This window comes from Magnolia sinica, chromosome 15, assembly GCF_029962835.1.
Source record: "Magnolia sinica isolate HGM2019 chromosome 15, MsV1, whole genome shotgun sequence".
Lineage (NCBI taxonomy): Eukaryota > Viridiplantae > Streptophyta > Magnoliopsida > Magnoliales > Magnoliaceae > Magnolia > Magnolia sinica.
In genome coordinates this window covers 7,394,002-7,451,041 of record NC_080587.1, presented here as the reverse complement: position 1 = coordinate 7,451,041, position 57,040 = coordinate 7,394,002, and the positions used below count along the sequence as shown (strand labels likewise).

Here is a 57,040-nt window from a genome sequence, read left to right as displayed (position 1 = left end):
CACACGCGTGTGCAAGTCAGCTGATGTACAGGCCACTGCATATGCCAACGTGGCTGAGAAGTGAAATATCCAAGCCATCCATCAGATGGGCCTCACATTCAGTAGGTGAGTCATTATATTATAAGTTAACAAGTTAGAAATCTTGGAAGCGATTGGGTGGTGACGCCAACACCATCCAATTAGGTGGTGTTGAGTGTTGTGAGACCTATCGTGATGTATGTGTTTTATCCACACCGTTCATCTGTTTTTCCAGATCATTTTAGAGGATGAACCCAAAAATGAAGTAGATCAAAAGTTCAAGTGGACCATACCACAGAAAGCTGTGGTGATTGAAGGTCGCCACCAAAAACATTAAAAACTTCTTGGGAGCCACAGTTTTAAATCAAGCTGATATTTCTTTTTTTTTCCCCTTCATCCAGTTCCGTATGACCCTATCAACAGGTTGGATGTCAAATAAACATTACAGTGGGCCCTACAAAGGTTTCAACGGTGGGTATCATTATCCCACTTTTTCGTGTGGTGTGGTCCGCTTTAGCTTCGGATCTACTTCATTTTTCAGCCCATATGCTAAAATGATCTGGAAAAACGGATGGACAGCGTGGATATAGAACATATACATCACAGTGGGCCCCACAGTGGCATTGGTCTCCTCGGGAGAACTTAGGATGTTTTGTTCCATTAATCGCGGCCCACCTAACTACTTGACCGACATGAATCATTCTGATGGATGGTATGGATATCGCACATGTGCCACACATGCATTAGTTGACTGAGCTGCTTAATGTTTACCTGGCAGAATATGATGATTTATAGGTAACCATTTAGAAATTGCTCAAATTGCATATGCTATGAGACTCAAAGTAAACCGTACAAAATGTGGGCCCTGATTTAGATGGCTCTGAAACTGTAATTTATATTAATTGGATCACCAAACTGGCTGATTAGTGGATATTTAATGGACAGTCAATGGTCCAAATTCTACAAAACATGAAATTGGCAGGAATGGATTCAGTAGCCAAGCAAGCCCACAGAGCTGACCCGCTACTGAACAAGAGGGGGCTCACTACAGACTACGATTTACTTAGATGATTCAGACCATTGAGCCCCAAAACCACAGAATTCAGGTGATCCTGGTCAATCTGAAAACTGGCCGATTTCACATAGGAAAACAGAAATTTGGTGGTTTAAAGACCCAGTCCGAGTCGACTCAGATTCAATGCTGGCACTATTTCATGTCTACAGTGGACCACAGGGCTTGGACGGTTTTAAATGCCTCAAGCATGTACAATTTTGCAGGCATCGATATGAACCGCCACAATCTGCAACAGTATCAAATAAGCTTCTGTTACACCATTGATGATGTTTGGCTAATGAGGGGATCACATTGAGGTCCAACAGATCACGTAGCGACCGAACACTTCTCTGCGGGCCCCACAATGATGCCTGTGTTTTATCTACTCCCTCCATCCATTTTGGATCATTATTTTAGGGCATAGTCCGAAAAATGAGCCAGATCTAATTCCCTAGTGAACCACAACACAGGAAAACACCACCACCTTTAAAAACTTCCTAGGGCCCACTGTAATGTTTATCAGCTGCTGTTGATGAGGACTCACCGACCTGGATGAATGGAAAACACAAATATCAGCTCGATCCTAAACTTTTGTGGCCCCTGAAGAAGTTTGTAATGGTGGACGTTCTGTTTCCTGTGGTGCGGTACAGCTGATTTTGGAACTACCTCAATTTTGGAGACAGGGCGTCTTCTGTGGGTCCACCAAGGTGGGTGGGATCCCTTACTGTGGGACCCACCGTGACATATGTTCCTTACATTTATGCCGTCCAACCATTTTTAAACACTTTTAAGGCATGATCCCAAAAATGAAGCAGATCCAAATCTCAATTTGAACCATACCAAAGTAAACAGTGGTGATTGACCATTAAAAACTTCTCATGAGCCACAACTTTCGGATCAAGCTGATATTCGTGCCTGCCACTCATCCAGGTCTTTGTGATTTCAGTGGCCCCCAAGAAGTTTTTAATGGTGGAGATTCAGTCACCACTATTTCTGTGAAGTGGTACACCAGATATTTAAATATATTCATTTTTGCCATCTTGCCCTAAAATGAGCTTTCAAAACGGATGGAATTAAGATACATAAATCATGGTGGCCCCACAGTTAAAGATCCAGCCACCAGACGGTCCTGTCAGGGCTGTGGGACCCACCATAATGTATGTGTTTTATCGATGGAATCCATCCATTTTGATGGATCATTTTAGATGATGAACCATAAAATGAGGCATATTGAATGCTCAAGTGGACCACACGGGAAAAGGCGGGGATTGAATTCCTACCACTGAAAACCTCTTGGGGGCCACCGAAGTTTTCCATCAAGCTGTCATGTGTCCACATGACGTATGAACAGATTGGATGGAAAATAATAATCACGGTGAGCCCCAGGAAAGTTTCAACAGTGAGTGTAATTGTGACCACTGCTTCCTGTCCTGTGATCCACTCAAGCCTTTGATCTACCTCCCTTTTGGGCTCATGCCCTAAAATGATCTTTCAAAATGGATAGATGGCTCAGATAAAACACTTAGGGCCCTGTTTGGCCAGACCGATCCCACGGTATTAGGAGGGATGGGATTGCGATATCCCGGGATATACATGACACATGACATGACGTGCCAAACAGACCCGATGAACTTGTCCCGGGATATAAGCAATCCCATGGATCTTAAAACAATCCACTAACATCACCATCATTACCTTAAAATTGATCCCATCCCTTGGTTGGACGGATTGGAAGGTAAAATCCCGGGATATGACGGGCGTGCCAAACAGACCCAGTGAACTTGTCCCGGGATATAGCAATCCCATGGGTCTTAAACCAATCCACTGACACCACCATCATTACCTTAAAATCCATCCCATCCCTCCTAATCCCATGGGATTCGCCCGGCGAAACAGGCCCTTATATCATGGTAGACCCCACAGAGCCCATAACAAGACCAGGGGTAGCACCTAATCCATGCCCCCATTTTTTGACTCATCCCCTACAATGATCGAGAAAAAAGAATGGCCAGCATGGATAAGACATACAGCATGGTGAGGCCCAAAGAGCCACGGCGCTACTAGCAGTGTCAGCATGCAATCCGCGTCCTGCATTAAACCCAGACTGTCCCAATAGTAGGTCAAAATATCAATGGTCCACTATCACATTGCTGAATTTTTCAGTAATCCACTCAGTTTTCCACCACCAGTTTGAATAATGCCAGTGACACATTCTGCGTATCATCCAACTGTTGCGGTCTCCAAGCTGTGTCCATGTAGGACCCACCAAATGGGCAGTCCCACACCCCACATGGTTTCAAAGGTTTTAGTCTCTAAAAACCGTTCTAGAGTGACTTCTAACAACAAAATTCACATTATACTGAAAGGGCCTCTATAACAAACAGACCCCTGTAAAACCAGCCATTAAAATTAGAAATTCTCTCTCTCTCTCTCTCTCTAAAAGACTGCTCCCCGGGCAAGCTTTTGATGATATCCGAGTCACCTGAAACAAAGACATGCAGGAATCAATACAAATGGCTCCTCTTATTCATGGCTAACAAGATTTCATCAAATCAGAACTTGGACGCAACCTGATAAGACCATTGTTTGCCTGACATAACCACAAAAATAGCTTCTCTACACTAGAGAATGAGATCTGAACGTCACACAGAGATTTAGGGGTGAGAACCATACATCCCAGTCCACACCATATACCACATATGGGCCACAAACCAAAATCAAACAAGTACCGTGATGATCGTAAGCAAAACCAATGACCGTTCATTTTGTTCTAATCATCCAATTAACCTATTTTTGGGCCACAGGCCAGCACATGAGCAGCTCAGATATTGTACACATTTTCCATTAGAACTGGTGCCAAAAGGTATTAATTTCTCTACCCAAGGGGTCATTTCCTGTAAGTTGCAGTAGTTGCAAACAGACTTGAGTTTAACTCACTTGCAGGTAGTGTTTGGATTGGAAATTTTACCAGCGAGTTGTGAGCTGTGAGTTGTAAAAGCCCCATTTGAAAACATTTGAAAAAGAAGAGATTTCACTTTCCAGTGAGTGACGAATTCGGGCACTACGACCATCATGTTTTAAAAGATTGGCTATAAAGGAGAGTTGCAGCAGCAATGGATCTCCCATCCCATCTCAATGGAGAGAAGCCATTGAAGAAGTCTAGACAGGAGTGGTGTGTAATCTCCTCAGTTTCTCTCTTCCAGTGACAAAGAAGAGACATCGAAGAAGGGGTCCGGATGGGAGTTGCATGTAACCCCTATTACACACAGGCCATGTAACCCAAAGCTGTGGGGCCCACCGTGATGTACGTGTGACATCCAACTCCATGTCACACTCCATCCACAAGTTTTTCCAGATTATTTTAGGATGTGAGCCCAAAAATGAGGCAGATCTGGAAACCAGGCAAGCCACACCACAAGAAACAGTGGGGATTGAATGTCCACCATTTAAACGTTATTGGGACCTACAGATGTATGGGATGAGCCTGATCTTAGTTTTTTTTTTTTTGGAACACACGCACACACACCACCACACACTCAAGTAGTGGGATTTCACCACCTATGGGTACTCGAACCCTCAACCAGGTGTTGAAACTCCCGCGAGTCTACCACTGGAGCCTGATCTTAGTTATTTCCCTTCATCTTGGTAAGAATCACCATATGAATGGGTTAGATTAAATATAAAATATCATCATGAATCCCAGTAAAGTTTCAGTGGTTGGCGTTTCCCTCCCTACTGTTAAGAAATGGTGTGGCCCACTTGGGTCTTCAATCTGCATCATTTTTTGGGATCTCATTCTAACATGAGCTGGCAAAACTGATGAACAGAGTGGATTTAATGCAAACATTGCAGTGGATCCCATGAAGCTTTACGATGCTTGATACACAGGCACTCAGAAATTGCACATGTGGCATATATTAACTCAGATAAAACTGACTAGATTGAGCAGCCTACAGTTGCCAACTTAGATTCCCAAGATCAAATGATCCTAACCTCTGATTCGTCGACACTTGTGTGGAAATAGGAATGTTGAATTTTTATTTCCCCACTCTTTTAATCATCCAAGAACTACTGTCCACTAATCCAACAGTCAGATAATCAAATAAGCTAAATTTTCGTTTTATAATGCATCTATACTGGTTACCATAATTTGGCTGCTTGTTTGCCATGTGCAATTGCTAAGTAATTTCTAAATGCCCATGTATCACACATCACACCCTGCCAGATTGGCATTGTGAATCTGTAGGCCCACTTTTGTGGCCCCACCTGATGATTGGTAACCTAAGAATTGGCTCAGAGATTTATCTAGATGAGCTCAACGTAATGGCATATCGTATTATCAAGGTGTTTTATGTGATTAGAAAATTTTGTAGCGATTCCACCCTCTAAGCTCTATTTGGTGTAAATGGACACTTTCTTACCTGTAAACACTTTATAAAGGTTACCCAAACACTTCCAGTAAGTAATTTACCACTTACATCCAAACAGGCAGCATTTAAACAAGAAAGTTGTTCACAACTTGAAAAGTTGTGAGCATCCAAATGATCCCTTAAAGAAAAGAGAGATGCTATATTGGGATACAGGATCTCCAAACACCTTGATTTTTTTCAGATAATCGAAATACAGCGAGCTCTTGCCACATTGGGTTTTGCTTGTCATCTTTGGGGAGAAAGGTGCCAAAATCAAGAAACTTTGAACTTTTCCACTCTTGCAGCACTCTCCCTGCCGGGCCGACCAGCAAAATTGACATGAAGTGGAACCAGTGTTTCAAATGGCGCCCGTAGCATAGCGGTAGCATACGATACATAGCGTAGCGTGGCTGTAGCACTACGTAGCATCCTAAATAGCATAAATCCCCTGTAGCGTACACTACAGGGGTCGTAGCATACGCTACAGCTACATAGTGCATAGCATACGTAGCGTAACATACAATGTATTTTTTTTATTACTTTTTTCATGTTTTTTTTGTATCTAATTTGAGGAAAGTGATACTTGTATTGTGCTTGATACTTTTAACCTATGTGATTTTTATTTCTTTTCATAATTGTGACTTATGGTTTCAATTAGACATTATTAATTAAAGTGGTTTGCTTAGAAAATTGTTGATGTGATAATTATTTGATTTGGCTTATATATGTGGATTGGCTTTTGATAAATGATAACTAATAAATCATTTGAACATGCTTATAATTGATCAAATGAATCATCTTTTAGGCATTTTTATATTTTTCTTTTCCTTTTTTCCAATATTTATTATATTTGTCATATTTTTAAATTAAAAAATAGAAGTATCGTGTAGCTTACACTACACGCTATAGAGGGCTGAGTGCTACGCATCACGCTACTGCTATTTAAAACACTGACTGGGAACCCACACACTGATTCCTGATTATCTGAAAATCAAAATCACTGAAGATCCTGTGGCCAAACATAATCTTGATATTAACAACAGGATTATCATTACCCGGATCGATGATGCTGAGGCAGCACACCCGGAAATATTTGCCGCAAGCAGTGCCCAAATCCACATTATCTGATAAACAAAGAGAAGAACGCAGACCAAAATTCAAGCTCTGGGGCAGGAATAACTGAATGTTATACACATCATGTGTTATCTTTCTCATTTCCCAATGCAATATTGTGTATGAACTCACCATGTAATCCAAAAGGACATAGGCGTGTAGGGAAAACATTTTGCAAAGCCACTGGATGATGAAGCCTCGGTGGCTGCATTACTACAAGGCACACATGTAGAGCACCGATTATGCTACTTCTCATCCAATGCAACATTTAAAATACGGGTGCAACTGGGGCATGTTAGGTTGGGTTGAAGGTCAACCCAAGCCCAACCGGCAACCCCACCCAACCCAACCCAAGTTCTACACGGCTGCCCAATCTGAATTCCTATATACTTAACCCTAACCCGACCAACCGACCTAAAACATGTGATTATTACCAAGCTGCCCTGAATTTGCTTAACTTGAATCCAACCAGATTTCGTATCGGGTACGTGCTTCCCAACACTAAACCAATCTGAGGGCCCTGATAACATGACCCAACGGAATCTGAACTTGGGTCGAGTCAATAGGGTTCTGGTTGACCCGAACCCAAGTTGCAGCCCTAGTGTAAAAATGAAGGACTCCAAAGTTTTCTTGAACCCCAGACAAAATCTTAAAAACAGGAATTGAGGAAAGAACTGAACAGAACATATCGTGCAAAGTGACCAACCACATTACAAGAACATACTGAAAATTAGAAGAAATAGATGATCATTGCCCAGAGGGATATGTGCAAGACTGAAGTTCCCAATTTGTACAAGGGCCCATGGTTCAATGATCCCGAATACTGTTCCAGTGCGCATGACCATTGTTCACTCCCCAAGCATAGGGTTGTGATGTAGTAATAAACTCGGTAAGACCGAGGTCGAATCCACAGGGACTGATACCTGTACGTTATCTGAAACCAAGTAGAACTAGAACTAGACTAAGATGTGATCTAAACCAAATAGAATTTAAGAAATAATTGTGGAATAATTATCTAAAACTTTAAGGAATTCAGAGGAAGGAAACTAGGGATTCAGAGGATCCACTTGTAGAGATCAGGGAGATCTTATGCCTGCATCAAGGATTATGGAATTCAAACTGAACTTACTTGATTTGATTTTCAAGAGATGAAAGGTATATGAATCAGAATGGATTCTATCATCAAACCATGCCCAGGAGACAGAGCAAACAACAGAATTAAACTAATTACCAACCAATCATCAATGCATAAAAGTTAGGAAGGATACCGCCATTCGACCATGCCCATGGAACAATGATGAACAACAGGGCTTCCTGACTTCATAACATAAAAAAAAAAAGGAAAAAAAGGAAATATTCAAAGCCATTGCAGACCCATTGTAATTTCAGTCACAACAGACCATTAAAGACTAAAAACAGTCCTTTCATAATCATCAAAGAACAAATTCAGTTCATGCATTCACATTAAAAGCATAAAGTAGTCTCCCATCTCGCTACAGGCTTCACCTCTTAGCCCTAGCTAAGAGGTTTAGCCAACCATGATTAGGCTAAAATCCTTAGGGTTCATAAGGAAAGAGGAGAATAACAGCCCAGAAAAATAAGAAAAAGAAAAAGAAAATAAGGCAAAAACTTCCCTTTCCTCTTCCAGTCTTCTCGTTTACCCAAGCCAAGCTCTCTCACGTTCCAGCCGCCCTTTCCAATCCTCCACACGCTACCAGCAACTCTCTCTCCAGCCACGTCCAGCAGCCAAAAAAAAGAACTCCCCTGTTCCCGTGCTCTCTCTCTCCAGCCACGTCTAGCAGAAAGCCCAGCCCCCTCTTCTCGTTTTTTCCTTCCTTTTTAAAGATGAAAAGCTTCCTCCTAGTGCTGTGGAGTCCCACCAGAAATAGGTTGCGGAAACAGTCCTTCCGCAGCCAGGAACGCACGTCCCTGTTTTGGTGCAGCAACACTTAAAAACCGACTTGCGTCGGCTCGGAATTGTGGCGGAATGATGGCCCAGATTTCTGATTTGGCTTCATGAACGGGATCAGGACCCCCCTTGGCATCCTCTGGACGGATCAGATCATCAATCCGGTCATCCCCTTGATCGCTCAGTGGCCCACTGCGGCCGGTTTTTGTGGACGCAGAGTCTACACACGATCCTTCGCTGGGAAGATCGGTGGGCCCATGATCTGCATCAGTGGTGAAATCCAGTCCGTCCACTGGTCTCAGCTCGAAAAACCGTTTTGAGATGGGCGGTTTTGGATTGGGTTGATCGCGGCCCATTGAACTTTAAACCAGCCGTCCGTCTTCCGTTTGAACGATCGAAAATCGATCTCTGATGAATCTCGAATTTTTTCCACCTAGGCCATGGTAACATGGACCCTGGGAATATGATGAATGGTCCAGATTTGCCATCTGGAGAGCGAGTGGGGCCCACTGCTGAAAAATGGACGGACGCTGTCCGTCCGCTGTTGCTGCGAGAGAAGAAGACGGGTCAGCCCGTCTTTGACCGGGCTGACCGTCCGGTGCACGGCTGATTGCCATTGATGTTGTGCACATTCATCACAGGTGGGGCTCCACAGAGATATTAATGAGAATTCCGTTCCGTCCATCAGCTTTTTCACCTCATATAATAGGTTGAGAAAAACTTGAAGCATATCCAGATCTCAAGTGGGTGCAGAATCAACTGTTTATGGGCTGATCTGACAGTTGTGCCACTTCTAGAGGCACTGAACAGATGAAATTCGACGTGTACGATTAATTTATGGTCCTCAGGCCACGTATGGAGTTTCGAACTGATCAGATGGTAGGAACCCTATGATTTTGCATTCTGGACACTTTTCGGGCCACTTAAGCTCCAATTTCTTGATTTTCTGGAATCCCTGGCATGCACATCCGTCGATCTTCGTCTCCTGGGGTCCGTCGCTTGCCTTGGTGATTTCAGGCCGTTAAATCCATACTTTTAGTACCTTTTCCTAGTCCAGGCTTGTAAACATGCCCTGCAACACAAACATGATTAAATCAGCCATTAAACGGAATTCTGCTTGTAGATCCAAGTAATAACTGGGGTCTAATATGCAATATTTGACCCTCAACAACCATGGATGGACCATTGTCCCAAAATCTACTTAGTGCAACAATCCTAACCTTTCGAATTCTGGCAACAAATGGACAGTAAAGGAGATAAGTGTGGCAATAGTCTGTATTCTACTACAAAATGGCCCATGATTGTGGCTAGGATCTTCCAATCTGGGAGATTTTGTAGAATCAACCATCCCCAGTGATCCCAACAGACAAATGGTCTGGATCACTGGATCATAGGCACCAAATTTAAATTTTAAAAAAAAATGAGTATCCTGTACATTTTTTCAAATTCCTCAAAATTAAAAATAGCTAAAGATAAGATAATGCATGGAAAGAACCCAATTGAAGGATCAAGGAAAGTACTCACTCCCATTAAAGTGGTGAACTCCAACCTTCGCCAACATCGCATAGTACTCGATCTCAGATTTCCTAAGTGGAGAGCAGTTGTTCGCAATGATGATCAACTTTCCTATAGAAACAAATAATAATAATAATAATCATTTATCATTCAGATGCCAATTAAACAAACAACATTTCTGCTACATGCCAAATTAGTCTTCAACAGTTCAAATTGCTAAATTCAGCCAGTGACGCCATAGAAGCGTATGCATTGAGACACATAAGTATCAAAATGTATAATAATTATCAAATGGATAGTACCAGAACATATGTTCTGGGTGCTAATATAAGAATTAAAGGCCTATGTTCAATAGTATCTTCAATACATTACATTACAAATGCATGGTATCAGAATGCAACCTCAATGCATTCGGCCCCAAATAACTTTTACCGAATTCAATATCATACAAAGGTTGATAGTATCAAATTCAAAATGCACCATGTCAAGAATGTATCATGGTCAGTTTGTATGGTTAACTGATATGTTCAAAAGATAGTTTGGACCTTGATCAATGACGACCAGGGTATTGCGAACAATAATTACCGTTACTATATGGGCCATAACAGCCATTATGGCCAATTAAAAAAAATGTATCAGCCTCATAAAAGCCATTATGGGCTATATTCTTGCCGTTACAACCCCATAAGGTGTAACAGTTCCCACCAATACCATTACGTTAACAGCCATTACGTAGCCGTTTTTTAATACATCATAAAATCAGTAATTTGATCAGTTAAATTGAAGTTTGCAAACAAGGCTGATCGAATCTGGCCCAGTCTCTTGCTAGGATGACTGGGTTGGGGAAACGAGACTTGTCTTGACTCTGGATGAGACGCCCTAGTTTCATGTGTCCAGCGCAGTTGATGGCAAGCTTCGCCATAGTTACCGTAATCCTGATTTTGGGGCCTCCCTTCATCCTGGTGGGACATCGCAGATGAATGAATTGGATGGCATGTAAACACCACGATGAACCTCACACATAATGTAGAAGGTTTTAATGGTGACCATCCCTGTCCCGACCGTTCCATGTGGTGCGGACTGTATTGCCCACATGAGTTTGAATCAGCTTGATTTTTGCACACAACTCCAAACATGGGTTGGTACACCTGATGGACATGGTGGATCTTATGAACATAAAAGTCAACCAAACCTATGCCTGGACAAGTCACGCTAGTGTTTTTGGCACTAGATCATCCTATAAATAGCTTACATGTCCGACACGCGTGTGCTTCAGCTGAGACGCGGCTCGCACGTGTGCTTCAGCTGAGGTTGAGGTCCAACGGGGGAATGAACGGTCCGATGGGGGACCTCCGTGGTGGGTTGACATCACCAAGTTCTCTGGCCTCACCATGATTTATGTTTTCTATCCAGACCATCCATCCATTTGGCTATAGCATTTTTGGACATGAGCCGAAAAATAATGCAGATCTGAAGCTCAAGTGGACCACATCTCAGAAAGCAATGGAGAGGATGACATCTACTGTTGAAACCTTCTTAGGGCCCACCATGTTGTTTTTTTGAGACGCGGTCCGGCTAGTGACGCTGACACAAGCAAGGTGGCCAGTGATATGTGCTCCGTTGGCCCACCACCATGTACCTGCTCTATCCATGCCATTCATCTATTTTTTTTAAGTAATTTTGAGACCGGCGGTGACTCAACCTTCACCATCAAAAACCTCCTATGCTTTAATGTTTATTTGACATCCATTTCCTTAATTTGGTCACAAAGACACGAATGAAAAGAAAAAACAAATATCAGCTTGGTTCAAAACTTTCATGGCCTTACAAGTTTTTAATAGTGGGAATTTAATCAACACGATTTTATATGATATTGTTCCACTTGATATTTAGATCTATCTCATTTTTTGGGTTCACAGCCCGTAATATTAAAACATGAATATTTTAATGGCCTATGAAAACATGAATACTTTTCTACCCCAAAAGTCACGTGGACCTAGGCCAAAGAGAACATGAATATCAACTCGGTCCACGCTTCTGTATCCTCAGTAAGTTTTCAATGATAGATTGTTCAATTTTCACTACTTTCCTATCGTGTGGTTCACTTGAGCTTCCAATCTCTCTTGTTGGACTCATGCCTAAAATTATCTCATGGGAGAAATGCTTTCTCCTCACCATGGGATTGTACCCTCAGTGGTAGAGAGAGAGAGAGAGGGAGAGAGGAATGAGGATTTCAAAATGCTCTTTTCCCGCTAGAATTTCCATACGTCCGTCATGTGGAGGGATGTACGGCTCGTACTGTGCTTCAGCTGAAGTCGGGGTCCAACGGGAGAATGAACAGTCCGATGGGGGACCTCTGTGCTGTGTAGACATCACCAAGTTCTCTAGCCCCACCATGATGTATGTTTTCTATCCAAACCGTCCATCCACTTGGCGATAGCATTTTTGGACATAATGCAGATCCAAAGCTCAAGTGGAAAACACCCTAGAAAGCAAAGGGGACAATGACATCCACTGTTGAAACCTTTTAGGGCCCACCATTTTGTTTAATTGAGAGGCGGTCCAGCCAGTGATGTTAACACTAGCAAGGAGACTAGTGATATGTGTTTTATCCATGCCATCCATATATTTTTTTGGACATTTTAAGACAGACAATGAATTAAAAACCTCATAAGGCTATAATGTTTATTTGACATCTAACCCGACACGGATGAAAGTGAAAAAAACAAACATCAACTTGATTCAAAACTTTTATAACCTTAAAAGTTTTTAATGGTAGGAATTTAATCAACGCAGATTTTACATGATGTCGTTTGCTTGATAGTTTGATATATCTCATTTTTGGGTTCATACCTCCTGATCTGAAAACATAAATACTTTTATGGCTTATGAAGCTCAGTATTTGGATCTACCTCTTTTTCAAGTTCATACATCATGATATGAAAACGTGGATGGATGGCACACATATCATCGTGAGTACATGAATGAAACACATACATCATCCTGAAGTCCATCTAAGTACTAAGTCACCAGTCAATCCTCATCCATCTATTTGCCATCCAACCTGTTCGTAAGGTAGGTCACATGGATATCAGCTCGACCCACAAGTTTTTAACGGTAGACTGTTCACTTTTCACTACTTTTATATGGTGTGGTCAACTTAAGCTTCCAATCTCTCTTATTGGACTCATGCCTAAAATAATCTCACAAAGTGAATGGATGGTGTGGATATAACCATAAATCATGGTGGGCCGCAAAGAACTTGATGTTGTCACGCAGTTCACTTCCTCTGATGGAAAGCTGAGCTGGAGGCCTTGCATATGGGCCTTCAGTGTAAATAGTGTTACAAATGCTGTTGAAGCCCAAATGGGGGCTGGCAATTAGGACGGGGAGGCTAGGTCCAGTCTGACCCCAGATGCCTGACATAGCAGGTCCAAGCCCAGGCATGACCCAATCAAAGCTGACTCAGCCTGAAAATTGATAAAATCCCAATCTCCCTCTGGACTTTTCTAATCTATTCATTTATCAAGTCAACTGCACATGTGTAAAGATAGATAACTGTCTAAGAATCAAAATGGCATATTTATAAGGTTAAGCACAAAGTCAAGTCAGTCGGGCTAAAATGACCTAGGGCTAAGCCCCGACCCAAAAATAGATCTGGCCCTGCGTGCGAAGCCCAAGCTCGACCCATGGGCAAAACTCATAGGTCCATGCCTAGCCTAAAGCTAGGTCAGGCTCACCCGGTTAGACGGGTTACCCAACCTGATCCCACCCTCGCGCCGAGAACTGGCTCATCCTGTTCTGGGCCGGATTCATGGTTTGGACCTGGGTCTAAGCTTACCCAAACAGGATGGACTGGGCCAGCCTTACTACGCCAAGACCAAACTCAAATTGAGCTGGATGGACCCATTTTTTGCTAGTTGGACCAGCCTAGACGGCCGTACATGTTCTGTACGGAACATGTAAGACCTGAGATGGAGCAGTGCGCGACTTGGCTGCGACCTGCCAGTGATGTGGGTTTGACCCTGACCGTAGAGCCCACGTTGATGCGTGCATTGTATATCCACGCGGTCCATCAGTTTTTCCAGCTTATTTTAGGGCATGGTTATAAAAACGAGTTAGATACCAATTTCATTCGGACCACACCACAGGAAACAGTGGTTATTGACCATCAAAAACTATTTGCAGGCCAAAAAAGTTTTGTATCAAGCAGATTTTATTTTATTTTTTTCATCTAGGTCAGTGTGACTTTATCAGCAGGTTAGATGGTCAATAAACATTAGGTGGTCATAAGAAAGTTTTTAATGGTGGACTTTCAATAAACATTGTTTCGTGGGGTCTACGTGAAATTTGTATCTAGTTCGTTTTTTAACCATGCCCTAGAATAAGCCGTCAAAACCAATGGACATTGTGAATGCAGAAAGGGATGCTATCTAATTTGAGAGATATAACTTGTATGAGAAACGAGGGTGTTCCCAAATGCAATGATAATATAGGTTTATTTAGTTTTGATATTGAACGGACTTTTATATCTTTTCCCAGATGTTAACTGAATGAAACTCCTCCACTCAAAATATTAAAAATCTAATGTTAAGTGCAGCCCTTCTTCATGCAACACAGTTCGTTACCATTATATTTTTTTTTTCAGCTCATTTTAGAACATTAATAAATAAATAAATAAATAAAAGGGAATTATAAATCTCAAGTAGTCTACACCGTACAAAATAATGGATACTGAACTCTTACCATTAAAATTTTCCTAGGGTCCACTGTCATTTTTTTTTCTTGCCACCCAACTTATTAATAAGGTCACAAAGACCTTCTTAAAGGTAAATTAAAATAATAATAAAAAAATAAAAAAATTCAGCATGATCCAAAACTTTTGGCCCACAAAAAGTTTTTAATGGCCCATTATTACTATTTCCATGGTGTGGTCCACTTGAGATTTGTATCAACTTCATTTTTCGAATCATGTCCTATTACGAGCTAAAAATATGGATGTAGGGCAAAGATATACCATTTATCAACGTAGGCCCCTGGGTCAGGGATGCACAGTCCTATGTGAGGATAGGTTACACCTAATCCACTCCGGGCAACACACACCTTTTCTCTTGAAACGGGAAGAAGTTTAATGGTAGGATAAAAGGCTGACCTTAATTTTTTTAATGGGAAGAAATTTAACGGTGGGAGAAAAAGTTGACCTTAAATTTTTATATAGTCCACTGTATTATACATGTAAGATCCACTCCAACCATCAGATGTGCAATGTCATTTTAGGACTAGATCCAAAACATAAGGTCAACTTTTAATTCAGTTGAGCTACACCAAAGGAATAGTTGAGGTAGAGACATCCACCTTTAATTTTTACAGGACCCCAATCATGAGAATGCAAATTCTACTCTAGCCATTAGTTGAGACTAGAAGATCAGCGGGGCAAACTAGAAGCTCAGCGGGGCAAACTAGAAGATCAGCAGGGCAAATTGAAAAATTAGCGGGGCAAACTAGAAAATCAGCCGGGCAAACAGAAAAATCAGCGGGAGATTTTTGAAAATCAACGGGGCAAACATGAAAATCAGTGGGGCAAACTTAACAAATAATTTCGTGGCTGGAGCTGAAAATTTTAAACATATCCAATGTTGAAATGGAATATTAAAATTGACCACACCACATGAAATTTTGAATTGAACTTCTAATGGTGATCGTTTCTTAGGGGCCACAGAAGTTTTGGATCAAGCTTATAATTGTGTTTTCTATTAATCCATATATGTATGATCTTATGAATAGGTTTGATAACAAATAAACATCACTGTTGGGCCGACTATGGTTTCGGCGGTGGAAATCATTATGCCCACTGTTTCCCGTGGTATGATGCATTTGATCTTTTGATCTGCTTCAATATGGGGCTCAACCCCTTAAAATTTTCCGTTAACGGATGGACAGCATGAATAGTAAATTCAATGTGGGCCCAACTGAGTTTAAAATATAAAAGGGAAACGGATTGGCTACTCCCCCTGACACCAGCCCCGGAGCTGGTGGTCGGTGCTCTATGGGACCCACCATGATGTATGTATTTCATCCATTCCGTTCATCCATTTTTAAATATCATTTTAGGTTTTAATCCCAAAAATGAGAGGGATATAAATCTCAGGTGGACCACACCACAAGAAAACAATAGTGATTGGAAATCCATCGTTTAAGTCCTCCTAGGCCCACTGTACTGTTTGTTTGACATCCAATATGTTGATTAGGTCATAAATATCCAGATGAAGGGAAAAAAACAAAGACCAACTTGATCCAATACTTTTATGGCCCCAAAAAGTTTTTAATGGTCGAAGTTCATTTAACATTGTTTCCTGTAATGTGGTCCCCTTGAGACTGATATATATCTCATTTTTTGTTTATTACTATAAATTGATCTAGAAAAATAGATGGACGGAATGGATGAAAAACATACATTATTATGGGGCCCACAGAGCACCGACCACCAGCCATTGGTTGGTGGTAGGGGGAGTAGCCAATCCGTTTCCATATAAAAGGTGGGGTCCTTACTCTTGCTCGGGTGGTAACCTCTCAGTAGTTTCAACTCCCGGTCAGGAGTTCGAGTGCCATAGGTGGTGAAATTCCACCAGCGTGAGTGTGCGCGGTGTGTGTGCAGCGTGAGTTTGTGCGGTGTGTGTCTGTCCGTGTGTAATAATAATAAAATTATATATATATATATATATATATATATATATATATATATATATATATATATATATATATATATATATATACCTGTCTTGTGTGCTTTCTTCGCTGGACCCACCATTTCAAGAAGAAAAGATGAAATGCTGATAAAGGGCCAATAAAAAGGGTGTTTTTTTGGGTCTTTCTACGGGAAATGCAGTGGGGAAATGGGGGTGAAGGCAACGGCAGGGAAAGCGGCAGCAGAAAGGGAGAGGAAAAGCAAAGAAAGGAAATGGAGAGGAAGAGTCGTTTCCGTCATGAGGAGGGGTATTTTCATCCTCAAATTCCGACTCCGTACGAGGAGGTCCAACTGCGTATTCTAAGTTTGTATTGCTTCCAAAAAACCGCTGGATAAAAGGTGGGGTCCACAGTCGTAAATTTCTCATTTCTTACTGCTATGAGCTGCTATTATTGGCAATGGAATTGCAAAACCTCGCCTCTCTCCGTTCTCTGTGGATTGAGGGGTGCAATGGTCTAACGTCCTTGAGACTACAAGGCTTGAGCTCTCTTCAACATCTTACCATTTTTGATTGTCGAAGCCTAACGAGCTTGATTGGAGGAAACCTGCCCTTGCTTCAACGTTTGGAGATTAGCTATTGTCATAAATTGGCATGTTTGCCATCCAGATTGCAACTTCTAACGAATCTCCAACATCAACAAATCCAAGTTTGTCCCCATTTAGAGAAGTGATGCAAGAAGGAGAAATGTGGGGATTCGCACAAGATAGCACACCTCCCACATACCGATATTGGATGGCCATTCCTGAGAGGAGGTGAAGGGCGTGGACGTCTCTTGGAGTTGAAGACAAGATGCATCAATACTCTCCTTCCTACCTCTTCCTCCCATTGTAAGTTCCATTTCTCACCCAACTCTCTACCAGAAGTGAATGCTTCTTTGCTTTATAATCTGGGGATTTTTACCGCAAGGCTCCTTACTAACATGATTTTACCATATGCTGCCTTGGCTAACTTTGAGTACTGGAAAGTGCTTTTTGGGGGCTACAATGGCCCAAATACTTCATCTTTCATTTAAACAAAAGAGTGGTGAAGTGAGGTATGAGTATGACATCATCCAGCCCGTCCAACAATTGCATCCCACCATGCTGATTAGGCTGACAAAAAATCAGGACAATCTAACCATCCGGTGGGCCTGGCCCTAAATGTCACTTCAGAAGAAAATTATTTCTTGTCTTCAGTTATTTTTTGGATTCCACCAATCCAAACAGGCAGGCAGATTGTCCTTTTATGGACACTTCCTTCTTCGGGTACTTGGATAGGCCAGATTCCATGCGTAGCGATCATACATTGAAGGATGCTATCATTCAATTATACACTTACCATGATTATACATACCCTAAAATGAAGTAACTTTGAAGGAACTATGGGTCCCACTTACATGTGCCAGAAAATTCTGTCTGAGCATTGTCAACTACTTCCATTTTTGGTAGATGCATTGTATCGTTCCTGGATTGCTTTCTATGGTTAACTGATGTGTTTGGCAAACAGAACATTTAAACGCCATCATTTCATCGAAGAATGGGAGTGGGACTTGTACAAATGAGATGGCGAAGGGGCCTTGCAGCACACGTGCCAACGTGCTACACTTGTGGAGGCTGAACAAGGCGGCTGGTCATTGAACTGAAAATCAGGCCAGTCTTCTTATCAGGTATGCCACAAGTGTAGTTGAATGTGAACCAATGGTTATTTTCTTTGCAAACTTTACAGCTTTTTTTTTTTCAATTCCAGTTCAGACGAATTGTTGAAAAGAATAGAACCTGTCTTACTTGTCCTCCCAAATTGTGAAATGGTCGTGTATTGTGACCTGATTCAGTTGAATTCATCGTCTTGTTTTTTTCATACTTCTTGTGTATTGTGAGCTTGTGACCTGAATTCAATTGAATTCATGGTCTTGTTTTTTTCATTCTTTTAGGAAAGAATGATTGTTTAAAAGAACATTCATTTGGGATTTTTTTTTTTTTTTTAACTTTTTTTTTTTTTTGTAGGCAGTTGGATTTTCATATTTCTAGAATTGTGATTTGTGATTTTTGTTTTTGCATACCTAGTCTGGTAGAATTTATTGCCTTTGTTGTCGTTGTTTTTGTATTTCTGATAATGCCCATATCAATCTTATTATATTCTCGGTAAAGACAACTTATTCTTCATTTGGTATCCCTATCAATTGATGTTTGACATGTAATATTGAAAACAACAGAAACCATTCGCAAATTCTCTTCTCAAACCTAGAATTGGATTTTATTTCTCGCAATCTGATTTTGTACGGAGCATTTCCTTTGTTCTCATTCTTTTACATTTTCAATAAACTAGAACCCTTAATTTAAAGAGCATCTCTTCAATTATCCTGCTTTAATCAAGTGGGAATTAGGTAATTTGTGCTCATTCGAAGCTGTCTGAGTAATAGAGAGTAATTCTATTACTAGAAAGTGTTGAGATGCGAAAGAACATGATTAAGATAGTGACGTTGGAGACTGCATGTGATAGGCAGAACACATTCTCTAAACGAGAAATGGAGTCTTGAACAATGTTAACTGTCGATTCTATGCGACATAGATATTGTTCTTCTCATTTTACTCCTGGCGGAAAGCTGACCATCTTTTTTGCAGAACATTGGTAGTTTCTTCTTCCGAAATCTTTTTTCGAATGCTTAGAGTGGTAACTCTGATCTTGACTAGTTATAGGGAAACAAATTTCAGTGTTGTAGTTTTAGATTTTTGGTTTCTACCAATCATCTATCCAGACTTCACTAGTTTTCGAGGTTTCCTTTCATTTTGATTATTTTGATTTTTCACAACCTATATATTTGTATATGTAATAAGCACTTATATTCTAGAAATTTGCAGTGTTCGACACCCATGTCAGTCACACGTCGACACTCCATTTTCTTCTTACATCTAGCAGTATTTATATGCTTTTTGTTTAGGTCATGGTTTAGCTATTCGAATACATCTTCTTGTTTCTTATGCATATGGTGTTTGGAATCAAGAGGGAATATATATTAATAAAAACATACTCTAATTGACACCCATTATTAACTACCATGGCAGAGAAGTCTCTTAACTTTTTTGTAAAAAGTGTAATGAGGAAATATCATGCTTTCCTCCACAAAAAAGACAATATACACATGTACATGGTGATAATGGTAGGTGTCTATGAGCTTGTGTTTTTATTAGAATATATGTTCTTGGTTCCAAACTGACCCTAAATGAAGTAATATCTAATAGAAGAACTTGCAATGTCATTATACGCCTGTACAGACATGTCGGCATGGTGGGTTTTCGAGGACCTTGTGTCCATTTTCTTGTTTCCTTGCCTGAGAAAACACTGCTGTACATGTCTGAAACAGGTAGATGTATCTGTGCTCATGTTGCATTGTTGCAACATTCTTGTTTGGTTATCTTGTCTGCCCCTCTTTAAATCCTGGATTGTTGAAAATGTGTAAGATCTGTTCTAATGGAATGCTTTACTCTTTTAGGTTTGTCTTCTTTCAGTGATTTGAGTAGTCCTTGAAAGATATTCGGGGATAAGTCCTTGAGAATGAAGAAAAAAGGTGATAGGTTTATCTGTTTTCAACAAGCAATGTGATTACTCCTTTTTTTCCAATGAAATGCATTCATGAATACTGAAATCTTTTCAATTACTTGCAACAGGAATGACAGAATTCTGCAAGATCGAGATTGTGCTTTGTTAACTGTAAGGAGTACATGTGTTTTTTTTTTTTTTTTTAGTCTGTTGCTTTTTATATTCTCTTATGATTCTTCGCCTAATGCTATGGTTGTGTATCTCTCGACTAGCAATTTCTCCAGAAATCATTCAGAAGGCAGGATCACGGGATTGATGTAAAATCTTTTTTCTGATGAATGGAAAGGGTCTCATAAACAAATGCCACACCAACACATGTGAGGGCCCTTCTATTTCTCCTCCGCAAAAGTACATCTGTAAGAAGCACTTCTTAACCCCTTCGAATGTAAAATTTCTATGCACTGGCTAATATTTTCAATTCTATTGCTACTTTATTTATGTATTATCTCCACAGTAGCCAAATAACTGGGGTATGTTCATAGGAATGTGTCAACCTATGTAATGTTCTCTAGAAGCTCAATTAGCAGTTATAACACCATTGCCTTACACTCAGGAATTGTGAAATTGGTAATGGTTGTTGCAAGAAATGGCTCAGTGATGTGAACTATAGATTGAGGCGGTGTTTTGTTTATAGCTGAAGTTTCTAGGAGTGAAAAGCTGTTTCACTCTTTATTTTTGTATTGCATGCATACACATAGACACATGTGCCCTAAATATTTGTGTGAGCCATAGTGTGCTATAACAGCTGTTACATAATGGTAATGGTGGCAACTGTTACACGTTATGGGGTCGTATTGGTCATAATGGCCGTTATGGAAAAATGACTTATAACATCCCCATAATGGTCTATTATGAGGACGATATAGGTTCTTTTTTCTATAACAAAAAAAGGTCATAATGGACATTATGGCCTGTATCATAACAGTGATGGTGGTGGCCGTTATGGCCACTGATATCATTATGATACACCATGGTGTGAACATGAAGTGTTTCTTACCCACTAGCTTTTCTAGACTTGCATTAGAATAGAATAATTGTAACACCTTGGCTCTTCAATACTCGGGTATCGTATGTCCTCAGGTGTTATCTGGCAAATCTTTTGATTTAGCATAGTGTCTGCACGTGCATGCGCACGCACGAGTCCATGGAGTAGAGGAATTTGGCATAACTCTAAACCTAGGAGCTCGAACTTAAGCAAAGTTCATGCATAGCTCCCCGATGGTCTATGACTAGTCATGGGACCCGGATTCCCGGATCCCCAATCCATTAGACTCGGGTGACCGATTAGGAAGAGCCTACCAAAGGAGCACATCAAATTGAATATTTAAATCAGTGATTGATGAATGTGATACCTTCGATCGGTCCCCAACACTCGAACAATTGAGCCCTTCTCCAATCTCACCAAAGACTAGAATTCCCAAGCCCAGGCCGATTCAGGACAAACCGGATCCTGTCAGATCAACTAACTTGAGAAGCCCAAAAGCAGGACAGATTTGGTAGTAAATATGTAAAATACTGACATTTAGCATATTGAATATAATTTAATATAGGAAAACAAACAAGTAGAACTGATTAGGATGTGGTTAAGGGAGGTCAAGTGGCCAGTCATTTGATTTTTTTTTTTAAATAATCGTTTTTCAAGGTGAATGACTCAGTTTGAGTCACCATGAGTCTCGTTGAGTCATTTGAGTCAGCAGATTGACTCAATGAGTCTCTCTGAGTTGGAACCAAGCCACATCTAGAACTGAGTTCCTGTCGACCCGTTCAATATCTTGCCAAGTCAAGTTGACTTGGCCGAGTTTCAATTGAAGTTGGTGAGTTTTAGAACTATGCTTCAAAATGTGGATGCTATTTGTCAATTAGGTTTGTTTTGTGAAAAAAAAAATGTTCATGCTATAGTACGAGTGTGATGGTTCTTATGCATGTATAACTCAAATCAAACTATCCAAATTGTAGGCCCTACTTTTGATGGGTGATAAACCAAAAACTATACAGAACTGACCTCCTAATTGGCTGGTTGGTGGACATCTAATGCACAATTAAATTGAAAAAGTTCGTCAATTTGGCATGTGGACCTTGATCAACATCAATTCAAATACATGCATGGTTTTTATTGTTTGCTAACAGAGCGTTCATGCTTGGCCGACATCATTATCCTTTCTTCTTCACAATTTGTTACATTTTTCAGCCATAGTGATGCATGAAAGATGAATAATAATTTAAGATATCTATATAATACTTGACTTTATGAGAGGAGGGCTCTTTTTGAGCAATATCTGACTTTGGTTCTGATGGTACTTGTCTACTGAAGGATATCCACCATGATACCATGATTTTATCCTTTGTCGAGCCCTCTGCGCCATGCATTGTCTTGCATCCCAACTGATATAATGTTATTTATTTTGCAAGGTAGCTTGAATTTTGTTGAAGAAACTACCAAGCTATAAATTGGGCATGCAGCTTAGGGGAGCGGAAAGGAGGAGATGATCAGGAGGGACCCCTGAACTAGCATGGATCTACAAGACAGTCCATGGATGTCAATGGGCTGCATCACTCTTCCATTGAGCTTTCCTCTCCTTCCATTCATTACACTATAGGCAACATGAACAATGCAAAAGCTTCACTTTGCTCCCAAATTTCCTTTTCCTTTCTCGAGTTAGATATTTTCATAGATATATCAACACTATTTTGTTATATTTCTTTTGATGGAGCCATAAATTTTCTCTAAAATAAGGTTAAATGTCTTATTATTTCTTTTTTATTTCCTGTCTCTGCAGTTAACTCCTTGGCCAGTCATTATTTACAAAATATCAAAAGTTGATGGTACGAGGAATTCTAAGTGGACTTGCTCGTGTGTGGTAGATATGGGTTGTTTGTAGCACACATGCCAATTTAGGATATGTGTTATAGACATGGGCATTCATCTGGTAAGTAACACTATCAAGCTAACACAAACATTAGGCTGGTTGACTAATTAGATAGGCCGTGCATGACATGAACATTGAATATGGACCATTGGTCATTTTTTCCAATGGTCCATTTTTTCTCATACAAGTGTGGCCCATCTATTGAGTAGACCAATATGATTTTTGGGCTTGAGCGTTAGCATAGTGTGCCATTACCTGTCATGTTCTGCCTACTATGTACCTCAAGCTAGGTTCATCTAATTGTATTTATTGTATGGGCTGTTTATGAATCATAATAAAAATAGATGCTTGCTAGGGGTTTCTGTATCAAGCTGGGCTAGCCTTACATTGGAGAGCGAGAGGGGAAACATTCGTGGACCTCAGCAGAGAACATTTTCCTGTAAACTGAAAAATAGCAAGAAGTTTATCACTCCTTTGTTGTATTTATGCTGGGAAAAAAAAGGACGAGGTTCCCCTGTTTTCAGTGCAAGAAGCGCACTAGTTCCCCTGGAACTGTTGTGGTTCTCATCATCTTTTCTTAAATGCGTTTGAACATTACATTTTAATCTTACCTTTTTTATTTCATTATTCTTTTCTTAAATCATATCTAAGACATCTATGACAAAAACTGGCATTTCTTTTCTTATATTTTTGTTCTTTATGAGGATACTTAGTTTCCCAAAATGTGTTTCAGTTGGATTTGTGAGCCTTCACATCTTTTAGATTCTTTCAATCCAAAATGAAGATCGATCTATGTATACAATGCTATGCATCATTCCTTCCCATCAAGGCTATAGGATCTAGTGGTTTTGATTTTATTAGTACCTCAAACAGTAATATTAGTAGAAATACTTCTGAAAATGTTCAACAATGTCTACTGGGATTCCCCATCTGCAGTTACTTACTCATGGAAATATAAGGGAGCTTAAATGAATATCTCAACTTTCTGCTGGCTGGTACATGCATTGTTTTCTTAATGCATATGGATAATAACTACTCCATACATGGTTTTAGTGTAAAATTTTTAATCCAAAAGTTACTGTTATGTTGCAGATACAGGTCAAATATCGATCTCTAATCTACCTATTGATGACCTGGCTACAATTTTGCCCCTTACAACGAAGACCATTCTATGAATGGATTCGGCCAAACTTCCATTCAATACAACAGCTTGGATTAGAAAAGCCAGACCTGGTACCTCTCATCCCTTAGATCTTGAAGTATTTGAAGGAAAGTGGGATACAAGTCAAAGTAAAGGTTTTCTCCGCAATTGAGGGGTCTGTGGTCCATTCATGGATGGGGCTCACTTGACTGTATGGTCAAATGATCAAGATCACCACGGTGCTCGCCCCTACTGTTGTGGGTGATTGTACAGAAGATGGAGAATCTGAGCTACCTAATTTCCACTGCATAGTCAGACTATGAAGACCAGCATCTGCTCGCTGTTTGTGGGTGATTGTACAAAAAACATGCAGATAGGAGAATCCTAGCTTTACAATTTTCTTTGTTGAATGTGGACTATTGGCTGATTTTTGTCATCATCCGTTTGCTTGAAGGCTGTTACATGGACGGATAGGATTGTCTAATTGATGTGATATTTATACAGTTGCCTCTCACCATAGGGCTTACAAGATTGACATACCAGATGATCCACCCATGACCCATGCGGGCCCAGTCAAGCAATGGACCCTTCGGCATAAGGCCGGCTCCAAATTGAAAATGATTAAATGGGCCTCTCAAATTCTATGTCAAGGGTGGGCAATCTCGTCTTCAAAAGGGATTCTTCAGATCAAGCATGATGTTCCTTACCACTTTCGAGTTCATCAGTTGCTAGGCTTCACAAATAGGTTTTCAGAAGCAAGGGTCACTTTACTAGCTGTTTGTAGCTCTATCGTTGTGTTGAGTTAGAAGGCCAACGATGTAATGAATGTTTGAGTGTTGGAAGAAAGGTTGTATTTATTTTAGAATGCATGTAAAATGGATCTGTAGCCTAACTGCTATGCTGTTTTTTACTGTGCTATATTGCAAGGAATTGATCAGCCATTGTTTTTACTGTGATATACTGCTATGCTGTTTTTTACTGTGCTATATTGCAAGGAATTAATCAGCCATTGTTTTTACTGTGCTATACTGCTATGCTGTTTTTTACTGTACTATTTCCTTTGATCAGCCATTGTTTTTACTGTTTGGTTGTGAATCTCTCTGTTTAAGCTTTCAAGAATTACAAGGCCAATGCTAGATTACAGGTTTCCAGAATTTAGCGGATCACAGGTTAAGCCTCAATCCCAATCTTGGTGGGCCCCATGCTCTCGATGTCAGATTGTACATGCCAAGAAGCTTTTTCCTGGATTTATCACAACCATTGATCATTTTTTTGTTTTTTTTTTTTTTTTTTCTGAGACTTCATATAAGTGTAATTAAGGTGGGAAAGTACAGCTTTCTCATTAGTTATCAGTAATTATGTATTAGAGTTCTTGTTCATTTCACATGGATGGGACCCGCTCACACAACCCCGCTCGAGCCCGGCGTGAAAATGCCGGAGTCTTGAACACAAGACCTCCTGCTCTGATACCACTTTAATGCAGGATAATTAACCAGTTATTCTAAAAGATCAAACTAATAGAGCATGGTGAATTAATCTTTTTATCTCATAGCCCAGGCTCTACATCTCATAGGTTAGTACCTCGGCTGAACTCCCCTTTGGGGCCCCACTTCACATGGGTTCAACTTCACACGAGCCACCACCTCACACGAATGGGGCCCGCCTCACGACGAGCCACCCGCCTCACATGGGCCATCCACCCCGAGTGTGCCTTTGCATCCTGCAGGCAACCCCACTCAAGCCCAGTGTAAGGCATGTGGCCTGTCTAACATGAAAATGCCCCTGCATTAATATTTCTTTAAATACATTTTTATGCTATTATTATATATTAAAGGTTTGCGAAGCCAACATGCATGAAGAGCCCATTTACACACTATATATGTGTAAAAGTAGCAGGAGTGTGTGATATGATCCATCCATCATGCATGCCTGACCATCTAACTGCTCTTACCAACTTGAACACTATCAGATCCAGGTCTGGGCCCTCAAAAAAAAACCCCATGGGCAGGTTGATGTAGTTTAATTGTAGTTCAGTTGGTTTAGACCCACTAGACCTGACTTGGACAACCAAACAAAGGTTTAAGTATGACTCTTGGGCATGTTGATGTTTTCATTATTCCCAACCTGACTTAACCTGGCCCGAATATGCTCAACCCAAATGCAAATTAGGTTGGTATTTTCCTATACTAACCCAAACAGAGGACCTTGACAACCTGATCCGAACTCAGTTGTGGTCAATTGGGTTTGGTTTGACCCGAACACAAGTTGCAACCCTAAGTTTAAGAATGGAACATGGGGCTATTGGGTCAGGCTGGATTGGTTTAACTAGCATAAACCATTTGTAATTTATATGGTTGGGTTGGGTCAGGTTGGATATGGTTCAACCCTACTCAAACTCATACCCATTTGGCTTAGTCCAACCTTTGTTACGAGTAGCTCAGGTCCGTTGACCTACTGGTTGACCCAACACATTGTCACCTATAATTCAAAATCTGAGAACAGATTGATTGAGCCAAGGCCCTTGGACAGCCCTAATTGATGGCCGGTTATGCTTGAAGCCATCCACGTCCATTGCCAGCCCTATTGGTGTCATGTTTTCGTTGGTTTGGTTAGGTGGGATGGAAATAATGAATTAATTTTAAATAGTAAATAATTTTCATGTGAAAATTATGATAATTTTTCATTAAAACATAAAAATAAAATCGACAATAATTCATTTTTCAGCTGATTCAAGTTGATCAGACTCAACTTGATAGATAATAATTATCAATTAGGGTTTGCAAATATCTCTAGGTGTTGGCAATGTTGACCTATTGCTGATCCAAACTATTCATTCATTCATACCATTACAAGCAAGCCATGGTGCAAAATCAGGAGATCCTAAGCGTCCGATTAAAAGCATGAAAATGGACAGTCAAGATTGATTGGAGAAACAAAATAGGTTCAATCATCTTCTTGAAACATGTAGTGGATGGATCCCCACATTTTATTTATTATGATCTTAAAGGAACATTTTGATTTGATGATTCTAGCCATGTGAATTATCCTTCGTAAACAATGGATGGTTGTTAGCAAATTGGCTCCATTCAAAGGGTTAGGATCATCCTACCAGTGTGATTATTACACCGTGGCTTGTTCCTAATTGTATAAATGAGTGAATGGTTCAGGTGGCGACATCTATCCCAAATGTTGCAACTTGCAAGGTCTTTATTCTGGTGCTAAATGTGCATGTGATGATCTAGTCTGTCCATCTAATGGGCTATGCTAATTGGGAAAAAATGTACTACAGTCATCACGAGATATTGAAAATTTCAAGAGCTAGCAACTAGCAAGATATTATCACTATTGCAAGTGGACCATTGTTTATGTACCTAGATAGGGAGTTTTTCAATTTTTATTTTTTATTTTATTTTTAATAGTTTGTCCTTTCATGCGAAGGTTCACAAGTCAAATCAAGAATGCGTCCTTTTGGCCTGCCACTCTTCAAGAAAATCATCTGCAACTTCCTCAAGGAAAAAAGATGCACAAAGAATGGACATAATTTAGGTGGATCCTTGACTGTGGGGCCCACCACGCCCCATAGTCAAGGATCCAGCAATGCTGTGTCCACGTAGAATGAGATTTTGTAAAGGTTACCAGGTCAAGTCAGTACTTGAGAAAATCACCAGTAGCTTGCTTAGGTAAAAAATTACACATCAGGCAATTAGGGCATCTACATAGTGGCCCACCAGATCAAAAATTCTAATAATTGTATATGTGTTACATTAAAGACAATTAGCCGTCTAGTCTATGTTGAAGAGAGTTGGGCCATAGCCCAGCACCTGAGATGAACCATACATGTCTATGGTGATACCTCAAATTGTGTCCCTCACCAAACTCAGGGCTAGAAAGCCTAACCAGATGGCCCCATCCACTAATCAGTTGCGATCAAGATCACACACATGTCTATGGTGGAGATTGGATTGAAAACAATTTGAGGAAGAGCTTCCTTGAATTGTAAACCTGATAATCGGAGTTGATGAAAGATATATCACATGGTGGCCCATGTACAAACAAACCTATATATAGTTGACATCCCATTTACATTATTTCATGTGGTGTGGCCCATTTGATTTATGGATCTAGTTGATTTTTTAACCTCGAGTATAAAATTTGATTAGCAGAGTGAATTTTGTAATTAAAACATGGTGAGCCTCCTGGACTTGGTCACTGGTGCCATTCATCTATTACAAATGTTGGAACTTGCAAGTTCCTTGTTCAACCACTCCACATGCATGCATTGAACCAATCCGACCATCTGGTGGACCGCACCAATTGGCAAAGAAATGTGTAGCAGACATTATGTGACGTCAGGAATTGCACAAGGGCAAAGGTGTGGTTCCATTCAGCTAGGAAGCTACTTTCAGCTGAGTCGGGGGGCTGATGGCTGTCCGGCTTACTATTTAAATTGTTGCAAGTAGACCAGGGATCACCCATAGGGTGATTTTCAGGGTATTTTGATCATTCATACTTTCAAGCAAAGGTCAGCAAGTCAAGTCTACAAACGGATGGACGGAGTGGATTTCTCACAGACATCACGGTTGGTCCGCATAGCTTCCACGCAATCTGCTTCCGTGATCTTGGAGGTGGGCCATACCGCATTGATGGTACTGATGTCCTGCACGAGTGGCCTGTTGCCGTGAAAGACTGTATGGTACCAAAAGTTCTGATACCCCTGTCTGCAGGTGATCAGTTCTTCAATATTTACTGGGCATGGGTGACGTGTCCATGTCTCATGTACGGTGATAGTTCAGCACCCGTTCAAGAATGATGGTGGTTTGTCCACCGAACAATGGGCACACGTGTCCGGTAATCTGGTCCGTTCAAATTGAATCCCGTTGTGGATGTAGCACAGATAAAATGTCCCCATTGGTTTGATGATCTTAACTATCCCACGGAATAGGGAGCATTTACCATTTTGTATCAACCATCCATTTGATAGAAGCCAGTTCGATGGTTAGGATCCATCCATCACTACGACTATTGGACTGAAGGACCGATCATAAAGCGGATTGGTTGGTGACCCCAATGCCACCGAGCTGGGTGGACTTGGGCGTTCTGGGGCCCACCGTGACATGTGTGTTTTATCCACACCGTCCATCAATTTTTTCAGCTCATTTTAACGCGTGAGCTAAAAACTGAAGCAGGTCAAAAGCTCAAGTGAACGATACCACTGGAAATAGTAGAGACTGAACGCCCACCGTTAAAAACTTCCTTGGACCATAGAAGTTTTGGATTTAGCTGATATTTGTGCTTTCCCTTCATCCATGTCAGTGTGACCTTATCAACAGGTTGGATGAAATATAAACATTTTGGTGGGCCCTACGAAGGTTTCAACTGCGGTTGTTTCCCGTTTCCTGTGGTGTGGTACATTTGAACGTTGAATCCGCTTTATTTTTTGGCTCCTCTCCCAGAATGAGCTGGAAAAACGGATGGACGGCGTGGATGAAAATAAAAAAAAGAAAAACACCAGGGGGGGACCTCACAGAGCCAACACCACCTAGCTCGGAGGTGTTGCATGTAAATGTGAATGAATATTTAGGGTACCAACCATGTTGCACATGCGGCAGATGTGTCACATGCATAAATGTTGGCCCAGCCCATTGGTTTTTTATATGGCTGAGTTAGGTCAGATTGGATATGGTTCAACCCTACTCAGACCCATACCCATTTGGCTTAGTCCCACCTTCATTAGGAGCAGCTCGGGTCTGTTGACCCAATACATTGTCACCTGTAGTTCAAAACTTGAGAATAGACTGACCGAGTCAGGGCCCTTGGACAGCCCTAATTGATGGTTATGCTTGAAGCCATCCAGTTTCATTGCCAACCCTATTTGTATCATGTTTTCTTTGGTTAGGTTAGGTGGGATGGAAATAATGAATTAATTTTAAATAGTAAATAATTTTGATGTGAAAATTACGTTAATTTTGCGTTAAAATATGAAAATAAAATCAACAAGAATTCATTTTTCAACCCGATCGAGTCTAAAAGACTCAACTCAATACATAATAATTATAAATTAGGGTTTGCTAACATCTTCAGGTGTTAGCAATGTTGACATATTGCTGATCCAAACTATTCATTCATTCATACAATTATGAGCAAGCCATGGTGCAAAATCAGGAGATTCTAAGTGTCCAATTAATAGCATGAAAATGGACAGTGGACAGTCCAGATTAACTGGAGAAACAAAATAGGTCCAATCATCTTCTTGAAACATCTAGTGGATGGATCCCACTTTTTATTTATTATAATCTTAAAGGAACACTTCAATTTGATGATTCTAACAATGTGAATTATCGCTAGTAAACAATGGATGATTGTTAGCAAATTGGCTCCATTCAAAGGGTTAGGATCATCCGACTAGTGTGATTATTACACCATGGCTTGTTCCTAAATGTATGAGTGAATGGTTCAGGTGGTGGCATCTATCCCAAATGTTGTAACTTACAAGGTCCTTGTTCCGGTGCTAAATGTGCATGGGGTGATCCAGTCTGTCCATCTGGTGGGCCATGCTGATGGACAAAAATGTATAGTAGTCATCACAAGTATGAGATATTTCAGGAGCCATCAGCTAGCAAGATATTTTCATTACCCAACTTCGGTGGGCCCTACAGGTTGGTGGCTGCTTGTACCACTACTTGAATTGTTGCAATTAGACCATTATTTATGTACCTAGATGGGAAGGTAGTTTTATTATTTTTTTTTTTCATTTATTTTAAAATTTAATTTTCTAAGTTCTTTTAAAAAAAAAAAAATAGTTTATCCTTTCATCCAAAGGTCCCCAAGTCAAGTCAAGAACACGTCCTTTTAGGCCAGCCAAACTTGAAGAAAATCGTCAGCAACTTCCCAAAAGATAAAAAGGCACAATGGACATGGCTTAGGTGGATTCTTGATTGTGGGGCCCACCGCGCCGGTAGTCAAGGGACGCGGATTTCCTACCAAAGCCGTCGCCGGAAGTTCCTAGGCTGGAAACTGGGTGGGGCCCACCGTGGTTTTCGTGAGAAATCCACCTTGTCCATCCATTTTGTGAGCTAATTTTAGGACTTTAAAGCCAACGGTTAGTAGGATCCAAGACTCAAGTGGGCCACACTAAGGGAAAAGGTGGGTAGGGAAATTTCTACCTTTGAAACCTCCCCGGAGTCGATAGTGATGTTTAAATGCCATCCATACTATTCATAACGCCATTCCTACTGGGATGAGCTGAAAACGTGAGTATTAGCTTGATTCAAAACTTCTATGGCCCCACAAATATTTCAACCGTGGATGTTCAATCCTCATGTTTTCAGCACACTTGAGTATTGGATCCGGCTCATTTTTGTCCTTGTAACCTAATATGATCTCAAAAAATGTATGGACGGAGTAGATTTCTCACAAACAAAACAGTGGGCCCCACCCAGATTTATGTGCCACATTTAAGACAATTAGCTGTTTATGCTGAAGAGAGTTGGGCCATGGCCCAATCCTTGGGATGGAACCTGAGTTGAACCATACATATCTATGGTGGTACCTTAAATTGTGTCCCAAACTCATGGCAAGAAAACCTAACCAGATTGCCCCCCATCAAGTAACCAGTTGCGATCAAGATGACATGCATATCTATGGTGGAGATTGGATTGAACACAATTTGAGAGAGAGATTCCTTGAAATGTGAACCTGATTAACGGGGTTGATGAAAGATATACCACATGGTGGCCCACAAACAAACCTATATATGGTTTACATCCCATTTACATTATTCCATGTGGTGTGGCCCATCTGATTTGTGGATCTAGTTGATTTATTTATTTATTTATTTTAACCTCAAGACTTAACATCAAGCATAAAATTTAATTAGCAGAGTGAATTTTGTAATTAAAACATGATGGGCCCCCTGGACTTGGGCACCGGTGCCATTCATCTATTGGAAATGTTGGAACTTGCAAGCTCTTTGTTCAATTACTTGACATGCATGCATTGATCTAGTCTGTCCATCTGGTGGAATGCACCGATCGGTAAGAAATGTGTAAAAGTCATCATGTGATGTTAGAAACTACAGGAGGCAAAGGTGTGGTTTCATCTAGCTAGGAAGATATTTTCATCTCCCAACTACGGTGGGCCGGGCCCCGCGGGGTTAATGGATATCTAGCTCACTATTTAAATTGTTGCAAGTGGACTAGGAATCACGGAAGGGAGATTTTTGAGGTATTTTGATCGTTCATACTTTTAAGTAAAGGACAGCAAGTCAAGTCAACGTGCCCTTTTGAGCATACTTTAAAGAAATCACCAGCAACTTCCTTTAAGAAAAAAATGCAAATAGAATGAGATTTTGTCAAGATCATCAAGTCACCACTTGAGAAAATCACCAGCAACTTCCTTAAGTGAAAAATTACACGTATCACCCAATTAGGACCTCTACATAGTGGCCCACCAAACCAACAATCTTAATCACCACAGATGTGCCACATGCAAGACAATTACCCATTTATGTTAAGGAGAGGCTGCAGGATTATTTGATCATTGAAGCTTTTGGGTCATGGCCCATTCCCTGACGGCGCACATGAGATGAAGCATGCATGTCTATGGTGGTACCTCTAACTGTGTTCCATCACCAAATCCATGGCACAAAAACCAAACCAGATGGGCCCATTTATTGACAGTTGCAATGTCTGTGGTGGAGATTATAGTGAACGCAATTTGAGCCGTCCTTGAGGGAGAGATTCCTTTCCCACTTAAATATGAGCAGTAACAAGTATCCCGCATTGTCAACGAAGGTGGCCCACCACATTCATGTTATGAAAATAACAGCACTGGCAGCTTCTTGATGCTTTCCTTGTTCTTTCTTTATCCTTCCCTGGTAACTCCTCCCACTTCATGAAAAATAGCACATAGTTCACAGTTTCATTATCTTCCATTCTACATTATCACCATTTTGAGTTCTTCAGCATCTCTGCAATACCAAGAAAAGATGGCGGCAGAAGCAATTCTCTCTGCTTTTGTTAAAACAGTATTGGGGAACTTGAATTCTCTACTTCTGCAAGAGTTTGGATCAGCGTGGGGTGTCAAGAAAGAGTTGGGGAAGCTCGAGAGCACGTTGTCAACGATCCATGCGGTGCTTCAAGATGCAGAGGAGCAGCAAGTGAAGAACGAGGCAGTGAAGAATTGGCTAAAGAAGCTTAAGGACGCAACCTATGTTGCAGATGACTTGATAGATGAGTTTGCAATAGAAGCTTTTCGGCGGAAAGTGAGGACTCAGTCTGCTACGGTGAATCGGGTACGCAACTTCTTTTCTTTTCCAAACTCACTTGTATTTTGCCTGAGGATGGGGAGTAGGATAAAGGAAATTGGGGAGAGATTAGATGGGATTGCAGCAGAGAGGTTGAAGTTCCATTTGAGAGAGGGAGTTGTAGATCGGCCAGGCAATACTGAAGGGAGACTACAAACCGCCTCTTTTGTGATTGAGTCAGAAGTTTATGGAAGAGACGAAGATAAGGAGAAAACCGTAGAGTTGTTGATTCATGTCAGTACTCAAGAAGATGTCTCGATCATCCCCATAGTCGGTATGGGGGGCCTTGGGAAGACCACACTTGCTCAATTCGCTTACAATGACGAGAGGGTAGCGAAGCATTTCGAGCTGAGAATGTGGGTTTGTGTGTCGGATGACTTTGATGTGAGGAGGCTAACAAAAACAATTTTAGAGTCTGCTACCAATGGGAAACATGATCTCCTAGAATTGGATTTACTGCAGCGTTGCCTCCAAGAAAAGCTACGTGGGAAGAAGTTTTTACTTGTGTTGGATGACGTGTGGGATGAAAATCCCGAGAATTGGGATCAGTTGAAACAATTTCTCAGAGGAGGTGCGAGGGGTAGTAAAATCATAGTAACTACCCGTAGTGAAAAAGTTGCTTCGATCATGGGCACTCTCCCTCCACACCATTTGCCAAGACTCTCAGAGGATGATTGTTTGTCTCTGTTCATGCAGCGAGCCTTTGGGCATGGAAGACAAGAACCTCCAAACCTCGTAATGCATGCGAAGGAAATTGTAAAGAAGTGCGGGGGCGTCCCTTTGGCAGCGAAGGCATTGGGCGGCTTGATGCGCTTTAAAACAGATGAAAGAGAGTGGCTGTTTGTCAAAGAAAGTGAAATTTGGAATATACCTGAAGAAGAGAGTGGCATTTTACCTGCTCTGAGATTGAGTTATTTTCATCTTCCATCACATTTGAAGCAATGCTTTGCATACTGCTCAATATTTCCGAAAGATCATATAATCGATAAGAAGAAACTAATCCTATTATGGATGGCAGAAGGTTTCGTTCAACCATCTGATGGAAGTAAACAAATGGAAGATATCGGTGGAGAGTATTTCAATAATCTATTATGGCGGTCCTTCTTTCAGGATGTTAAGAAAGATGAAGATGGGAATATATTATGGTGCAAGATGCATGACCTTGTGCATGATCTTGCATGCTATCTTGCACGGAACGAATGCTCGATTGTGCAGGTGAAGAATGCAGTGAGTATTCCTGACATATATCGCTGTTTCTTCATGTTGGGTGAGTATTATGAATGGGTCCTAACAGTCCCAAAGGCCTCAAGGAAAGCAAACCATTTGCGAACACTGCTTCTGGATGCAAGAGTACAGCCTTTCAGCGTCCCACGTAATCTTTTAACAAATTTCATGTGCTTAAGGGTGTTAGATTTAAGTTTCGCGTGTGTCACTACGGAGATTTTGGTTTCAATTGGCAGGTTGAAACACTTAAGATACCTCGACCTGTCTTATACTAAAATACGAGCCGTCCCTGAATCCATTAGCACCCTTCACCATTTGCAAACGTTAAGACTCTTGGGGCATAATAATCCTGCAGAATTACCCAGAGACATGAGCAAAATGACTAGCCTAAGACATCTTGAAATAGATTGGTATAATGATAAATTGACCCATATGCCAGCTAATATGGGACAATTAAAGCTCCTTCAGACCTTGACAATATTCATAGTTGGTAAGGATAATGGATGTGGTATAAGAGAGCTGCAAGGTCTAAACCTTGGTGGAGAATTGACTATTCGAAACCTCGAGAATGTGATGTGTGCAGCAAATGCCCAGGAAGCAAACTTGAAGAATAAGCCAAACCTTTGTATGTTACGCTTTTCATGGGGTCAGGATATTGATCTTCAGTTGGAAGGAAATGTCGAGCAAACCCTTGAAGGTCTCCGACCACATCGAAATCTCAAAAGGTTGACTGTGGAAGAGTACATGGGTGTCAGATTTCCGTATTGGATGTGTTCTTCATCGCTTCCAAATCTGATTAAAGTTTCAGTGATTAATTGCAGAAGATGCGAACAGCTCCCCCCGCTCAGCCACTTGCCATTCCTGAAGGTTCTTGTGATACGTGGAATGGATGCTGTGAAGTCTATTGGAAAGCATTTCTATGGCGACGATGTCACAGAGGCATTCCCATCACTGAAAGAACTCACCATCCAAGATATGCCTAATTTAGAGGAGTGGTCAGGATCCAATGGAAGAGTACTCCCCTGCCTTAACCGATTAACTGTCTGGGGATGTCCAAAGTTAACAACACTTCCATGCCTGCCATCTCTAAAAGAATTGGAATTGACGGATGGTAATGAGATGTTGTTAGGTTCAGTGGCAAACCTAACCTCACTTTCCTCCCTCGAGGTTCAAGGTTTCAGGGAGCTAAGGTCGCTGCCAGATGGGTTGTTTGAAAACCATACCCATCTCTCGAGCCTAGATATTAGGGAATGCCCAAAGCTAGAGTCTGTATCTAGGGAGCTTGGAAACCTTGCTGCTCTAAATTCTCCGTCTATTTATGGGTGTGATGAGCTGGCATTGTTGCCAGAGGAGTTACAAAACCTCACCTCTCTCCATCGGCTGCATTTTCATAACTGCAATGGTCTAACGTCCTTGAGACTACAAGGCTTGAGCTCTCTTAATCGTCTAAACATCAACACGTGTCAAAGCTTAACGAGTTTGATAGGGGGACTGCAACACCTCACTGCCTTACAAGACTTGATAATTAATAATTGTCGGGAGCTGGCATATTTACCAGAGGATATGCAACATCTTACTTCCCTTCGACAACTCACCATCAGGACCTGTCAGAAGTTGACATGTTTGCCGGAAGGGCTACGACATGTCACAACACTGGAAGCTCTATCAATCAATGGAATGACTCCGCCGGAGTGGATAGGAAACCTGTCCTCGCTTCGACGTTTGGAGTTTATAGGTTGTGATAAATTGACGTGTTTGCCATCAGGGTTGCAACTCCTAACAAACCTGCAACACCTACGAATATGGGATTGGCCAAGTCTAACGGCTCTGCCGGAGTGGATTGGAAACCTCTCCTCGCTTCGATATTTGGTAATTTGGAATTGTGATAAATTGGAGTGTTTGCCATCCGGGTTGCAACTCCTAACAAATCTCCAACGTCTAAGAATCACGGACTGTCCCCAATTAGAGAAGCGATGCAAGAAGGATAAAGGCAAGGATTGGCACTACATATCACACATCCCATATATTGAAATTGGATATCCCAAATTTCAATCCCGGAGAGAAGGCGAATGGTGTGGACGTCTGCTGGAGTTGAAGAGGAAATGCATCAACGCTCTCCTTCCTACCTCTTCTTCCAATTGTAAGTACTACTTCATTCACTCAACCCTATCTGTGTTAGCCGCGGATTAGGTGTTACCCGGATAACAACTTAAAGGGTGTGTTACCCTTACTGTGGGGCCCACCTTCATTATGTGTTGTATATCCAATCTATCCATCCATTTTCCAGCCTATTTTAGGATTTTTTCCAAAAAAAATTAACTAGATCCAAATCTCAGGTAGACCACACCACAGGAAACAGTGGTGATTGAACACCCACCATCAAAAACTTCCCAAGCCCACATAAGCAGATCCGTAATGTTTATTTTCAATCCAACCTGTTGTTAAGGTCAATCAGACTTGTATGAAGGGAAAAATACAAAGATCAGATTGATCCAAAACTTTGTAGCTTTCAATAAGTTTTTAATGGTCATTCGCCACTTTTTACAGTGGTGTGGTCCACCAGAGACTTGGATCTACTTAAATTTTGGGATGACATCCTAAAATGAGATGAAACAACGGACAGGCAGCGTGGATATACAATGTATTCATCAAGTTGGGCCCCACATGGTAAGGGTAACACCCAATAAAGTGTTACCCAGGTAACACCTAATCCACTCCTGCGGATCACATCCAACGCGTCCAATAGTTACACTCATGATTTATTGTTTGTAGAACATTATGGTGGGATTCATCTATTTCACACCTTCGATATAATACACACACATGTAGGTTCTACGATGCTTGAATTCACTATTTTTTATTTTATATGATTTGATCATATTATCATGTAGGTCAATCATGGTTTTATAGCTAGAAGTTGTATTTTATGACCCGTTTGAATTTGGGGGAATCTAAAATATAAATTGGAAAAGGAAAATGTCTCATCTCATGAATACGTAAACAAGGAAACACCTATAAAAGAATTATGAAAATGTTGTTTCTTTAACCTTTATGATTTTTAAGGAAATGGGAAAGGATCAATGGTCTAATTAAAAATGATATTGTTTCTTAGAAAGTATGGAAAATTAGATTATCAAGGTTTTTGGAGGAAAAAGAATATACCTTTTTTAAGGAAAATTTTGGAAAGGAAAATAATTCCCAAGATGTCACTTTATTGTCACAATCAGCGGAAAACATCACATCAGCGGAAAACTCCTTTTCTGCACATACATTTTTGGATTCCACCAATCCAAACAGGCAAGCAGATCATCCTTGTAGAGGTTGTTGGATGATCCAAAATTGCAAGCTCAACAATCATACATTGAAGGATGTTTTTATTCAATAGTACACTTATCTTGATTATACATACCTACCATATAATGAAGTAAATTCCAAAGAACTATGGGTCTATTTATGCAAATTGAAAACCTGTACATGGCGTATATATTCTATTAGGGCATTGTCAACCACCTCCTTTTCTGTTAGATGTGTTGTATGGTTACTAAATTGCTTTCTATGGTTGGCTGATTTATTTGGCAAATAGAACATTTAAGCACCATAATTTAATCAAGGAATGAAAGTGGGACTAAAGCAAATGAGATGGAGAAGGGGCCTAGCAGCACATGTGCTATCCTTGTACAGTTGTAGGAGAACGAGCAAAGGGCAGCATGGTGGTTGAACTAAAAATCAGGCCGGCCTGCTTATCAGGTGAGCAACAAGCTTACATTGAATGTCAATCAATATTTATTTTCTTTGCAAACTTTCTATTTTTGTGTTACAAATGTGGTGCAACCAATGTAAGTGGAGTGTTTGCCATCCAGGTTGCAACTTAACAAACTTTGAATGTCTACAAATCTCTGGCTGTCCCCATTTATAGAAGCGATGCGAGGAGAAGAAAGGTGACAATTGGCACAAGATAGTACACATCCCAGATATTCAGATTGGATAGCCATCCAATTGTAAGCATCACTTCTTGTTCATCCTTATCTTTGCTTCATAATATATGATTTTACCAAATACTGCCTTTAGAACTATGCTTACAATTGTATATGCTATTTGTCACTTGGGTTTTTTTTTGTGAGAAAAATGGTCATAATATAGCACGAGTGTGATGGTTCTTATGCATGTCTGACTCAAAATCAAATCATCCAAATTGTAGGCCCTACTTTAGATGTGTGATAAACCATAAACTATATGGAACTGATGTCTGATGTCGTAAGTGGCTGGTTGGTGGATATCTAATGCACAATTAAAATGAAAAAAAAGGTTAATTTGGCATGTAAGCCTTGATCAACATCAAATACATGCATGGTTTTTGTTATTTGTTAACAGAGGCTTCATGCTTGGCTGACATCTTTATCCTTTCTTCTTCACAACTTGTTACAGTTTTTAGCCATATTGATGCATTTATCATTTAACATATCTATTATAATACTTTGACTTTATGAAAGAAGGGCTAGTCGTTAGCATTATCTGACATTGGTTCTGATGGTACATGTCTACTACTGATATATTCTTATTTATTTTACAAGGTAGCTCGAATTTTTTTGAAGAAAGAACCGTGCTATAAACTGGGCATGTAGCTTAGGGGAGGGGAAAGGAGGAGAGGTCAGGAGGGACCCCTGAACTACTGTTAATCTACATGACAGTACAAAGATGTGAGTGAGCTGCATCATTCTTCCATGAAGCTTTCCTCTCCTCCCACTCATAACAATAAAGGCAAAATGAACAATGCAAAAGGTTCGGTCTGCTCCCAAAATTCCTTTTTCCTTCATGAGTAAGATATTTTCATAGATACATCGACACTATTTTGTTGCATTGCTTTTTATGGAGCCATAACTTTTCTCCTAAATAAGGTTAAATGTCTTATTATTTCAATTTTTTTTTTCTTGTTATGCAGTTAACTTCTTGGCCAGTCATGTGTGATGGATGTAGGTTGGCCGTAGCATGCATGCCAACTTAGGGTATTTGTTATAGACATGGGCATTCATCTGGTAGGGAAAATTATCATCAAGCACTAACACAAACATTAGGCTGGTCGACTCATCAGATAAGCCGTGCATGTACATTGAATATGGACCACTGGTCATTTTTCCCAATGGTCCATTTTTCTCATACAAGTGTGGCCTGCCTATATAGTAGGCTAGCATGATTTTTGGGCATGAGCATTAGCATGGTGTGCCTTTACCTATCATGCTCTGCTTCCTGTGCACCTCGAGCAGTGTTCATCTAATTGTATTCATTGTATGGGCTGTTTATGAACATAATACAGATACATGTTTGCTAGGTGTTTCTATACTCAGCAGAGAGCATTTCTCTGTAAACCAAAACAACAAAACAAAAAGTTGATCACTCCTTCAGTCCTTCGTTATATTTATGCACCCCCCCAAAAAAAAAAAAAAAACAAGAAGAAGAAGAAGAAGAAAAAAAAGAGAGAAGGTTCCCCTGTTTTGAGTGCAAGAAGCACAGTAGCACCCTTGTATAGTCATGGTTTATCTTTTCTACAATGTATTTGAATACTAGATTTTAATCTTACCTTTTACATTCCATCAGATTGCTATAGTTTGCCTAATTCACATCCAAGGCGTCTATGACAAAAATTGGCATTCTTTTCTTGTATTTTTCTTTATTATGAAGATAGTTTCCCAAAATGTGTTTTGGTTGAGTTGACTGATGAAGTAAATGAGGCATTGTATACGCAGCTGATGATAAGCAAAAAATATGATATGATGTTGGTGAGCTACATCAGGCATCCATCTCTCTGTTCTAATATTAAAGGAATGGGCCAAAAGAGGGAAGCAATGATTGGCGAAGGACGGCCAGCATCCCCACAATGGAGAATGACCATAGAAAGATCTTTCCACATTGAAGAAAGCTCTCTTGACTTGCATTGGGTAATGATTGCATTCTCTCTTCATCTTTTTGTCCTATTCTCATATTCCATGCTTGGTTGCAACTGAAGCATTAATGCCAGGAACTTCCATTCGAATTGCATTTTTTAATGACATGTGTAAGTTCTCTTATATTTATCTAATATTGAACTGACTCACCAAGTTGTTCAAGTGTTGATATATCATCATGCAGGAACCAGACACTTAGAATGCCTTAGATGAGAAGCAACAATAGCCGGTGAATGCCAACACTAAGGATAGAAGCATCTATGAACAAGTAAAAAAGCTTATTTGTAAATGAAAAGTTGAATCTATGGCACCCGATGTGAGTTGTAACCAAAATAAAATGCTTGTTATATATGTTCAACAGGCCTATTAGATATCCTTGGTGACCATCTATCTTATGGACATGTCTTTGCAGAGCTTTCTCACCTATGGCACAAGGAGGAGAGGACTACATCTTGGAGGAACTGTCTCTCTGCAGATTTAAACTCATCGAACATGACCTTTTGTTCCCTGTTGGCATCCATCCGATTGAAAATTCTCATAAAGCTTCCCAAGTTCTGTTATGTCTGCTGGAAGGCAGTCTTCTGGCAAGGCCTATATGGATTTCAGTTAGATGATCTTTTCTACCACATGCAAAGTAAAACTATAGAGAAATGCTAAGGCGATTCGTGTGCAGGCAGACGGAAGAGGCAGAGATTCAAGTCACATATGTGCGAGATCCAAGCTGTTCATTAGTATATATTTTCTCATTTTATCAAAAAGGAAAAGAAAAATATTGCCAGAGAGTATCTTGAGTTTTACTAATTAACTGAGGAGAATACTCGGATCCTTAGCTTGTAAAAGTGGTGTCCATGGCTTAGTTATCCGAAACGATTTGTTTATTGGGACCCACCATGGAAGGATCCTTCAAGATCTTGCATAGTTATAGGGAAACTTTTTTTTTTCTTCCCATATAGAAGTTTTTAGTATCAACCAATCCTCTATCTACCCATACTTCATTAGTGTTCAGGGTTTCCTTTCATTTTGATTATTTTCAAAATATATATGTTTATATTTTCTAGAAACCTGCATTATTTGACACCCATGTCTGACACATGTTGTTGTTCTTTTTTCTTCTTACGTCTGGCAACGTTTATATACGTTTTGTTTAGGTCATAGTTTTGCTACTAGAATACATTTTCCTGTTTCTTATGTATATGGTGTTTGGAACCAAGAGAGAATATATGTTTTAAAAACATACTCTTATTGACACGCATTATTAAATGCCATGGTAGAGAAGTTTCTTTACTTTTTGGTAAAATGTATATTGATGAAATATCATGCTCTCCTCTCCACACACACACACAGTCACACACACACACACACACACACACACACACAAACACAATATGCATGCCAACGTGGCGATAACTGTGGATGTCTATCAGCTTGTTTTTATTAGGATATCTATTCTTGGTTCCAAAATTGATCTTATATGAGCTATTTCTAATAAAACAACTTTCATATGTCATTATACATCTGCACAGATATGTGGGAGTGGTGGGTTTTCCAGGACCTTGTTTCTACTTATTTCCTTGTCCAAAAAAAAGACACTGCTGTCCATGTCCAAAATAGGTATACATATGTATGTTGACGTTGCAGTGTCGCAACATTGCTTTCCGGTTATATTGACTGCCCCTCTTTAAATCCTGTATTTTTTAAAACATGTAAGATTTGTTCTAATGTAATGCTTTACTCTTTTTACTCTTTTATGCTTGTCTTCTTTCAGTGATTTGAGTAGTCCTTAAAAGATATTCAGGGATTAAGTACCCGAGAAAGTGCAAAAAGGTGACATGTTTATCTTATTTGCAACAAGCAACATAATTGTTATCATTTATTTGTCCAATGAAATGCATTCATGAATATTGAAATATTTTCAGTTACTTGCAACAGGAATGATAGAATTCTGAAAATAAGATCAAGATTGTGCTTTCTTGACCATCAGGAGTATACATATGCTGGTGTGTTTTATATAGTCCTTTGCTTCTTATTTTCTCTTATGATTCCTTGCCTAATGTTGTGGTTGTGTGGATCTCTTGACTGGCAATTCTGCAGAAATCATTCAGAAGGTAGGATCACAAGATTAATGTAAAATCTTTTTTCTGATGAAAGGTAGAGTTATATTTAATCACTAACCCAAGAGGCATGCTACTTGCAGGCATGCATCTGCAGATGCCCAATACAACTGTCTCATGGAAAGTCAAAACATGAAACACATGTTGGTGATCCAAGCCCTTAATCACACTGGCGTCATGAAAAATGTGTCTTCACTTATTATCAGTTTTGTCCATTCATCAGGTGAGCCACACTTACATTGAGAAAGTGGATGCTTAAAATATTGATAAGATTATAACTAATGGTACATGAGTGGACCACTAATTCACTAAATTAGTGGACTGGCCGAACTTTTACACTAGGACACTTTCACCAATGGGTAGACCTCATGAATGGAATGGATCTCACATGCATATGCCACACTGGCACATGTGAGGGTCCTTATATTTGTCCTCTGTAGAAATGCATCCACAAGAAGGACTAACTCCAAATGTAAAATTTCTATCCACTTGCTAATGTTTTCAATCCTATGTTTACTTTATTTATGTAATATCTCCACAACAGCCAAAGAACTGGGGTATGTTCATGGGAATGTATCTACTGATGTATTGTAAACATAACATTCTCTAGAAGCTCAGTTAACAGTTATACCAGTGCTTACAGATGAAATCTTTTTACTCACATTGAGAACACTAGGTAATTCTACTTTCTTTGTTTTCCAGATCTGTATGCTATAGCTCGCACTGGGACAAAGGCTAAAAAGATGATGATGAGAATATATTCGTGACCTTTGCATCTCCTTGTATTAGATTCTCCATATTCAAAATGGAGAACAATCTATTTATACAAAGCTATGCATCATTCCTTCCCATCAAGGCCACAGGATTAAGTACCTGAGAAAGTGCAAAAAGGTGACATGTTTATCTTATTTGCAATAAGCAACATAATTGCTTATCATTTATTTGTCCAATGAAATGCATTCATGAATATTGAAAATTTTTCAGTTACTTGCAGCAGGAATGACAGAAATCTGAAAAAAAGATCAGGATCGTGCTTTGCTGACCATCAAGAGTATACATGTGTTGGTGTGTTTTATATAGTTTTGTTGCTTCTTATACTCTCTTATGATTCCTTGCCTAATGTTGTGGTTGTGTGGATCTCTTGACTGGCAATCATTCAGAAGGCAGGATCACAAGATTAATGTAAAACCTTTTTCTGATGAAAGGTAGAGTTAGATTTAATCACTAACCCAAGAGGCATGCTACTTGCAGGCATGCAGACACCTGATACAACTGTCACACAGAAAGTCAAAACTTGAAACACATGTTGGTGATCCAAACCCTTCAATGCACTGGCGTCATGATGAATGTGTCTTCACCTACTATCAGTTTTGTCCATTCATCAGGTGAGCCACACTTGTAATGAGAAAATGGATGCAGTTTTGTCCATTCATTAAGTGAGCCACGCTTCTATTGAGAAAATGGATGCTTACAAGATCGATAAGATGATAACCAATGGTACATGAGTGGACCACTAATTCACCATATTAGTGGACTGACCAAACTTTTACACTAGTACACTTTCAACAAGGGGTAGACCTGATGAGTGGAATGGATCTCACACGCGTATGCAATACTGGCACACGTGAGGACCCTTATAATTGTCCTCTGTGTTTACTTTATTTATGTAATATCTCCACAACAGCCAAAGAACTGGTGTATGTTCACAGGAATGTATATACCGATGTATTGTAAACATAACATTCTCTAGAAGCTCAGTTAACAGTTATAGCATCATTGATATGTGCAGGATTTGCGAAATTGGTTACAGCTTTTGCAAGAAATGGTCACAGATGAGAAGTATAGATTGAGGTGGAGTTTTCTCTATAGCTATAGTTTCTTGGACTTCAGAGTTGTGGCATTGTTTGTGTTTGTATTTCATGCATACAAGCGAACACTTGTAGAATACTTGTAGCCTACATGTTTGTGCGAGCATGAAGTGTTTTTAACCGACCATCCCTTATCTACTTGGCATGAGAACAGAATAATGAAACTTTGCATGGTATTGCATTTTTAATTTTAACTTTAATTTATTTATTTTGGCAGCTGTTGAACCATGTCAGGAAATGTCAATAGTGCAGCCCAATTCAGAGTAATGGAAGAATCTCTGATGAAATCTCTTTATTCACATCAAGAACACTAGGTAATTCTGCTTTCTTTGTTTTCAAGATCTGTATGCTATAGCTCAGACTGGGACAAAGGCTAAAAAGATTATGATGATAATATATTTGTGAGCCTTTGCATCTCCTTGTATTAGATTCTCCATAATCAAAATGGAGAACAATCTATTTATACAAAGATATGCGTCATTCCTTCCTATCAAGGCTATAGGATCTATTGGTTTTGATTTTATAGTCCCTCAAATGGTTATATTAGTAGAAATAATTCTGAAATGTTTAGCAACATCTACAGAGACATCACTGTTGGCAGTTAACTAATCATGGCAATATATGGGAGCTAGTGAAGATCTCAACTTTTCATGGCTCAATGGTACGTGCATGGTTTTCTTAGTTTACATGAATAATGACTAATTCATTCATAGTTTGGGGGTAAAATATTTAATCCAAAGTTACTGTTATGTTGCAGAGATGCCACATACTTGAAGTTTCAGATACATCTCGAACCTTGATCTCCAATCTTCCTATCAATGACCCAGCTACAATTTTGCATCTTCCAACAAAATACCATTCTATGAACGGATTCGACCAAACTTCCATCCGATACAACAGCTTGGATTAGAGAAGCCAGACCTGGTACCTTTAATCCCTTCCGTGTTCAAGTATTTGAGGGAAAGGGGGATGCAAGTCGAAGTAAAGGTTCTCAACATTGCTATTGACGCACCGTGGCTTCATACATTCATGGATGTGGCCCACTAGACTGCATGGACAAACGATCAAGACCACCATCCATCTGCTCGCCCCTACCGTTGTGGGCGATTGTACAGAAGATGGAGAATCTGTTCTACCTTATTTCAGTTGCAGTCAGATTATGAAGACCAGCATATACACACACACCTACTGTTTGTGGGTGATTGTACAAAAAACATGTGGATAGGAGAATCCTAGCTGCCCAATTTTCTCTGTTGAATGTGAAATTTATACAGTTTGTACAAAAAATGGCTGATTTTTGTCATCACCCATTTGCTTGAAGGCTCTTACTCAGACGGATTGGATTTTCCAATTGATGTGATATTTATACAATTGCCTATCGCCATAGGGCTTATAAGATTAACATACCAGATGATCCACCCATGAGCCATGCAGGCCCAATCAAGCAGTAGACCTTCTCAAATTGAAAATGAAGCACCAGGCCTCTCAAATTCTATGTCAAGGGAGGGAAAGCTGGTGTTCAAACGGGATTCTTCAGATCGAGCATGGATGGTCCTCATTGATTGCAAGTTTATCAGCTGCTATACTTCAAGAGTAGGTTTCAGGAAGCGATGATCACTTTACTAGCTGTTTGTAGCTCTATTCTTGTGTTGATTTTAGAAGGCTAAAGTATAAATGGATGTTTAAGTAGAGAAAGAAAGAGAAATTGTATTTATTTTAGAACGCATGTAAACCAGATATGTAGTCTGACTGTTATGCTTGTTATAAGGAATCATGAGTTTCATGTGCTATGTTTATGTTAAGTAATTGATTGGCCATTGTATTTATTTTTTTATTTATTTTTCGTTTATTTTTTTGAAACTGTCAATCTCTCTATTTAATCTTTTTTTTCATACTTGTACTCTGAAATTTGCCGAAGCCAAATAGCTCCAACAAGAATTGCAAGCTTGGTGGGCTGATGGCAGATTACAGGTCTCAAGAATTTAGAGGATCCCAGGTTAAGCCTCAATACCAATTTTGGTGGGCCCATGCCCTCCACATCAGACTTACACATGTCAAGTAGCTTTTTCCCAGATTAATCACATCCATGGATAATTTTTTAAAATTCATTTTTGCGAAACCTTTTCCTAGATTAATCACACCCAAACAGAACGTCTGTTCCAATTACAAGCATATGTTTGTTGAACGTGGGGCCTTGTTTGGTAGACGATTAAAAATTAGTTCATCTCATTTTAATTATCATTAATTATGCATTAGAATTTAGAGATCTTGTTCTCTAATACATAATTACTGCATGTTAATAGCGGGCTCCACAGAGTAAACTCTGTATCCTAAAATGAACTGGTAAAACAGATGGACAACATGGAAAAAACATATACATCACAGTGGGCCCCACAGAGTAAACTGTGTATGCTATAGCGACCATGAAATATGAACAGTCAAAAGTATCCTGGATTGCAAAGGAAGGTGGACCACCATGTTGATGTTATGAAAGCAACAGCATTGTCAGCTTCTTGATATTTTCCATGAGCTTTTTTTTATCCTTCTTTGTTGGCTCCTTTTTCTGCCACTTGATCTAAAATAGCATATAGGCCATAATTTCATTACCTTCCATTCCACATTATCACTATTTTCAGTTGCAGGGCATTTCCAATAGCAGAAGCATTTCTCCCTGCTTTTGTTAAAACAACGTTTGGGAAGTCGAATTCTCTACGTCAGCGGGAGTTTGAATTCTCTACGTCAGCGGGCAGTTTGAATCAGAACGTTAAAACAATGTTACTTCTCCCTAATAAAAAACGTTGGGGAAGTCGAATTCTCTACGTCAGCGGGAGTTTGAATCAGAATGTTAAAACAATGTTACTTCTCCCTAATAACAGGTTTCAAGAATTTAGGGGGTCCCACAAAATTATCGCCTGAATCTCAATTTTGGTGGGCCCATGCCTTCCACATCAGATTTTCCTGGCTTGATCACAACCGTGGATCATTTGTTTTTCTTTTTTGAAACTTAAGGCATGTTTGTTAACTCTTAAAAAATTAACTTAATGCGGAACGCTGAAAGCGCTCCACAATAAGCTTTGTTTGTTAACTCTGAATTCAGAAAAACTTCCATCATTTTCACGGAATCTTGCAAATTGCGAAAGATATTCCGTCTTGCATACACAACTTAATTTTTTTCTTCTAAAATTGCCCAACATGATTTATGTGTTAGATCCATACTGTACATCAACTTTTCTAAATCATTCTTGAGCATGAGCCCTAAAAATGAGGCACATCCAAAGCTAAAGTGGACCACGCTACAAAGAAAGAAGGGGAATTGAATAATTATCCTTGAAACCTTTCCAGGGTCCACGGTAAGGTTTATTTGTCATCTAACCTCTTCATAATGTCAAAAGGACCTGGATAAAGGTAAAACACAAACATTGGATTGATCAAAGCCTTCTGTAGCTCTAAGAAGTTTTTAATGGTAGGCTCTCAATTCCCACTGTTTATAGCGGTGTGGCCAAGTGAGCCTCATATCTACTTCGTCCCTTTTTAATCTTATACTCTAAAATGGTGTGAAAAAAATGGATGGACGGTGTGGATAAAACATATATATCAAGGTAGGCCCCACAGAACCCCTCACAGGAGCATCCATACTGTCCTGGTTGGTAGTACCCTCCCCAAATAGAAATAGGATTGCGTATGAGTTACTCAGTGCGCTCTTATCGTACTAGTAAACTCAGTTGGGCCCACCTTGAATGTATGTAGTCTATCCACGCCGTCCATCCGTTTTTCCACCTAATTTAAGAGCTTAAGCCCAAAATTTAAGCATATCCAAAGATCAAGTGGATCATTCCGCTGGAAACAGTGGGGATAATGATTTCCACCATTGAAACCTTTCTAGGCCCCCTAGCGATGTTTATTTATCATCCAATCTGCTCATAAGATCATACAGACATGGATGAAGGGAAAACACACATATAATCTTGATACAAATTTTCTGTGGCCCTCGAGAATTTTTCAACGGTAGACATTCAATATTTCAACTATTTCCTGTGGTGTGGTCCATTTGAACATTTTATATCCTTAGTTTTAAAATAAGTCATAAAATTATCTGTTAAAATGGATGGACGGAATGGATAAAGTAGGTAAATCATGGTGGACCTCAAAAAGTTTACTCAGCACGCTAAATAGGATCTGGAAACTGACTGTGTCGGCCAACTTCCTGGTGCGTTAACGTCACTAAGTTTTTTAGACTCCACCATGGTCTATATGTTATATCCAAACCGTACGCCCATTTTAATAGATAATTTTAGGGCATGAACTCAAAAATGAAGCAGATCTAAAGCTCAAGGAGACCACACCATAGAAAGCAGGGGATTGAATGTCTTCCATTGAAGTTTTGAATCAATCTTATATTTGTTTTTTTCCTTTCATCCTCGTCTTTGTGACTCGTGAACAAGTTGGATGACAAATAAACATAATGGTGGGCCATAAGAATGTTTCAACGGTAGGAATCATTGTCCCACTGCTTTCTGTTTTGTGGTCCAGTTGAGCTTTATATCCACCTTGTTTTTTTGTCCTAAGTCTTAAAATGATGTCCCCATATGAATGTACGGTGTGGATATAACACATACATTATGGAGTAGCTCACATGACTTGGTGGCATTGACACGAGCACACCACGCAATCCGCTTCCCGGATGGTGCGGGTTCGGTGGATCTCGGATCCAGAAGCGGATTGCATACTATATATGTTTTATCCACGCTGTGTATCTTTTTTTTTTTTCAGATCATTTTATGGCATGAGCCCAAAAATAAAACGGATCCAAATCTCAAGTGGACCACACACCATAAGAAAACAGTGGTGATTGAACGTTCACTGTTAAGAACTTCCAACGGCCCACTGTGATGTCTATTTACCATCCAACCTGTTAACTAAGGGTAAACATAAATATCGGCCTCATTCAAAACTTTCGAGGTCACTAATAAGCTTTTAATGGTGGGCATTCAATCACCACTGTTTCCTATGGGGTGGTTCACATGAGATTTGGATCTTCCGCATTTTAGATCATTCCTTAAAATTATTTGAAAAAAAATAAAAATACAGATATACGATGTGGATAAAACACACATCAGGGTGGGGGCAGCACAGCACCATTAATAGTCTGTAAACAATCTACCTTCCTTGATCCAACGGTGGTGATTTTCTTAATCTTTTTTTAATAAATAAAGATATTTTAATTTTCTATTAAATAATTTAGTTTATTTAAATTAAATATAATAATTTTATTTTCATTTAATAAAAAATAAATTTTTTTATAATGTAAAACCTTTTGAAATAGGAAATAAAGGCAAACGTGACAAATTAACATATTTTAGACATTACATATGTTTGTTAAGAATCCGGTTGTTTCAAATTCATTACTTAATTTTCAGACTTCAACCCTAATTATCAAATAAGTTTTTTGGCTTGGGATTTCAGATTTAGGCTTAGGATTTTAGATTCAGTCTTTAGACTTCAGATTTAACAAATGGGGCCTTAGTATAATTGTGATTAAGGGTTTAAAAGGCTGCTTTCTTGTGCTGAATCAGAGATGGGGATATGGGCCCACCTGAATTGGCATAAAGGCATGATCCTAATTGTGCCCTAGTGAGCAAAGGGATGGTGTCTCAGGTGGGCTTCACTATGTGAAATCCACCCCAACCATCAGGTGCACCATCTCATGTTAGGTTGAGGATAAAAAATAAAAAATAAAAAATCAGCCCCATATGTGATTGAGGTAATCGCATGCTTATAAAAAGTGTACAATGCAACATTTGCTCTCTAAATTGTTTTTCCTGATTTGGCCCACTTGAATCACGGATGGACTTGAATTTTTCACACTATTCCTAAATTTGGTACGTCATCTAATGGTTAAAGTGGATTTTCTATAATTTCCTTGTGGGCCATGCAAAAATCAAGTGTAAGCCATATAAATCACAAGTCAACGTTGTTTTTTGGTCTTGGCCCTTATGTGGGATTATACATCTAATGATCCAAGTGTTTTTTATGCACTATATCATGGTGGTCCATAAAAAAATAAGGGCGTTCCTGGAGATCAATCCTCGTATGTTATTCAAAATAATAATAATAATAATAATAATAATAAGCACAACCTAGATTTTTTACAGGACCTATTGGAATGCATATATAAGATCTACTCTTACCATTAGATGTGTAATCCCGTGTTAGGGCGAAAGCCAGAAAATCAAGTTGACCAATGATTCAGGTTGGACATACCAAAGAAAATAGTTGAAAGAGAGACATCCACGGAAGCCTCTGCCATGATTATATTTATACGAAATCTACTCTAAACTACTAGATGCCACAAAAATGACGGAAACTAAGTTACCAAACAAGCCATCAAAGTGACACTCCTTGACTGAAAAGGGAATTAAAGTATCCATGAACAAATGCAACTTCCGCAGTGGCTGATCCCAAATGATCTCCAGATTTATGCCATTCATTTATCCGAAATGTTGTAACTTGCAAGGTCTCTGTTCTGGTACTCGACATGTATGTGCTGGTTGTTCTGGTGGACTATACTACGTCGTAAAAATGTACAAGAGTTATCATGCAATGTCCAAAATTTCAAGACCGAAGAGTTGTGGTACCATGCAGCCAACAGGATATTTTCGTATTCCAACTGTGGTGGGCCCTGCATGGTTCCTTGTGTTGAGTTTGAAAGGATAAAAGTATAAATGGATGTTGAAGTACAGGAAGAAAGAGAGATTGTATTTATTTAAGAATGACCAAAAAATAAAATAAAAATTTGTACCAGGGGATAACTCTAACCATCTAATTTTCCCCTCAAAATCAGACCACTAACTATTTTACTTTTAACCATCCATCTGAGAGCCATTAATTGGATGGCTTGGATTTCTTGATCAGTATGATTTTAGAGACAGACTCCATCTATGATGAGACCCAAAATTTGGAAGGTCTGGATAACTATACATCAGTGCCGCATGTGAGGAGTATGAGTCACCTCCTCACGTGAGGGTCTACCCCCATTTATGGACCATCGAACCGGGGAAGGCGGATTCGTCCTCCCCCTCTCCAACGGGAACGGGCAAGAGCTTTGAGTGGCCACCGTGATGTATTAGTTTTATCCATACCGTCCATTCATTTTTCCATATCATTTCAGAGTATATACCTGAAACTTAGGAAAATAAAAGAAACATGTGGACCACACAATGGGGATTAAAATCTAACAGTTGAAAACTTCTTAGGGGCCACGAAAGCTTTGGATCGAGCTGATATTTATGTCTTCTATTCATCCAGGTCCATGTAACTTTACTAATAAGTTGGATGGAAAATAAACATCACGGTGGGCCCTTCAGAAGTTTCAACGGTGAGAATCATGATCACTGCTGCTTCCTGTGATGTGCTCCACGTGAGCATTGGATTTCGTTTGATTTCTATTTCACGTTTTGAAATGATAAGGAAAAATGAATGGACGGTGTGGATAAAACCCATACATCAGGATGGCCACTCAAAGCTCCTGCCCGTTCCTAGCCGGAGACTGCCGGTGGTAGGAGGCGGATACCCAGTGTCCTGACCAATTCAATTGTAATTCAGTTGGGATCAATCCACCAGCTTTCGGTCAATTGGGTTTGGTTTGACCCGAACACACATTGTAGCCTCGGGTACAAGAATTGGATGGTTTCATCTAGCCTAGCCCTGGATATGGTTCAACCCTACCCTGACCCACTACCAATTTAGCTTAGTCCAATCTCCGTTGGGAGCGGCTCAATGGGGCCTGTTGACCCACTGGCTGAACCAACACATTACCGCACATGTAGCGCAAAACCCGGGAATAGACCAACCAGGCCATGGATGGCCCTAATTGATGGGTTAGGCTTAAAAGCCATCTGGGACCATTGCTAACCCTGTATGTAATGTATGATGTTTTCATGAGTTAGGTTAGCTTAGGTGGGATGGAAACTGTGAACTCAAGATTTTTACATAAAGGTGATGAAAAATCCCATTCTTAGCTGTTTCTTCACAAGATAATGACAATGGTTTGGTTAGGTGGTTGTCTATTGCTTTTATGGTGTGGGCCATGGTTAGGTAGTTGTCTATTGCTTTTATGGTGTGGGCCAATGGTTAGGTTTGGTGGTTGTCTATTGCTTTTATGGTGTGGGCCATGTGTCTACTGCACAAGTTGAAAACCATAAGTACATGATAGTGGACCCAATTGTTCTGTAATCTCTTAGCATGCCATGAAGAGTAATGTAGAGGAAGTAGATGCAAAAATGGAAAATTCAATTCAAGGATGTCTGATTGTCATACAACAAAGGGGAGTTGGATGCAATCAACCCATTTAGTAAAAAAAGATGGTAGCCAAACTTATCTGAATCATGCAAATTGTAATTTAAAAGGAATCCAATTGGATGATTAATGCCTTAGGAATTGTTTGGACGTACAAACTTGTTTAGTAGATTAATACTGGAGCATTAATCTGATCTATAAGAGCCGATGCCAATCCTAGTTTCAACAAAGGCTGGATACAAAAGAAATGCAGGAGGGCCTACATATGTAAACTGCTAGGGCCTTGTTTAGTAGATGCGTAAAAATGAATTAATCTCTTTTTAATTAGCAATAATTATGTGTTAGAGATCTTCATCTTTAATGCATAATAACAGTGAATGCTTGTTTAAATAGTGGAAGAAGTAGAAGTTGTATTTATTTCAGAATTCATATGGGTTGGTTTTATGTAGGGTTGTACACAAGCAAAGTTTGCTCGGTAACTCGCTCGACTCGACTTGAAAAAGCTTGATTCATCTCAGATCGAAACTGAGTCCGAGCCAAGCCGAGCTGATTTTTGAGCTCGAAAAAATTTCAAACCGAGTTCGAGCTTGCCCGAGCTCGACTTGACTCAGATCGAACCCAACTTGAATCGAACTCGGATCGATTCAGTTCAGTGATTCGGTTACTTTGATATTGCTGCTGCTCACCAAGTGTTTGATGAAATGACTCAATGAAGTGTGACTGGTGGCAAGGAATGTAGATATATGAAACAAATACCCTTTTTTTTTTTTTTTTTTAAATGTTGTTTACAAGGTGTTTGATGAAATACCTGTAAATCCATTGCTGTTGTTTTACATTCAGCAAGATTTTGAAAGTGTAGTTCATGTGTTTGTGAAAATAATGCACTGACGAACTTGGCTCGAACTCAGCTCGAACTGGCCTGAGCTGCTGACTGAACTGAGCTGAGTTGACCAATCAGGCCCGAGGACCGAGTCGAGCCGAGTTCAAGCTGAGGTCAGCAAGTAGCCGAGTTGAGTCGAGCCTCGACTTGGATCGACTCGTGTACACCTCTAGTTTTATGTTCAAGGAATCCATCTTCCATTCTATTCACTGCTTGGCTGGGTATCTATCTACTTACTCGAAATTTGCCCATGGCAAATGGCGGGCAGGAATACTAACTTTGGTGGGCCATTGCAAAAATAGTGGATTTTGAGAATTTAGGGGGCCCACAAAATTAGGATTGAGGATTAAGCCTTGATGTCAATTTTGGTAGGCCCCATACCCTCCATGCCAGATTTGTACATGTGGAGCAGCATTTTCCTGATTTAACCGCCATAAAATTGTGATTAAGAGGTTAAAACACTACTTTCTTGTAAGGAATCTGACATGGAGATATGGGGCCCACCTGAACTGCCATCAGGGCATGATCCTGATTTTGATCCTAATGATCCCCTACCCAAATAGACAATTTGATCCTAATGTGGCCCACAAGGTTTTAATGGTCAATAAGCATTGTTTCCTGTGGTGTGGTCCACCCGAGATTTGGATGTGCTTCAACTTTTTGGGAATCATGCCCTAAAATGACTTTCAAAACTGATGGATGGCATGGACGTAAGTCGCATTCATCACAGTGGCCCCCACAATTAGGGATCCATCACAGCCGCATCTATTAATAGCTGTCATGATCACTTCAAATTAATGGTGAAGAATCTAAGATAGATGAAACATGTGTAATAGGAGAACGGATTGGCTACTCCCCTTGCCACCAGCCGTTCGGTGCTGTTTCGTGGCTACTCCCCCTGCCACCGTGCACGTGTTTCATCCATTTTTAAACGTCATTTTATTGCTTGATCACAAAAATAAGATCACAAAAATAAGAGGGATATAAATCTCGGGTGCACTACAACATAGGAAAACAATAGTGATTGGATATCCACCATTAAAATCCTCCTAAGGCCCACTGTACTGTTTATTTGACATCCAATTTGTTGATGATCAGCTTCATTCAAAACTTTTAGGGCCCCCAAAACGCTTTTAATGGTCTACGTTCAATCAACACCCTTTCCTATAATGTTGTCCACTTGAGATTGGTATGTATCTCATTTTTGGTCTCATACCATAAAATGATTTTTAAAAAAATAGATAGACGGTATGGATGAAACACATACATTATAGTGGGGCCCACAGAGCACTGATCACCAGCCATTGGCTGGTGGCAGTGGAGTAGCCAATCCGTTTCCGCTTGCGCGGATTGCGTCCTACCCCCGCCTGTTTCTAGCCACGTACGGACAGTTCTGTTGGCAGGCCCACCGTCATTTATCTGTTTATCCACACCGTCCATCCTTTCTCTCGTATCGTTTTAAAGTATGAGAACAAATGGAACACACCAAAGATGGCTCTTGCATTTAATGTAACCTACCTTTAATGCCTTGTGCATTTAATGCAACCCAAGCTTATTATTCGGTATGGTCCACATTATCGTTGGATCTACCTAATTTTTGTGTACATCAGTGGAAATTATCTAAGAATAGTGATGGATAGCATGGATAAACAGATTCATCACAGTGGGCCCACCCACAGGCGTGGGGCCAGAGAAGATTTGAATCATGATAATTTTTATGTTTTCAGTTAATCCTCGTAGGAATTACTTTACAAATGGTATGGATGGTATATAAACAACACGGTGGACCCCAGGAAGGTTTCAAGGGTAGGAATTTACCTGATGTACAGCTCACTTAGTCTTGGATTCGGCTCTAAAATGATATTGCAAAACTGACGGAGTCGGTGGATTTCCCATAAACATCACAGTGGGTCCCACCTAATTTCCTGTCACAACTAGTTCCAACGAAAGGCTTTGGCGCGCAAGGAACCAGCGTCCTGTTATCTGATTATAGTTTAAATTATTATATGTGATATTCTCTTTCCCTAAAAAGACCACGTATTTGAAATTTTTGTTCACTTTGTAATGCTCCATTTGGAAGACCACAGCCAGTAATCAGACATTTCTAATAATAATCTCATTGTCAACAATAGGAAAAGAAATAGGCTTAGCTGTATATGTTGAAGAGAGGCTGCAGATCGGATTATCAGGATTATTTGATTATCGAGGCTTTTGGGCTGTAGCCCATCCTGACAGGGTACATGAGATGAAGCAGACATGTCTATAGTGGTACCTCAAATAGCGTCCCTTCACCAAACCCGTGACACAAAAACCAAACCAGCTGGCCCACATCAAGTGAGTAGTTGCAATCATGAGCACCATATGATTGATGAAACATGAGGTATCCTGGAAAGAGAGCTCTCTTCTCATTGAAATATGAGCAGTTAAAAGTATCCTGCATTTTCAACGAAGGTGGCCCACTGCATTGATGTTTCCACAAAAGCAATAGAATTGGCAGCCTCTTGATGCTTTCCACGGGCTTTCTGTGTCCTCTTCTTTTCTCAATTCCACTTACACTGAAAGTAATTACATATGGGCCCGGTTTCATTATTTTCCTTTCCACTTCATTGAAAAATGGAAAAATCAACTTCGTAAAAGCTAATCTAAGTATCAGGTGCATCTTAAGCATCCACATCTACCATCATGCGTCTTTTAAGTGACACTATCAATCTACAGCTGTTAGTATGCCGAATGTGTATAGGCATAGTATGTGGTTGTCTATCAATCTTCAATTAGTAATGGTTGTAGCAGATTAGCCTATTTAGAAAGGCATCCAAAATAGCCTATCCAAACAGAACTTTAATGGTTACCCAACTAACCTTAAAAGTGTGTAGTTACATCCAACGGATGGGTTGGATAGATAAATCCCACTTGGTAGACCATTATATATACTATACTGTCAATCTACAACTGTTCATAACATTATGATTTATGCTATATGTCTCTCTGAAAATTTGTAACTAACTTTCAATATGTCTCTGTACTCAACATGCATGTGGTGATCTAGTCCATCCATCTCGTGGACCACACCG

General features: G+C 39.9%; 2 protein-coding genes and 3 long non-coding RNA genes across 5 annotated transcripts; 4 read left to right on the top strand and 1 right to left on the bottom strand.

The window, feature by feature from the left end:
- Positions 1 to 3,221: 3,221 nt before the first annotated feature.
- LOC131228137 (large ribosomal subunit protein eL30-like) lies at positions 3,222 to 10,940 on the bottom strand. Its single transcript, XM_058223968.1, has 4 exons — positions 10,814 to 10,940; positions 10,028 to 10,138; positions 6,537 to 6,605; positions 3,222 to 3,554 (listed from the first exon to the last, which is right to left on the bottom strand). Exons 1-4 carry the CDS (start codon positions 10,938 to 10,940, stop codon positions 3,427 to 3,429), a joined length of 435 nt encoding a protein of 144 aa, XP_058079951.1. The 3' UTR covers positions 3,222 to 3,426.
- Positions 10,941 to 19,016: 8,076 nt separating this feature from the next.
- Positions 19,017 to 20,622, top strand: LOC131226682 (uncharacterized). The gene is made up of 3 exons (XR_009161982.1): positions 19,017 to 20,308; positions 20,409 to 20,451; positions 20,553 to 20,622. It is a non-coding gene; the product is annotated as an uncharacterized LOC131226682 (long non-coding RNA).
- A 12,588-nt stretch (positions 20,623 to 33,210) lies between these two features.
- On the top strand, positions 33,211 to 36,270 carry LOC131228136 (putative disease resistance protein RGA4). The gene is made up of 2 exons (XM_058223967.1): positions 33,211 to 36,141; positions 36,225 to 36,270. Exons 1-2 carry the CDS (start codon positions 33,335 to 33,337, stop codon positions 36,268 to 36,270), a joined length of 2,853 nt encoding a protein of 950 aa, XP_058079950.1. The 5' UTR covers positions 33,211 to 33,334.
- Positions 36,271 to 36,277: 7 nt separating this feature from the next.
- Positions 36,278 to 38,868, top strand: LOC131226684 (uncharacterized). Its single transcript, XR_009161984.1, has 3 exons — positions 36,278 to 37,016; positions 38,460 to 38,623; positions 38,737 to 38,868. It is a non-coding gene; the product is annotated as an uncharacterized LOC131226684 (long non-coding RNA).
- Positions 38,869 to 39,534: 666 nt separating this feature from the next.
- LOC131226683 (uncharacterized) lies at positions 39,535 to 45,444 on the top strand. Its single transcript, XR_009161983.1, has 10 exons — positions 39,535 to 39,879; positions 40,618 to 40,809; positions 41,000 to 41,083; positions 41,177 to 41,522; positions 42,339 to 42,426; positions 42,581 to 42,639; positions 42,745 to 43,149; positions 44,716 to 44,777; positions 45,012 to 45,108; positions 45,378 to 45,444. It is a non-coding gene; the product is annotated as an uncharacterized LOC131226683 (long non-coding RNA).
- The last annotated feature ends 11,596 nt before the right edge of the window (positions 45,445 to 57,040 follow it).

Bases quoted from the DNA above. Each gene is read 5' to 3' on its own strand.
- LOC131228137 (XM_058223968.1), bottom strand. From the start codon at position 10,940: ATGGCGAAGCTTGCCATCAACTGCGCTGGACACATGAAACTAGGGCGT. The intron at 10,139-10,813 runs GTTTGCAAACTT...TATTATTATTTG, and splicing joins GGCCAGATTCGATCAGCCTT to TTTCTATAGGAAAGTTGATC. The intron at 6,606-10,027 runs GTGAGTACTTTC...TTTGTTTATCAG, and splicing joins AGTTCACCACTTTAATGGGA to ATAATGTGGATTTGGGCACT.
- LOC131228136 (XM_058223967.1), top strand. From the start codon at position 33,335: ATGGCGGCAGAAGCAATTCTCTCTGCTTTTGTTAAAACAGTATTGGGG. The intron at 36,142-36,224 runs GTCTGTATCTAG...CATTGTTGCCAG, and splicing joins AGGGAATGCCCAAAGCTAGA to AGGAGTTACAAAACCTCACC.